The sequence below is a fragment of the Ruditapes philippinarum genome, unplaced genomic scaffold (genome assembly GCF_026571515.1).
Source record: "Ruditapes philippinarum isolate M1 unplaced genomic scaffold, ASM2657151v2 ctg1944_1_1_1_1, whole genome shotgun sequence".
NCBI lineage: Eukaryota > Metazoa > Mollusca > Bivalvia > Venerida > Veneridae > Ruditapes > Ruditapes philippinarum.
In genome coordinates, this window is record NW_026856005.1 from 29291 (window position 1) to 101379 (window position 72089).

Genomic DNA, 72089 nt, shown 5'->3' on the forward strand with positions numbered 1-72089 from the left:
TCCATCTTAAACATTGTAATTACACAATCTGAAAATAGCATTATTTTATTCATTATCTATCTCTCAGATCCCTTTTGGAAAGAAAAAAAAGAGAGTGTTTATTTTCACTATATTTGATCATAATTATTATAGGTGCTTATTGGCTAAATAATGCTTGATTTTATAGATTCTATTAAACATGGACCTGATATTTTCAAAGTCAAATAAAATAAAAACTACAAGGTATCTTTTAGTAATTCTATTTACTGTTTGACAAGATCAACCATATTTTAAATGACCAAATTTTGAAAACAGCCTCTCATTTAAGAAAATGTAGGGGTATTTTGAACTAGAGGTAGGAAAATGGTCAAACAAGACTTTACAGTAGATCTAGTCAACACAAAAATAGATCTATTTGAAATCGTAAAATTGATATTTTACATTTATAGATTATTCAGAGTGTCCACGTTTCTGAAAAAGAGACATTCTAATTTCCTAGTTCTAGTTCAGAAAATTGCCCATCTAACTCGTATTTACGGTTAGGTGTTTCTTTTTCTCTAGATCTAACATCAAACATTAAAAAATGACGATTTTAGAATCGAGACATCTATATTAAAATCGTAACAATTAATCAAATTTGAGTTCTACACACCTCTCAAATGGGTTTAAAACTGTCTCGGTGATAATAACTAGATAAACATACTTTCATGTGAAAAATAATGACGCTAATCTCATGTATATGGAACAGAATTAATGCATTTATTCCATCTTGCTTTATGATATCGGAACTTACATTATGCTTGCTTCTATACTTCTTTATGACAATGAAAACCTGCGTTTTGCTGAATTCAATCATGCCTTATGATTACTGAATGCACTTTCATGTAATTGCAACCTTGTGTGTTCCCTACTAAACCATCAAACTCACATATTTTAATATGCTATATGTTTAATTGCATCTTTTTTTAAGGGCAACGTATTATGTTTGGTGTTTAAGATAACATTCTTTATAACTATATGTAACATGGTAGTTGTATCTTTAATTTGCTAAAAATCTGCCACTTATATTGTCGACATTATGTCAAATTAAACTATTCATTTTGATCAAATAATTGGCTGATTTGATGTGTCTTAGCATTCACATGCTTCAATATATTCACTGATTACAAATACAATGCAATACATGATCACTGCGCATCAACAACGAAGATGACAACGATAACGATATTATAGTCGCATGTGACAGTACGCACTAAGCAGTTGGCAGTAAGCATAATGCGAGTTGCAATAATTTGTGTTCATATTATGACAGCAGGTGTCGCTTTGTCGGTACATCCCGTTATTTTCCGGATGATCCCGTATTTTGGCAAAGTTACGTCCACTTTATATAGGGGCGTATACAGAACAGTGTTAGTTGGAGACTGACATGTAAATTTACTGAAAAACAAGTGAACACGATGCGACAGACGAAAAGTGCGTGTTTTTGAAGATTCCGCCAGCATGTGGAAAAAAAGTTATATATGTCTCTAATAACTCATCCTAAAAGTGGCAACTCACCTCTTATACAATTGTTTACACTTCTTTTTGAGCGTGTGTGATAAGTGAAAATGAATTTTATCAAACTTAAGGTGGCACAAAGGTGACATGTGTGTGTTTTTATTTATCTCGTGCGCACGAGATACTGTGTCGTGGCCACGGGTTACTAAGTCGTGGCCACGAGATAGTTAAGTCGTGGGAACGAGATACTATGTTGTGGCCACGAGTTACTAAGTCGTGGCAACGAGGTAATTAAGTCGTTGGAGCGAGATAACTTAGTCGTGGCCACGAGTTACTAAGTCGTGGCCACGAGATAAATAAGTCGTTGGAACAAGTTACTATGTCGTGGCCACGAGAAAGTTTAGTCGTGGCCACGAGAAAGTTAAGTAGTGCGAACGAGATAAATAACCAATCAAATTACACTATTTATATGAATTTTCCTAACAAGGATGCCCCGTTAAAGTGCCATTTATACAAGTTATTGATTGGTCAAAGATTTAGCGTCACTATGACCCTGATTTCTGACCAAATTGCCTAAAAAATTATTAGGTGTCATCTACTGATCTTTTTAGGTTATATAAACTACGTCTTATTCTTTCTAAATCATTCATCAGACAAGGATTTTACATGAAGTGTCATGTTTATCTGACCTGTGACCTCAAACATCCTTATAAGGATATCTACTGTCCATGCGGCAATGTCCCTTCCAGGACTAAGTCCCTCTCAAGTTATGGTATACTAGTAAAAACAAAATTAACAGGCCTTTGTACGTACAAAATGACTAATTCTATCATGAATTGTCCCAACAAAGGGCTATAACTTAGTCAAAATTAATGTCTGATTATGGGCCATAAATGATTCTAAAGACATGTATTAAGTTCAAGTGAACACTTCAGTATTTTTTTCAAAGATTAATGATGCACGTAAATCTTTAAACAGAAATTTTTTTAAGTTTAAAAAAAAATCATGGTGTAATCTTATTTAATTATCTCGTCTGCAAGACTTAGATATCTCGTTCCCAAACGACTTAAACGACTTAGTAACTCGTGGCCGTGACATATTATCTCGTGGCTACGATTATAGTATCTCGTTCCCACGACTTAACTATCTCGTGGCCACGACTTAGTAACTCGTGGCCACGAAACAGTATCTCGTGCGCACGAGATAAATAAAAACACACACATGTCACCTTTGTGCCACCTTAAGTTTGATAAAATTCATTTAGTAACTCGTGGCCACGACTTAGTACAGTACAAACTTGATTTTTTTTTTTTTTTTTTTGTAAATTAAAATAAATATAATTGGCTTCACACAAACATTGTGCTTTAAAATACTTTACACTGTAAGTGGGCAGTATGAATATTCATGTATAGTGTTATTACAAAAATATAATATAGAAGTTATTTAAATAAAACATATTTAGTAAGAATTTTATAGATTTCAATAAATTTCAGTGATAAAAAATATATTACTGAAGCACAAATGTATGTGAATGTGGTGGTGTGTGCGGGATGTCTGATTATAATCAGACAAACATATGCCCAACATTTGTAATTGACTATGCACATGTCACAAAAAATAAACAACTTCCTTCTTTTTCCTTATTATAATGTATATTTTAATGTGTTACATACCTATTTGTCACTATTAGTGACTCTGAGACTTTATTAAGTTAAAAGGCCAATTAATAAGTTTTGCTTTTAATGTCCAAGTCATTAGATAAAGACCTTCGCATCGCAGTACCCTAGGCAGGTGCTTAACAACTGGATGACAGCATTATATGTTTTGATAAGGGAGTACACTATGACCACTATTGCATGAAACGTACACGTATATATTTCCATCCCAGCTCATCAACGTATCTTTAGGGGTAGGTGCAGCCCTTAAGCCAAAGCCTGAATCCGCCACTATATGTATAACTGCCCATTGAATAACTGTTTACGAGCATATTTTTTTTCTATTAGACTGTATACATATACATGTATAAAATTATATTACATAATCCTTACAACTTGTATTTATATTCTTTCCACTGCAATTTATGTATTAAGCGCTTGGTACGTATTAATAGCATTGTCGCCCTCTGTATTTTAATGTATAACCACGATGGCCCTAACGGTATTCCGTAATACATACATGTACGGAAAATTCCGATGATAGGCGAATCATGGAAAAAATCCGTTGATATCGATAACAGAGTTCTCGCCCCTTAACAGTTCACAAATCGCTAGACATTGTTTAAATTGTTTATCATAATGTAAGATGATCAAACATAATCCACAAAGCCTCAGACACCGAGCTTTATTAAGCATAAACACTGAATAATGGATATAAGCGAAAGCTAATAGTAATCAGGGAACAAAAAATAGTCAATTTTAAATGACTTCTACATAAAAGTAATACAAAAAAACTAAACCGTAAAAAGTTTGTATAGAGCATGAAGAAAGGTAGCTTATACATAAAGGTATAAGACGTTAACATTTTAGTATTCCAAATGGCTTGTTCCAGTTTAATAGTAATCACTCAATGAAAGAATTGGTCACTACGAAATGTTTGAATGAAATAATGAAAAATGGAATCCAGAATAATGCAACGTTTAAATATCATAAAGCAAGATAGAATCAATCATAATGTAAGTTCTAATGTCATGTAGCAAGATGGAATTAAGCATAATGCAAGTTCCAATGTCATCAAGCAAGATGGAATCAAGCATAATGCAAGTTCCAATGTCATCAAGCAAGATGGAATTAAGAATAATGCAAGTTTCAATGTCATCAAGCAAGATAGAATAGATGCATTAATTCTGTTCCATACATGTATGACACGATGACGTCACTATTAATGTGATGTCATGTTACGATAATATTGTAGCGTGTACAAAAGTAAATACTAGCAAGTATACTAAAGAGGGAGAGGTACATGTTTTAAATATTATTACTGTCTTTTTATGGATTAGTAATGCAATTTTATCAAGTATTATCGCATGGTTTGGAACATTTTCCTCATTTAGATCTATATCCTCATTATATCCTCGTAACTAACTCGTTTCATATATACAGTAGGTTCTACTAGATTCTATATAACGATTAACATACAGTATAGTAGAGCTATCTAAATCTAGGTTTAAATCAATCAATTCCTGTTTGTAGTTTTAAATCGTCTTCTTCGTTTTCTTACATAACTAGGTCCCGTTATCCGTAAAATGAAATATTTATTTTCATACCACTCGATGAAAATAAATTCTGTATAAATTTATAGAAAAACTTGAATATTTTTGTATTGTGGCATATTTCTACAAGTCACGTTAGTTATATGTGGTCTGGCTGAACGTTGACCACTATATTGTCCCCGACTCCCGTTAATAACTTGTGCTTTGTAAAACCGTAAAACGTTGATAATTTATTAGGACAGCGCAAAACTACAGTAGACAAAATCGAGTGAGACTAAATAAAGGATTGGAGCACCACACTAAATACCGTATTCCGGTATATACCGGACAAGGCGCTTGAATCGTAAAATGCCAAAATCTTGCTTTTTTACGCAACGGAATGAACTTTATTAGGTCTAATTCATCTTTTCACACTGATTTACGTCTGATAATGCATGAAAAATGTTAAAATCAGCGAAAAAAACGATATTTGTCTATTTTGTGATCATGATTTCTGCAAGCGTCTAGAGGTACTGCTCCAATCCTGTATTGAGCTAAATCCGACAAAATCAAACTGTTTCAAAATTATTTTGAACATTTTTAGGTCACTAGATCGACTAAAAATTCTGTGCAAATCTTAAACGTGGAAACTTGACGAGGTATGTCTGTACGAATTCAAACGAGGACTCGACAGATATTGAAAGGTAGAGTACAACTACCCGTACAGTTACTTATATTCCCTGTGTAAAATAATCAGTGAATTTATTCTTAATGATATTTTATTGTCTTTGAGAGTTGACTCAGGTGACTGACTTAGTATAAAAATATATACTTAGAAGTCATTAATGATTTACTTTCAATATCACTTTGATTCAATCCAAAGCTGTAGATGTGCAGTGATTTTTATCGTGCATGAGAAGCACGGCGATGCATTTTGAATACGTCCCGCAGGGCTATACTTGCATATAGTATTTAAGTCTGATTCGGTAATTACAGTAATGCAATTTTTTCTGTTTGTTTTTCTAAACGTGTTACGTGCGACTACGTGTCATTTAACAGTTCGATTATGAAACTACTTGAATCGTCATTTAAGAATTTGCAGTCAGTTATTCCAGTCACGCATATATAATAAACACGTGTCTGTTAAAGCCTGCGTCACATTACACTCCGATTAGGTTTACGATTGAGTACCGATGCCTGAACGGGCTGAAATTGCCAATTTTTTTAAAGGTCTTCGGCCGGTGACTCTCCGGTGTCAAGTGACCGGTGGGGCACCGTACGGGTATTCGGTAAATTTTAGTGCAGAGTTATTTTCTTCCGGCATCCGGTACATCGCCAGCGCAACGAAGCAGACACGGTAAAATACCCTCCGATACCCGGCCGGACACATTTTTTTATCGGTTACATACCGGTTAGTATTTGTACCTCCTGGGCGCCAAATATTCCTCCAGTTTCCTAGCGGTATCTGAGCGGTCACCGAAGGCGTCTCGGCAGGTTACTGACCGGGACCCGGATGGACGCAGTACGTCGCACGTATGGTCCTAAAATGTCCGTAAGGATAGCGTTTGGGTTATTAAACAGACCTTACGGCAGGTAAAGCCTTTGACCCGTGTTCAATTCTCGGACGACGGTGAAGGTCACTTTCGTTGTACAGATGTCATCAGTACCTTGCGAAAGTGAAATATTGTTACTGTTTTACTGCTTGACAGACTGTCCAGGAACGATGCGGTGGCTGAACTGTGCTCTGGTATGTATATTCAAGTTGGCTTACTGCCAAAGTCCTCAGGGTAAATCATAAATAACACCATCATTCTCTCATTAGCCAGCGTGAAGAGCTGAATCGGTTAAATGGCTAGACTTGTAATCAGTACATTGTGGGTTCGATTCCCGGGATAACCAACTGAAATTACTAGGAATCTTTAAGACGAGACTTTAAAGCGAGATCCCCTGTATGAGTGCTTAAACACTTGGATAGGTAAAAAAGGAGTAGATTGTTTGTGGTCCTGCTTGGCTTTTGAACGTTGGTCATCCTGTGTTGCTAGATAGTGTCGGGGTTGCGTTCATTGAACGCCGCCTTCCTTGTTGATCTTGTTTTTCATATTTTTCTGAAATTAGGGCATTTTGCTATCTGTATCTTGCGCTGTCCTCCAACATCTAGAACGACTAATACTCTTCTGGAGGACTTGCCTATATGGGCAACCGATGGCGAGTATTTAGAAACTCAATTACACACACATATTCTCTCAGTTTTCACACACGTTCAGGGAGGTTTATAAAAGTTTTCAAGTTTCATTTACAATATTTTATTGAAAACTTTGATTTCAGAGTGTAATATACCTTCCAAAACAGAAAGCAAAGAAGGGGTGGGGAAGAAATCAGAGGAGAAGAAGGCAAGGAAAAATGCCAACAAAAGAGGGGGTGTGAATAACAGCCGAAAAATGGGATAGCATGCCATACGAATACCGTCCGACAGCCGACCAGATATCGCACGTATACTTTACCGTCACCGTACGATTGTTGCAAACAGGCCAGTAACGGTGGGTAACTGGACATTTATCGTAGGGTAGTCTGCCGGGTACCTTTAGAATATCGACCGGTGTCCAAAAAGAAGACGCCAAGGGTTTTCACCGGCTGGCCGGGCAAGTACCCTTCGAAAACCGTCCGAGTACCCTTCGGAAACCGTCCGAATACCTAACTGACCACAGAGGGAAAATGACCACCCACTTCTTCCCGGACATGATTGAAATGTTTCTCTCCGATCTCGAATTATCAACGGTGTCCCATCGATCCCTCTATATCGGCCGGTCCCCGCTTGTAATTTGACGTAGGCATAATATAATGCATGTTTTCCTTTCCGTTACTATGTAACTCTAATAGTCTCAAATGGTATTCGGTGTATTAACAATAATCTAAAGTTCACCTGTAATTTTTGTCAATAAATATAAAGTTGAAATGGTATGTATAATGTGTATGAAATAGTTTGTAGACTAATATTATATTTTCAAGGTTTAAACGACTATCTACAAACAAACGATATTTGTATTGATACTGATAATTAAAGTAACAATCAAATTGTCGCGGTTGATACGATAAGTGGTGTTTTGTGTTTACTGGAATATCTGCCTTTGCAAAAAAAGTATATTTGGTAAATACATGTACACAAGTAAGAGTAGGAACACAAGATAACCATCCTGTATGCAACTGTTTGTATGAAGCCGCAAACGATATTGATATACATGTATATTTTGTTTACAATAAAGCGTATTATAGACGCTAACTGTATTAACAGTTGTTGTCAGTAGAAACCAACCAAGGTATGTATCAAAATCATCCAGGCTTGACGATAATGCAAGGTTCTGATGATAATAATACAATGAAAAATGTAAGTATGAAGTATTTTCATTGGTTTGAGATTTTCACATGACCAATGAGATACTCAATTTGCTACACAAAAAACTTTCATTACGATAAAGAAACTGACATATCGGAAAAAGGTCCGTTAAAGTTTGCTTTGATGATTTGATTCAACATTTAAAGCGCAATACAAAATGTTATTCATTCATTTCGAATAATCTGCCGTTCAGTTAAACCCAGCGCTCACATTTCTGTTGTTCCTCACTTACGGAGACTTCGAGATTACATGTCTACTTATTACTTGAAATCATTGAAATGACAACTTTATTTCCTTTAAAGGTAATCATTTCCCTTAACATTTGGTACCAAGATTTGTATTTGGTAAAAAAGATGTTTGAGTTATGGAGCTCACATTTGAATTAGCTCTGAAAAATGAGTGGCGAGTGGCATACCTTCTCTTGATCTTAATGTAAATATATATATTATTATTTTATTCTCTTTTTTTTTTAGAGGGGATGGGGTGTAGCGACCAATTACACCTTCGAAACCCTGATTTTTTTTTTAAATCATACGATGTAAGCCGATTGTGAACAGGCCTTTTTTTTCAATTTCAACTTATTGACAGCAACACAGTTACATTATTTTGACCTTAATCAAATTCAGGATTAAGGCAATAAAAGGGCAACTTATAAAAGATCCAATCCCGCTTCTAATAGAAAACCCCATGTTGCCTCTACTATAATCATACTACCATTTGTACCATTTATTTATTTTTGATATCAAAATTTTCGCTCATCTAGGTTTTCATTTGCCAATAGTTTAACGAAAACATTATATTTATTCCTTGACAAAAATGTTACCAGTACTGCGTAAAATTTATTTGTCAAACGAAAAAAATATACATAATCGTATTTGTTCATTTTCAGGATGAAATAATAACTCTTTTACGACATTTTAAATCTAACTATGTATATAGATAACCAATAAATACGTTTAAGGGTAAAATTTATTAATATTAAAGACATATGAATAAATAACATAAAACATGCATATGAAATAACTCTTATCTGCACTGTGGCCTTTGCAACTTGCAAAGATGCAAATAGTGGTATGTCATCATTGATGATATGTCACCATTTATTGATTGTATGACATCTCTGGTGATATGGTACCATTTATTAATCTATGATATTATTAATGGTATGGGACCATTTATTGATTTATGATATCATTGATGGTATGGGGCCATTTATTGATTTATGATATCATTGCTGGTATGGCACCATTTATTAATTTATGATATCATTGATGGTATGGCACCATTTATTGTTTATGATATCATTGATGGTATGGTAACATTCATTGATTTATGATATCATTGATGGTATGGGACCATTTATTGATAACTGATATCATTGATGGTATGGCACCATTTATTGATTTATGATATCATTCATGGTATGGGACCATTTATTGATTTATGATATCATTGATGGTATGGGACCATTTATTGATTTATGATATCATTGATGGTATGGGACCATTTATTGATTTATGATATCATTGATGGTATGGGACCATTTATTGATTTATGATATTATTGATGGTATTGGACCATTTATTGATTTATGATATCATTGATGGTATGGGACCATTTATTGATTGATGATATCATTGATGATATGGTAACATGTATTGATTTATGATATCATTGATGGTATTGGACCATTTATTGATTTATGATATCATTGATGGTAGGGGACCATTTATTGTTTTATGATATCATTGATTGTATTGGACCATTTATTGATTTATAATATCATTGATGGCATGGGACCATTTATTGATTTATGATATCATTGATGTATAGTACCATTTATTGATTTATGATAGCATTGTTGGTATGTGACCATTTATTGATTTATGATATCATTGTTGGTATGGTAACATTCATTGGTTTATGATATCATTGTTGATATGGGACCATTTATTGTTTTATGATATCATTGATGGTATGGGACTATTTATTGATTGATGATATCATTGATGGTATGGCACCATTTATTGTTTTATGATATCATTGATGGTATGGTAACATTCATTGATTTATGATATCATTGTTGGAATGGTAACATTCATTGGTTTATGATATCATTGTTGGTATGGCACCATTTATTGTTTTATGATATCATTGATGGTATGGTAACATTCTTGATTATGATATCATTGTTGTATGGGACATTTATTGTTTTATGATATCATTGATGGAATGGGACTATTTATTGATTGATGATATGCATTGATGGTATGGCACCATTTATTTTTTATGATATCATTGATGGTATGGTAACATTCATTGATTTATGATATCATTGTTGGAATGGTAACATTCATTGGTTTATGATATCATTGATGGTATGGCACCATTTATTGTTTTATGATATCATTGATGGTATGGTAACATTCAATGATTTATGCTAGCCTATCATTGAAATTATAACACCAGTCATTGATGGATGGCACAATTGATGATATGGAACCATTTATTGATGGTATGGTAAAATGAGCAAGAGGCAATGGATGAATTTACAATGGCGACAAAAATATTGGTAAAAGTGGTAAAATACTGTTGATAATACGATGTTAATGTTGAAATAATTAACGCTATGACGACATGAGTAAATGACAAAAGACTGTCATCAATAATAGTTATCACAGATAATTTTACCTAAACACAATCAACTAAATTAATATCTAAAAACATGTTATTAGAAAAAATATTTATAAGCAAGAACACAAATGTAAAACGCATTATAAAAGGAAATTATATCATGTAAAAAAATATCAAAAAAAATCGAAATTGAACATAGATTTACATTCTATATTTCTAATAAAATGAACTGTTCATAATCACTATTATTAATTATAAACGTTTTGCACAATCTAATACTATCGTTCTATGAATACAAAAAAATATTCACCGAACCTTTTTGTAACCAATAATCAATAGTATTTAAAATATATTTTTCTATTTAAAACCCCAACATTGTTTACGTTCGTAAACATCTACATTGTTTATGAATAAGCAAAAACCGGTTTACAATAATAATTACGCGACTACATTCATAAACCACCTGTCATTTGAATGAAAATTATATAGTTATTCTTATTTTTTATAAAGCAAATACCTTCAATCTTTTAAATCAAATATTCAACTTGAATCAATATTTTTGACTATAGAATTGAAAAAAATTTAAGATCTTTTGTAACAGATATTGTATAATTTCAAAACTAAAACTGTATTGTCACATTGTTTTACAAAAGATATTTTTATAAATTTTATTGCGAGGGGGTCTTTTTTTTCTTTTCTGTAAACTGTACGTGTATAAAAGGTGCATAATCGTCATAACATTTTAATAAAACGTTAAACCAGCATATTTTATCAATTGATTTTATATTTATGCATGTTTTTACAATTCTTTGATGAAACATTTTCAATTATGAATATTCTTGTTATAAAACTGTCGTATGAACCAAGTGTTTATATCAAATGAAAAAAATATGAATTCACTTCAGTTTTTTTTCTGTATTAGTACTATGTAGTTACTGTGACCGTCTTTAATGCATACAATAGAATATATATATTGTTATTAATATAAATTCATAGAAATGTGACATAAAAATATAAGAAGTTTATAACAATGAGAGTTAGGCTGCACATAACACATTTTACAGATTATATTTTGTTTCATTTAAAGTGAAAAATCTTAATTTTTGTACTAAAAAAGATCAAGCAATCATTTACAGGTAAAACATAGGAAGGAAAAATTTTGAACATATATGGCTAGCAATACCATAAAGTATCAGTGCAAAAAAGAAAAGAAAAAAAAGAAAGAAAAGAAATCCACAAAAAAAATAAAAAAAATTGGCAAACAAACCTAAGCACAAAAATGCACGAAAAGATGAAAAATATCTAAAGGATATAACATCATCTTTTTTCAAAATCTTATGAATAAGGCCAATTTTATTATTTGACAGCTTATACCGTTCAGAGATGCATACATTAAATTGATGTTTAATGAATTGGAAACATATCCAACAGCCATGTTTATGTTAATTCATGAACGGTCGCAGTTCGGTGTACACAAAATGGTTAGATCTTGAAACTTAATCAATGCACCACGACCATTGATTACATTTATTGTTGTTATACATGTAATTATTATTTTTTGCATTCAGCTTTCCAGATATTTCTAATCATATCTGGTGTCATTGAATGTGCAGTGAATAATTTATTTCCTTTATATAGACATGCGTCTAATTTTGGTCTTTCAATATGAAAACCAGGTTTGTGTAACACGCTTCCCCCTATCAAACGTAAACAAAGAGAAACGTATATATCCTCGATGGGTGAAAAAATGGTTACAGTACATGAAATATTATAAATTTTCTTTACAACGTTCATACTTGTTGCATACGCTGTACCGGAAAAAATCCTGGATATTGTTTTTCTTTGTAGGAGCGTTCTGATGCGTACCATTTTGATTTTGAATTTCTGATTGGTCTTGCACTTTTAGAGCAGGATCCCGTGATTTTGTTTTGTAAGTCTTGAGCACTTGAGTTAAGATAAGCCAAAAGATTTGGAATGTTGATGTACATGTCGTCATCTGCTTTGAGAACAAATCTGGCATGGGGCACATTGTTGCTGCATATTTGAACCCCATCACCGTCTTATATGTCAGATTCATATACACGTCAACGAAATCTTCTTGTATGATATCATGATACGAGTTTGCTTCCTTTGTTAAAGAACTTTGATCCTTTTTCGCTTTTTTTTGACCCCTAAAAAACTAACGGACGTTTGCCGGGTTGGGTTTTTGGGAATGTTTGCCCAAGATTTTTCGAAAGATCCGTGCTTTGGGCATTTTTTGGCTTTAGTTTTAAACCCTTTTTAAAAAATCAATAAATTTTATTTGAATTTTTTTTCCCTTTCGATCAATTTGTTGTTTGGGTCCCAAAATCTAAAAAATGAGGAAAACAGTTTTCGCACCCTTTCTTTTAAATCTTTTTTTTTTGTGTTATTTCGCTGATACGGGTTCCCTTTTGGATATTTTTGTTTTTTTGAAATTAACATTTTTTGTTTTTCGCAGCGCATTAAATTTTTGTTTGAAAAAACTTTTTATCGAGGTTTGAAAACCCTTTTTTAAATAGTTTAAATTGAATAAGGAATATACACAAAATAAAAACGTTTTATATTATAAAAAAGGGAAAAGGGCCATTTTTCCCGACCATAATGGAAAACTCCCCCAGATTTAACCAAAAAGGTTATCAAAAAAAGTTTTCCCTTTTTTAAAACCTTTTTATTCAAAAATTTCCCTTTTTTTTATGTTTAATATCGTTTAAATGATTTTTTTTCCCAATTTTCCCAAATAAAAAATGGTTTTGGGTGGTAAATTTGGTAAAAATTTCATTTTCACGACTTTTCTAAATCTTCCTCCGAAACATTGAAAAAATTACCCTTTAGTAAATTTAAAAAGAATTTCTCATTTGTACGTTTTTTAAACGTCCCGACAAAAATCCCCGGGTTAAATTGGTAAATTTTAAATTAAAATTTTTCAGCTAATTTTTTTGGTTGTATTTTTTTTTTCATATTTTTTTTAAGAATGATAAAAACCAGAAAAAGGTTAGAAAAATAGCATGAAAATTTTTTTTTTTAAATTTTAATGTTTCCCTTTTTATAATTGAGTTAAAATCAGCATAATGCTAAATACCCCCTTTAATAATTTGTACAAAATCTTTTGAAATTTGTATGAGTATAAATTAGTCTTGAAAAAAAAACTATATACGCAGTTGCTTTTACATTTTTCCCACCGTTGTGGGTTCCCCGAGCCGGGGGGCGTCCCCGGGGTTTTTTTATGTAAAAAAAACATCGGTAACTAAGGAAGTCGAACGTGGGTGTTCTACCGGAACCCCTTTTGTCCCTTAAATAACGCCCCCGGAGGGACACGGCTGTTTCCCCCCAGAAAAGCTTGGAAATCGTATCTCTTTGGTGTGACGTGCCCCAATCAAGAAAAAAATTAAAAACAATTACTTTTGTTATTGTATGGACATAATAATGAGCTATACTGACTATTTTGACATAAAGTATCTTTCCCTACGATCCATTTGATCTAATGGGACATTTTAAAAGAATAAAATGTTGTATATTTATGCCCAACAAACTCTTAAATACTAAAATCATGAAATGTTGTAGTTAAAGAATAAAATATAATTTCTATGTTTGGAGAGATATATATAGCTGCTTGTTTGTTTAAATACAATTCTATGTGCCGAAAAAGACCTTAAATATGTGTTTTTCCTCCAGTACAATTAATTTGTTTTGTAAGTCTTTTCTAAATACATGTATAAGGGTTTTTGTTAATTTTTTAATCGACAGCTTGTACTTCGTATTTTTCCGTTAGAGTATCGGATTGATCACAATGACGCTTTATATTTTACTTGTCACGGAAAGAGACGGATGTTGCCGAAAATTTACGAGTTTATGTGCTGAATAACTTTTTTTTTAAAAAAAAATGCGCATTATCGGGACAAATTGATTTTTATAAAATGCATTAGGGGCTGTCAAAATAAAACGTTTAAAAATTTTGGGATTTAAGAAATTAAATACTGTAAAATTACTCTTCTCACCAAAATGCTTATTTTTCTCCAACTATAAAAATGGGGATTAAAAGTACGGGGGATCGCCATTATATTAATTTCATAGATTGATGGGATCATAATACAGGGGAAATTTTAAAAACTTTAGGGAGCAGACATGAAAAAAAAAACCCTTAGGAAAGGAAAATTCCTGACTGTCTAACAATAGCACGCGTAGGGAAATTCAACTGCCTCGTCTGCATTTACTTTTCACATGCGTAAAATTGGTTGAATTATAACTTCGTCTTAAAAAATAATAAAAGCATGTTCAAATAAAAAGTTAAATTTTTTAATTTTTATTAAAAGAGTCATGGTATAATGTATATACATGTCGGGGGTAAAAGACACATGGTAGTACATGTATTTAGTTACACGTCGGTCTGTGGGGTAAGAGCAAAAATATCATCCAAAAGAAATATGTTATCAAAGACTACATTAAATACTTTAATTCAAATACATATGTTTTTTTATCTGATTACCCCGATCAGATGTTATAATGATCTTATATTTTTCAGCTACATGTAACTGTAACAAAATTGAATCAACAGTAGTTTCGTTTCTAATCTTTTATTCTTCGAGAAAATTTTGATATCTACCAGTCCAAAAAAACCCAACATCATACAATGAGCCGTGTTTCATTCAGAAATAAATAAAAAAAAACACTCCGATTTATACGGGTTATTTACAGTGAAATCTGATCATTTCTAGAATATTCTTCATCAGTTTTCTCTATTTTTTGACAATGTGAAAACTATGATATATCCTATATTTGACTTGTGTTTTAGATTTATCTACCACACATTTGGCGTTTTCTCAGAAGAAATTTGTTAAATAATCCTTTCAGTGCGAATTGCCATCGTCTGGTTGTTCGAATTTCACAGATTTTTCTCCTGCAATTACTTCCGCTGCTAACGGATGTTTAATTTTTTACTATTCAACCAACATGACCAAAAAAGGTTGAAGAAGCGAGGAACTTTAGATTACAAACAACTTAATCTTTCTGGTGCTAATAGTCACTCTGGTGATGTCCAACAACTTAGTGAACTTCGAAATATTTAGAGACTGAATTGAAAAAAACAAAACGATGGAGATCATTTTTGTTTTTTAGAAAAATGTACCACTTGATCAAATTTTTACTGTTCAAAAAGTCTTTTACCTATGTAACATAATACTTTATTTGGTTGTATCGTACACTTGCATTAATTCGACAGCAAGGGCCGATAGGAAATTGTAATTATGATTCCAACCAATACAATTACAAAAGTGGATAATAATAATAATATAACGTGTCAGTTTCAGATTGCTTAGTTTACAAATTATATGATCTCCCTTGGACACAAAAACTAAACATAAAGAAATATATGGTACATCTTAACAAACGAAAACAGTACGGCTTCATTGACAATAAAGACCACATTGGCAACATTTCGTAACACCAGGCTACATATTTTTGCCTGGTACAAATTCTTAAATTTACTGTTACCCTATCATCGTTACATGTTTACAATTTTATCTATCATTATTTTTGCATTATTTTTGTATTTCATAATATAAAAGTGGCTTAAGCCTCTATAACTCACACGGAGACCCTTGGTTCGAGCCCAAAACTACGGTTTTTGCTTCCACACCATCAGAATGTCTTGCGGGGCGGGAAATAAGGCATCTTCTGACAAAATAATGCAAATGGTTATACAACCAGGAAATCATATGCAGACCATGTAGGTTTCAGAAGAACCAGTGTCAAAAGTGAACCCAAATAATATCTCTGCTCATTCAAGATGGCCGCCATTTTAGTCAGCACAACTAATTCGACATTGATTTATATACGCTCATTGTATAATTGTCTACACAATATGGTTTAAAAATTTACCTGTTCATGTTACCCTTCATGTACATATAGAAGCTATACAAACAATAACTGCCTAGGTTTATAGATACTATCTCTTCAAACATGTAATAGGATAGCTCTTTACGCCATTTGATATGTTCACAGTGGCCTTAAAATGTAGTCCATTTTAGCAAATGAAATACATCTTCTAAATTAAATATGTGACTTGAAATTGTAAATTTTGTCTCTATAAATGCAACAATAGTAAAATGTATTGACTTAGTGTAACACCTTTAGGTGAATCAAGTTATTCTCTGTTTAATGACTGACCAGGTTCTGCCTATTATGTTTAACAAGTCAAATTTCAGTGGGTTCTATTCATGTTCGAAATAAAAAACGCTGAGACACTTGATACTTGACCTTTATGGGGGTTGATTTTAATGAAAAGAAACTATTTGTCTAACGATAGCGTGTTGCATTTAAATTTCACATAAAATACCTTCAGGTAATGTCATGTACATGTATATTTCTCCTTTGTCTAGCCATTTCTTTATTCTATTTATCGCATGGTTAGGAATTACTTTTTATATGTTCTTACTAACCCATTATATTCAGTACAATTAAAATGAGGATTTGAAAACTGTATTTATAGCGAGCTCGACGAGCTGGCCCGAAGGGCCTGCTCGCAAAGAGAGCTTTACGGTAACGCGAGTACCTTCTAAGTGATGGTTTTGAAAACTTTCGTCCGAGTTACCGAATTGGACACATCGCAACCTTTTGAATTTAAAGATAAAGATAAAAACTGCGGAATTCTGACTGAAAACGGATGTGTAGACTAGTCATCCGCGCACGTCTATGGGAACCATAATTAGACAGGGAACCAGAATAACGGAAGCTGTGTATAAAAAATAATATGAAATAAGGCAAAGCCTATGAACGGGGAAGTCGGTAAAAAAATCCTTTCATTTTTCTGTTTTAAAGGTGTCATTCGGTATTATATATACCCACTTCCGTTTTCACTCGGAACACTCGACGATTATTATTAATCCGAAAAGTTGAGAATTTGTTCCGTTATCGGAATAACACCGCCTTTTTATCATTGAGCTTACATTGTAAATGGCGCGGCGCCTAAAACTAGAACTGACACTGAAAAAAATTTCATTGATAGGTATAGAATTCTATATTTTTTTAGTTGTTTTTTATTTGAATTTTCTTTTAAATATACACGTGTAGTCTATAGCCGGGCAAGCCAAAACCCAGACCCGTTTCGCGGGCCCGGTCTTTGACTTCCCCGTAAAAATTGAAGGCGCCATTTTGTTTGAAAAATCTGATAAATAAAAACAATTTTTTGTCGAATTTTGTTGTGAAAATTATCTAGAATGAAAGAAAATGGACTAACTCAGAGAATGAATCCGGACACCAATATCTTTTATTCAGTCATTAACGCGGTACAGACGTTTAAAGTATTGTTTACGTGACGTCACAATGTAGCGCCAATCAGCACGTGCAAAACAATCAAGTACGCTATTTCAATGTCGCAAACGGTTTAAGTTTTACATTATTTTCAGTTTTAATAATCTTTATTTCGCATGAAAAATTATAGAGTGAACTAAAATAAAAAACAAAGTAACAAACAAAGTTTTATTCACGTTTTCAAAATTCGTTATTAATTTAACGACAGGGGCGGAGCCATATTTACCACAGTACGTATGACGTCACACGCACTAGTAGCTGCACTTGAAATTTTAAAAATGAGCGATTATTACATACTATTTCACGTTAAAAGTACATCGAGCTCGCTTTGAGGCTTTGCCTTTTTCATATTATATAACAGTGCTTTTTTTCCATTGATTCAGATAGGGAAAAACAAAACTGATATATTACAGTTGGATTATTTTACTACTGTTATATATATATCAAGTAGTTATGTTTACAGAGGTTGGAATGGGACGAGTGTTTCACATAGATTAATAGCGAGCTCGACGAGCTGGCCCGAAGGGTTTGCTCGCAAAGCGAGCTTTACGGTAACGCGAGTACCTGCTAAGTGATGGTTTTGAAAACTTTCGTCCAAAGTACCGAATTGGACACATCGCAACCTTTCGAATTTAAAGATAACGATAAAAACTGAGGAATTCTGACTGAAAACGGATGTGTAGACTGGTAACCCGCGCACGTCTATGGGAACCATAATTGGACAGGGAACCAGAATAACGGAAGCTGTGCATAAAAATGAAAATCGAAGGCGCCATTTTGTTTGAAATCTGATAAAATAAAAACAATTTTTTGTCGAATTTTATTGTTGTGAAAACTATCTAGAATGAAGAAAATGGTCTAACTAAGAAAATGAATCCGAACACCAATATTCTTTTATTCAGTCGTTAACGCTGTACAGACGTTTAAAGTATTGTTTACGTACGTCACAAAGTAGCGCCAACAGCACGTGCAAAACAAACAAATCAAGTACGCTATTTTAATGTCGCAAACGTTTTAAGTTTTACATTTATTTCACTTTAAATAATCTTTATTTCGCTTGAAAAAAATTATAGAGTGAAATAAAATAAACAAAGTTTTATCAACGTTTCAAAACTCGTTAGTCATTTTCACGACAGGGGCGGAGCCATATTTAACACAGTACGTGTGACGTCACACGCACTCGTTAACTGCATTTGAAATAAAAATGAGCGATTATTTTATACTATTTCACGTAAAAAGTACATCGAGCTCGCTTTGAGGCTTTGCCTTTTTCATATTAGCGAGCTCGACGAGCCGGCCCGAAGGGCCTGCTCGCAAAGCGAGCTTTACGGTAACGCGAGTACCTGCTAAGTGATGGTTTTGAAAAACTTTCGTCCAATAGAGTACGAAATTGGACACATCGCAACCTTTCGAATTTAAAGATAACGATAAAAACTGAGGAATTCTGACTGAAAACGGATGTGTAGACTGGTCACCCGCGCACGTCTATGGAACCATAATTGGACAGGGAACCAGAATAACGGAAGCTGTGTTAAAAAATGAAAATCGAAGGCGCCATTTTGTTTTGAAATCGGATAAATAAAAACAATTTTTTGTCGAATTTTGTTGTGAAAACTATCTAGAATGAAAGAAAATGGTCTAACTAAGAATGAATCCGAACATCAATTTCTTTTATTCAGTCGTTAACGCTGTACAGACGTTTAAAGTATTGTTTACGTGACGTCACAATGTAGCGCCAAACAGCACGTGCAAAACAAACAAATCAAGTACGCTATTTTAATGTCGCAAACGTTTTAAGTTTTACATTTATTTCACTTTAAATAATCTTTATTTCGCTTGAAAAATTATAGAGTGAAATAAAATAAACAAAGTTTTATCAACGTTTTCAAAACTCGTTATTCATTTCACGACAGGGGCGGAGCCATATTTAACAGAGTACGTGTGACGTCACACGCACTCGTTACTGCATTTGAAATAAAATTGAGCGATTATTTGAATTTATTTCATACTATTTCACGTAAAAAGTACATCGAGCTCGCTTTGAGGCTTTGCCTTTTTATATATTCAGCTGGCATGGGCTCATTTTTTAGAGTTTACATTTGAATCAAAAGGGAAAGGGCACAATATAGCAATTATAGACGCTGCGTGCACGTGGCGTCTAACAGAAATGCATCCGTCTATTTAGCAATGAGGAAAATTTTAGTCTTGATTTTGTGTATTATTATTATTTATTTTTTTAACAATTCAAATTTTTTAATAAAAATAGCTTTTCTGATGTACAACATGTCACCGAGCTTTAAGGAATTAAAATAAACGTTTAACTGAAGTGATGGTGCCATAATTTAATATCACATTCTTTTTATCATTATTTCATTTTATTTACATAATGAATAACGTGTTAATGAACCAGTCTATATTCTAATGACGGGAACCAAATTCATACAGGGAACAAGGGGTATGACTAAAATACGCAACGGAGATTTTTGGCGCAACGGGCGCAACTGAAATATTTTTTGCAAGTCAAAACAGTCAAAACGTGTGCTTATACGTAAAATAATTGATATTTAAGTAATAAAACAGGCTGAGTGTAAAAAATTAATTTGTATTAAAATGTATCACAAATATTTGCGATAGGTTATTTTGAAGCATTCTGTGACGACTGTTCTCTTTTGCCTAGATATTTTATTATATTTAGGCAAATATGAAATCTTGTGTTTAATCAAGTAGTTTAATCTTTTATAAAGAAGTAAACATTACGTAAATAAGAATTGATTGTGTTTAACAATTTATTCATAACTATTATTTGAAATTACAGATATAAATTTTGCTATTTGTAAAAAAACAGAACAGTTCGTCCTCAAAATCGTTCGATCATAATACAATTCGCATCAATATCTAAATGGACATATTTCCGGTCCAACGGAGATATTTTTTCTTTACACTGTCTTTGTCTTGAATTTATTTTAAGTAAACCAATCATTTCATTTGTACTTCTTATTAAATTTATTTTGCTTCGACCAGACCTTTCAATCTTTGTCGCGACAACGAGCACATAACAAGAACATGGAGACTAATTTGATTAGTGCTTCGGATATTCCACTGTAATAGAGAACAATTGTCAAGACTGACTTTGGGATCATCTGTGACTGTTCACTTCATTTAGCGGCGTCTTTGATGTGCAGCATCAATATTTAACTTGTTTTTTTTATTTGTTTTTTTTTTTATCTTTGTTTCAAAAATATGAAATTGCGATAATGAAACTTGTTAGTTACGGGGATATATCTCACTGGCTTGGGTGACATCTCTTTATGTGCTGCAAAAAAATCGCATCGGACTAACGGTGTGGACATTTTTTTAGCAGAAACATCCCTAAATGTCGCCCCAGCCAGTGTAAGATTCATGTAAGGAACTCATTTCATATACTTTGGAAATAATCTATTTCATAGTAAAAACCAAAACAAAGTATCTACTCTTTTCACATTTATTCGTTAATTTATATATAGACCAAAATCACATCAGTGTTTCTGTCGAAAAGTGAAAACATAAACATTGACTTTGACACTACCTATTATTCATAATCGCTTTTACATATTTGATACATGTATATATTTTTACAAGCGATTTGAACTTTAATGATTGAATATAAAAAGTCGGACCTAATCGTTCGATTTCTATTGCTTTTTGCGTTATCATCCGAAGCAATTATACTACGCATGAGGATTTTTAAAAGTCCACCTTAATCCTTTTTAATAATTTTTTATCCCCCTCATGCCGAGTGCTTGTATCACCATATGAATAAAGATATCCTTTAACCCTGCTTAGCATAAGCATGTGAGTGAATTTTTTTCAATTCATTCAAATTTATAAAAGTGACTGAGTATAATATCGGAGGCACTAAATGAGTTCATGATTGATTGAACGACTTGGTGGTCATCATTTTAATTTTGTTTAAATTGCGTGTAATGTAATGGTCAAGTAGCAAGTTTACTGGAGTGCTTAAACTATTTTGGCATTCATTGCCTACATCAGGCATAATTTTAGTGACAATTTCAGCCAAATTACAGGTTGTTTTTCATGGACTCGCGCGTCATATGCCATGAAATAGTCTTTTGAGCGTAGTGCAAGTGTTATGTATGCGGAATGCACGGATACTTGAGCTGCTATATTAAATTATGTCAGGTATGTATATATCTATAAAATTGATTTGTTTTCATTAATATTTTACATGCAGACGATATCTATTAGTAATGATGGATTAAAACCTAACGTAGATGAAATGGTACATGTACTTAAATAAGGTGTCAGCCTCTCAATCCAAGGATATTTGATTCGAGACAAACTCGGCCACGACCTAGCACATCAGGACCCGGTTGTTCAAAACATTGGTTAGTGTTAACCAGTGGTTAAATTCATTATCCACTGGTTAAATTTTGTCTGTTGGATAAATTCTGTTGCTCAAAACTTATCCAATGGATAAAATGTGTTATCCAGTGGTTAACTTTAACCAGTCCTATGACCACCGGATAATGCTTTGAGCATAATAGTTTTGAGCAGCAGAATTTATCCAACAGACAAAATTTAACCAGCGGATAATGAATTTAAACACTGGTTAACACTAACCAATGTTTTGAACAACCGGATTTAGATAATGCCCTTAACCAGTGGTTAGTCAAAAAATGAAACTCAACATGACTCCCCAGTTTCATCGTCAAGGTTGTTATTTTAACGTTCATTCGCAGTTTTCTCCACGAGAGTGCAAAACCAAAAAAATAACGACATATTTAACTTTTTCGCATCTTTGTGTTTGCACACTTTCGTGGCGAAAAAATGAAACTCAACATGACTCCCCAGTTTCATCGTCAAGGTTGTTATTTTAACGTTCATTCGCAGTTTTCTCCACGAGAGTGCAAAAACTAAAAGTCACGACATATTTAACTTTTTCGCATCTTTGTGTTTGCGCACTTTCGTGGCGAAAAAAAAATGAAACTCAACATGACTCCCCAGTTACATCGTCAAGGTTGTTATTTTAACGTTCATTCGCAGTTTTCTCCACGAGAGTGCAAAAACTTAAAGTCACAACATATTTAACTTTTTCGCATCTTTGTGTTTGCGCACTTTCGTGGCGAAAAAATGAAACTCAACATGACGTTAATCATCCACGTAGAAAAAATGGTGTAAGGCATTTCCAATTTTATTTAAGTTACAGAATGAAATATCATGCAAAGCTTTGGAGGCAATTTTTATCATTATGGAATCAAATAAACTAAGATTAACTTAAACTTAGAACTATTTAAATAGCCTAAACAAGGGGTATTATTATCTATGTAATACTATTTATTCATTCCAGATCTCGGTAACCATTCAAGACGCAAATGGTTCTCATGGAGGGTTTTGATTGGCTTATTTCTACTAGGCGTATGTTTACTTGCAATTAGATCATTTTTTAGAGTGAGTATGGGTTTTATAAATATTTCAAACTTTTTAATAAAACGCCTTTTTACTTCAATCCATACCATTTTGCTTCAGCTTAAACCTTTTTAAGTCAGTTTACATTTGTTTTACTTCCAACTTGAAACTCACATCTTTTACTTCAAACTGACACCATTTTACTTTAAACTCACATCTTTTACTTCAAACTTATACCATATCTATCGCCGTATATAGCTATAATCGAATACAGCTCACCGTAAGCAGTACTGTGTACTACAAGATGCCGTATAGTGCCGTATATGGTTCACACCAAACAATTTAAAAGATGCGGCATATCGCCGAATATTTAGTATAGCTAACACCGGGATAAAGATTATATTAACACCACTATCACTACCATCCCCACTATTACTACTACATGTTCTTCTTCTGCTAACGCTAATAACAATAAAAGATCAATATTAAACATATAAGCCTCTGTAATAGCAACCAACTATACTACATTTATACGTTTAGACAAAATACTTTTCTCGAAAGTGGATATTGATACATGTAGCAACGTAAACGGCTACGTTGTCAGCTACTGAAAACAGCTCATCATAAGCTGTATACGTTTTCAATTAGCGTAAAAAGATTACATACGGCGTAATCTGTAAACGACGTATTACTGCACAAACAATATGAACAGCATGTCAATGAATCAATAAATTTATTCATTCATTCATTCATTTATTCAAAAATCATTTACTTAATTAATTTCAGTTATACATTCACTCATTCATTCGTCCATCAACCAACACTTCCTTACTTTCTTCCTTCGTTCCTCTATTCTTTCCTTCCTTCTGTCCTTCCTTCCTAATTTCAGTTAATCATTCATGGATGCATGATTTATTAATTCATTTTTTCCTTTTAAATATATCTTCCATTATTGCATTGATATTTCATATACACTTTGATTTCTTTGCAGGATATTTCCGAAGATAATGATCATCTTTCTAGTCAACTTCCTACAATAAATGAAATAGAAAAAATACCGCATTTAGAAAGCGATGTATCTAGGCAGGCAATAGCATTGGCTAAACTCATTCGTAGTGCCAAAAAACATGCAAGAGGATCAAAAACTTTAGATTATTTAATGCAGGCGTCTGACACAATGGACGCTTTACTGACACACATGAATATGGACCCAAAAAGTGTGTACCAAAGATCGTTAAAAACACCAACAAGTGTTTGCCCCGAACAATTCAAAGACGGACATGCTGGTTGGCCTTTATACCATACTGGGTTTGATAAAGTAGACTGTAGTTATTGGCAACCTTTATCGAGTCTAATAACTATCATAAAGAGCATCAAAAGTGATGATAGAAAACTTAGTGAAAACTTTGAAGAAGCTAAAACATTTATTTCGTCTGTCTCTGAAACCTTTGAAAATGTTAATGTAATGATTGCCGTGAGTTCAACCGTATTATCAAATCAAATCAAGCAATCGTTTAAAAAGTTGAAAGTAATATCATATGAAGGTGAGTCTGAAGGTATTGGATTAAACAAGATTATATCATCAGTAAATACACCATATCTGCTCATTGCAAGAAATGTCGAGTTTATGACAAATGACTCCAGATTAGTGAGACTCATAGCGGCCAAAGAAAGCTTAGATGTTGCATATGTTGGGGCATCATTCCGATATAGAAATGGTCATTGGAGGAAAGGTTGTTATCAAAGTGTTTATAGAAACTTTACATTAAAATATAAGGAGGGGTATGACGAGTCCTTTCAGGGATGTATGTATTGTGACTATTCAAAAGGCCCATTTTTGACATCGACTAAATATATAAAAAGAAATTCATTTAAAGATTTGAATGAAGACGAAGGCTTGTTCGAGGATTGGTTCTTAAGAGTTTATCAAAAAGGTGAGGAAGGAATAGTTTGTCCTGATTCCATGTTTGACACAACTCCCCGTCCGGTGTCAAGTGAAAGTTGGAATTTGTTTCTTGATATTTGGAACTTATTTCAAATACGAATACCTGGTGGCATCACAGTCAGGAAAAGGTGTGGAAACAAGAAAAGCTCATCTTCCTCATCTAAAGCTATGTCACTTTGCAAGTATTTAGACACAACAGAAGCAGTTAAAGTTGCAATGAGATCATGCGAGGAAGTAGGTATGATTTGCGAGCTTCAGGAAGGAACTATGTTAGGTGCTGTAAAAATGGAGAAGACACTTCCTTGGGATGTTGACTTTGACATTAGATTTATAACAAATAATTGCTCATTATGTAAGAAACTTGCAGACAAGTTTAAAAACAATGGTATGTCTTATGGAGATTTTGTCACACCGTGTTGCACTAAGGTCCTTATACTAGGTGAAGCTAATTACGTAGGTGTTGGCTATAAAAGGGCCGGTGGTGACATAACTTGGCATCCTACTCTTGACTCTGAAATATACTCTAAAATGGGTTTAAAGCCAACGAAGATCTTTTTCGATGGTGAATGGTTAAACGTACCTAGGAACCCTGGATTTGTTTTGAGAAATAGATACGGACTAGAACTGTTTCAACATGCGGAACATTGGAGATTTACTGATGGTAACAAAGGAAATAGTAGATTAACGTATAAAGTGTTCAGGTTTTCATCTTGTAGTACTCCTGGAAGACATGAATGTTTAGATAGATATAATCCTGATGGAAATATTCAGTTTAAGGGTTTGTTACCCTAATGTATATTATGCCATAGTCAGTGCACGACCTCCGCATGACTTTTGCTTTATATTAGTACATTTATGCCAAACAAGAAATAACAACTTCGGAGTTCAATAAATACAAATAGTGGTCAAAAATGCCTTTGTGTATAATTCATTTCCTTTTTGCAGTTTTATTTGGTGTTTGAAAACGTTTTTTGTCTTTTTTATCATTTGACTGATCATTATTGTGTCACCTCTATAGAGAAGCGGCGACATATAGGGATCACTCCTCCGTTGTCTGTCTGTCGGTCCATCCGTCCGATCGTCACAAAACTTGTCCGGACCACTCCTCGGAAACTTCTGGTGCAAGTTCATCCAAACTGTACAGGAATTATCAGTGCTAAGTCTAGTTGTGCATATTTGAAAGTTCAAAGGTTTTTGATAGAGTTATGGCCCTTTAATGATTCGTATTTTCAATTTTGTCCAGACTACTCTTATACCACACTAATGCAATGTCAATGTATCTTTACAGGATTGATTGGTAGCGCAAGTACTTGCGCATAATGCACGAGTTCTCCGCTTGAATGTTTTTGGCTGAGTTATTAATCATTGAATACAAGTGTGTGTGTTTTTTTTCCCAGCTAAACAGAAGCTTGTTCACCTATTAATGCAATTTAATCAAAACTTTACAGGAATGATCAGTACTAAGTCTAGATTGTATATCATTGACATTTTCAGGTTCAATGTTTTTTGTCAGAGTTATGGCCCTTAAATGTTTTCTTAGTCCTCTCATACCAGATATACAATTTCAATGAAACTTTACAGAATTGAATGGTAGGTCAAGAACTTGCGCATAGTACACGAGTTTTTCGCTTGAATGATTTTTGGCTGAGTTATTGCCCTTGGATAATTTTTTTTTCGGACTATTTCTCTTACACTACTCAACTTGATAAAATTCGACTTGAAGATAGTATGTTTGTGTAATTTTGAACATTTTTAATTATAATTGTTAATTTGCAAGACATGGGCATTTTCCTGTTGATCGAAATGCTGATATTCCTTCTAAAATTGATTCTTATTTTGATCCTATTATTTTTGTATCTGCTTTGTTATTCGTTGTTTTTATCACGAAATAGAGTTATTCTTTGCAAATCAGCATTTTCTTACATTTTGTTTATGTACCATTCATAATTCAAGCAAAATATGATATCGTGCGCGCGAGTTAATTATCTCGTTCGCTTTACATAGTAACTTGTGCCCACGACATAGTATCTAGTGTGCACGACTCAGTTATGGAAGCCTTGGAGGGTCACTTCTGAGTTTCGACTAATAGATTTATTTTACTATTTTCTTATGACTTTTGATTTATGACTTTTGATTTATGACTTTTGATTTATGACTTTTGATTTTTGACTTATGGATTTTATTTCCCACGTGCTTGCCATTATAATCATAATTTCCAAGGAAAATATGGTAGAATATGACAACGATTCAGACGAGGTAAGTTCATTTACCTAAGTTTCCTGGAGACTTATTTAAAAGACAAAATATGTGGGCTCATATGCCAGAACAGAATGTTATTCTTATATAAGCCTTTTAAATTGATTAAGAAAAGAAAATACTTTGCTTGCATTGCATTGTATTGGGTATCCACTTTTTATTTTGATTTTCGGAACAGGGATATATAATCTCAAATTGACATACAGCGTATGAATCAAACGCTTTATTTTTATATGGGTTCCAGTTTTAAATCTAAACCAGTCTCGCATTGTTGTTTGCTGCAGTTACAATCGGTTTTTAGCCGTAGTTCATTCTTCGTCCATCTAATAAAGACCAAATTATAGGCCTTATTTTGACAAAGAAATTTGTGGTTAATATATAAGAAAGTTCATGAAACATGTTTTTTCAAAAACAATAAATCATACAGCTTTGAAACTTCACACACTTGTTTAGAACACGCTCTAAGTTAGAAATCTCTGAATTGCATTGTTATCAAATTATGCCCCTTTTTCGATTTTGAATTCATGTTTTAGAATTTTCATGAAAAATGGTTTCTCAAACACTATTTTAGCGATTCCTTTGAAATTAAGTGTTGACATCTAATATCAATTACCAAGTTTCGTATGAGTGGCGCACAATTTGACATACTTATGCCGATTTTTAAAGCTAAAATATTTTGTCAGATGGTTTATGAAATATGGTCCCATAAACCAGTTATGATATAGTATTAAAACTTTATTCACTTCTTCAGTATCAATAACTTAGGTCACATACAAAGTAAAAAGTACATGTTATTTGTATATAAACTTTTGTATACAGTTATGTATTAAGGGATTTTTTTTTGTATTTCATTTTGTACATATATGTATTTCATTTCAATAGAGATAACACATTCATTTACTGTTTTCAGTTTAAATTCTAGTAAAGCTACCTGTAGGAATTAAGGACGTGCTGTCGAGTGGTTTCAATTACAAAGCAGTTGCAAGAGCATCAGCAATACATATTTGTCAAGTTTTCGGAGCCAGTTTAGAAGACTAAGAGGTTTCATGACAAAACAGCGTTCGTTCCGAGTAGAAATCAGTACAGTTTAGCAAATGCAAAATGTCAAAACTCTAGTGATTTGGTTTTCTTCGTTATTGTCTATGGAAAGATTCAGACATTTTTGGAATACGAGCGTTACCTTTTCACACTTGTTTCAGACACTCGATAAGTTTCAAGTTTTAACCCCACCACTTATTGTACCAGTTATTGTGGACGCTGTATTGGAAACACGCAATGTCACGTCCCGCCACGTTTATTTTATACTGTCCATACCTCCAATATGGTACAAAACTTGTATCGATATACAGGTCATGGTGAGACAGAGAAAAGTGTGAAAAATCATGAATTCATAATTCTGGCTTTCATAATTTTCAGTATTTGCCCATTGTAAATTTTAAAACTTAAAAGAAAGGTATCGAAATCAAACTTTGAATGTTCATATAGCTTGGCGAGGCAGAAAGAAACATACTTCTTGCTATCATAGCTACATTTTAGAAAGTCCTCTTTGTTGTTGATATTTTTCTTCTTTTTTTTTTCATACTTAGATTTTGTTAAACTCATAATTATCTCAAAAACTGTTGGAGGCATCAACTTGAAAATTACTTACAGATATATCTCGGCGAGACAGAGTGCATTGTGTTGTTAACAAAACTTTTGATTATTATATTTAATCGTTCTTCTAAGTTAAACATTCCCTTTTTCGACATGCTGTGGATTGGGGGTATGCTCATTACGAAAGACTATGATATTTCCATCACATATAAAGTCGGTTATTCTTCGAAAAAAAAACGAACTTGTGGACGTTATTTAATATATGCATTATACAATGTATACAGTTTCTTAAAGTTAACTAGGAAATTTTTAGCTAGAGACTGTTATTGTTTTTTTTAAAATCTTGACTTCAATAATAGTACAGTCACTCTAGCGTTGCTAGTTTACCTAATTTATCTTATGTTTTCAAAAGCTTCGTTAGATCACTCATGATTTTCTTAGATTTTCATCAGTAACGTATCAACGATGTGTTGTTTTGTAGAAATATTGCATGTATATATGTCGTCTGTGATGTAAATACTTGATGTTTTTGTTGATGGCAGTGTTTATTTTTGGCTGTCCTTAGTGTTAGCTTTTAAGTAAGGCATGCGTGCTATTTTAGAAAAAAAAATGCTTACCTCTGTATTTCTTATCTCTGTTTTTAAATTAAATATAATGAAGCTCAAATTCAGTTTGTTTTGCCTATCTAATACATTTGTTTTCTTATAAGACAACAATTTTGTTAAACAAAATAAAGCACGGTTGTAGAATAAAAAAATGTTTGTTGTTATCTGTTTAAACGCATATATTCCAAACAATAATTGATAGCTTTGCCAACCTGTCACGGTCAAGACCGTGAGGTAAAAACCTTTGGTAGTGTGGTTTCTCGGTAGAGGTATATTTAGGTAGTCTGTTGAGGGAGTTGGCTGGTTCCACACAGTTAACATCTATAGTGATTGCTATTCTACTTCTCTACTTTGCTCATTTCAACCTCTTACTTATAATTTTAATAGAACACTATCTCTACATAGATAAATAAATTCTCTGTAACATTTAAATACTGTTTATTCCGGTGGGAAATTGCAAGTCTATTTTGGTTATAACAAAGTTACAATAACACAATAATAAATTGTCAACAAATGAGGAAAATGTCTTTTTATCATTCAGGACCAGATTTAATATGATAATGTAAATAAGTACAAGTTGAAGTAGAAATCATCAAGAGTTTTCAAGTTATATTTGTGTCAAACCCGTTTTCTAAATTTTATTATATACCTCTAAATTTTCTTCCAACGGATAGAAAATTCCATATTATGTTAGTGACAAATACGGAACCATATATGGAAATGCCGGATTATTTTTGACATTGGTTCCGATCTTAGCTGTGTCTTACGTAGCATTAGGAAACGGGAACCAAAATTATAAGAGGTGTCGCCGGTTTTGCATAAATTACGTATTCATCCGTCAGTCATAAATTTATTTTTTATTTTCTGAAATTTCTTATAGAAGTGCAGTTTAATGAAAATCATTTTTACTAAAAACGAAAAGATATATTATAAAAGTAAAATTATGTTGTAGTAGCTTTCTGAGGCTATGCATTTTTCTACTTGCAACATTGGAAAATTGATATCGGTCTCGCGAGATATCAATTTTCCACCGCTGCTTGTAGCAATATACAAAGCCTTAAAAAGCTACTACTACATAATATTCCGTACATATATCTCCTTTATTTTAATGTATTATAATGCCTAACGCTTGTACCCTCTTTAATAGTCAACGCGGAAAAAATAGCGTACCAGTCAACAGTGACTAACTTCAGCAAGGAATTAAATAATCTATTTCAAGGTGTAAAATGTTAATAAAAAATTGTAATAAAGCTACACATCTAGAAAATAGCTAAGAACTGTTTATACTGAATAAAAAATTCGTAATTTATCAAGAATAGTTTATTCACTTTAATACTTAATGCTGCAGACGGCACTTATAAATGAATGTCCCGAATTAAAACTTCTATACATATGATTTCACATTAACAATTGATGTTGATTCTTCACGTAAAAAACGATCAACTATGATAAAAACATATGAATGTAATAATTCTAATGCAAAAATGAGGCTGGTGGCTAAATGTACTTGTAAACATCATATGACTTCAACACCACTCTAGCTGATGTGCTCCCTTGCGTTTGGTGATTGTATCACAAATTTGCTTATTTTGCATTAATCTAAAATCAAGTAAAACTAATGTGTTATACCAAGGCAAAGAGTAACAGCAAATGGCAAAAGTTATAAGTCAAAAGATAAAAGTCATAAGTAAAAAAGCGATAAATTATAAGTGAAAAGTCATAAGGCAAAAATCTAAAGAAAAAACACGAGAAAATAAGTCAGCATTTATTACAAAGATCAATTACTATTTTTGAAATAACAATCATATATATTCCTTTTAAATACCATAATACATCCTATAAAGTATGGTTCCTATTTGTTGCAATGAATAAGACGTTTGAATATAATTACACATACTTGAAATTACACGTATAACTTATGTCACGGTACGAATCTATTCAGTAGATGATGTGCAATCTCGGTCGGGACAGAGCTAGCCCTGTAAGGGGTTCCGGGTTCGAATCCCCGGCATGACTGCAAATCTTTCTCCCCCTGTGACATTTGGCATAGTGGAAAGTGTCCCTGCCAGACACGCGGGAGACCGAGGTTCTATTTCTAGTCGGGCAGCCGTTTTGTAACCAGGGCTTGATAGAACAATGAAACAATTAATACAACCAGAAGTCGATTCATATAGTGCAGTTAATCTCGTTATACGTATGCTAAAAATGAAAAAGAAATACTGCAAGTATTTTACGTAAAAAGTTATAAAATTGCACATACATATATTGTGATGTAAAAACTTTACAAATTAATATTTACAGGCTGTTGAGTTGGAAATCTTTTAAAAGGACTTAACTTGTACAATAAATGTGTTTAGATTTTGATTTTTTAAATAACTTAAGGAAGATTCCCACTACACGTACGCTTTTCGTAAAAAAAAACTGTTTAAGAAATGACCCGTTAAGGTATGACCATCCTAATGCATTACTCCATTTCAAGAGTATTTACATTAGTTGCATGAAATCAGAGGGTTGTGGGTTCGAAACCCATAGGAGCCATCTTTTTTTTTCTTCATTTTTCTTTTGACAGTATTTTTGTAATTTTCTAGCTATATTAAGATGGAAAATATGCTCGTTTTCTATATTTATAATTTTTTACAGATATTCATTGCCTAATTAATGCTAAAAATCTAAGAGCATTTCAATTATAACATTTTCAATGCTTTATATATTACAAACTAGCCGGTAAAAGCCGTCCATATTTTACAGAATAAATCAATATACTTCTAGAAAGATTTTAGCAAACTTTGATACGAAGCCCTTTGACTAAATGTTATTTTAGTGATTTTTTTAAATTTAGAATGATATGATAAAAAAATGTTCAAGATTGGTGGGGTAGAGAAACATTTCCATGCATATTTCTATCGTGTCGAGAATAGTCGTGCATTTAACATACATAGTTTATTACTAGAATATATAACTATTTGCAACTATTTAACAAACAACACTTGCAAAACGTGTTTAAATGAGATTTCACGGATATTTTTTTTAGACTTTCAATACATGTATTTCTTTTAAAAAGCCTTTTTAATATATATGTTCTGAGTCATAATAATGCCTACAACTCCAAAATTTTGCTTTAATTTTGCATACAGGAGTCCTTAAGTATACCACTAAACAATGTTGTCAATTTTACAATGCCTTATAGTGCAAATTAACGTGGTCTTATAATTAAATGATAATTTACAAATATATTGTAATTTGCTCAATATTTACAAACCAAAATCTTAAAACAACCATATTATGAAGTGAAATCATAGACTATCGTCTTTATGATTTTAAAACATTATGTTTGAAACTTAACCTATAGTAACTGCTAGTATATATCAATAACACGGAAAAAAAATCAGTATTAGTCGTTTCAAAGCTATTTATATTAAATCTATTCTCAAAATTAAATCTTTTAACTCGGTACACAGTTGTATTGCTGAATCACGTCCAATGGCATCTGTAGATCTGGCCTTACAGAAGGGGTGCTAATTCTATGAATTCTCACATTGATCTTCTAGGGCGTGAAAACAGTGTTCTTTGCAAATATATACGTCTCTCAAGTTAACAGCATTGCCGAAGTCGTGAGTTTCACACAGACCTGGTACAAAAAACAGTGTGTCAGGTTTACCACAAATAACAGAAGAACTTTTTTGTTGCCTTATTTCATGTGCAATCCGGTCTAACTCGGTTTGTATGAGGTCCATGAAGCAAAATTTTAAGTTCTCACATTGTATCGATCCATATCATTAAATACACAAGTACCGCGTAAGTCTTGAAAAAAAATCCACCAATGGAATACCACTTTTTCTTGTAATGTACATCCACCACTTCTCAATGCGTTGGTTAGATGTGCTTTTTCCAGCTACAAGGCTTCGAGTACCAAACTATCTGATCATTAGAGTCGGTGTCTGAAGTATTGCTACTATAGTAAAAGCAATGCAGTTTTCCGTACGCAACATCACAACCTAGTAAATGGGTGAGGGGCTTGATAATGTTCATTAAAGGTGTCTAAAAGGATCTTGCAATAAGGTGTGGGGCGTTACTTGAGTCCAAAACCTCTAACCATGTTATTTTTCTACTATACTCATTCACAGCACCATGGATATAAAATCCTTATGAAACCGTTCATATGTCATGGCGTAGATTTCCGCATCCGGATCAAGCACTCTCTTTATTTCCATGACGTCGTCTCCCTTGACGTACATGTGGTAATCCAGCATTAACCTACGCCATATTGTACGGTATTCTATGAGTTGTCCATTTGTTTGTATTTCTCTGTTTATAACATCAGACACAGTCTCAAAAAGAGTACATATTCCATTACGCCGTTTTAAATTTAAGCGTTTAAAAAGTCTATTCACTGTACTAAATGACGTCGTAATGCCATGCTGTATCAGAAAGTACTCTATTATCAGCAGAGTTTTGTTTGTTATAGATGTTGAGGGTAGCAAGGTAGCTTTGGTAATGCTGAACAGTATAATATGATGAAGACATAGATCAACATCAAGGTTTTCATCCTCGTTACCTTTTGTCCAGTAGTTGTGTCTGAAAGAAGAGTTTATCTTTTATCTAAATGTTTATACATTCATATTATATAAAATGGGTAAATCTCTTAGCTCCGTTTTTTAAAGATTGATAGGTGCGAAAAAAAAAATATTTTAAATGCTAGTAGGATATTTTGTTCTAACTGGTTCTATATCAACGTTTATTCTGTTAAAAATATACAACAAAATTAGACATTTATGCTAAATGCAAATGGTGCTCGATTACAATTTTAAGTTAACTTTGTACTTGTGTGTATGAACATAGCACTTGCCGTTATTTACTGATTCCGTGTTAGCTCAAATAAAATGCTGAATTGCGATACATGTTTAATACTCGTGCACCATGCCATTTTAAGACGTAAAACTTGTATTCCCTGTCTACTTGTAAAACAGTTATTTGTTTGTTACTCATGGACAGATTTTGTGATGAGGACAAACACGTATAAGCACTAATATAATGAACATATTTAGAACATAGAAGATTGTACAAAATACACAGTCACACTTGTGGAAAAGTCTGTGATATGTTACCACTATGGGATTATATGAAATAATATTAAATTTTCACTCCTAAACACATCCTCTCCTCCATGACAAATCTGAATGAAATTACATGTTGTATTTAAAACGTTTAAAAACATACCTGAAATCAAAGTTGCTGCTCTCAGCTTCTAGAGCACGTGTAAAATGGGATAGCCAAAAGTCATAAGACGTAAGTCACAAATCAAAAGTCAAAAGTCGAAAGTCAAAAATAAAATATCCGTAAGTCGAAACTAAAAAGTGACCCTCCAAGGCTTCCATACTCAGTAGCTCCTGGCCATTACTTAGAAACTCGTGGCCACGACATAGATTCTCATACACGCGAGATTAGAATCCCTCCAAATATGTAGGAGATATGCTCTGGACAAAATTTCTATATTTTTTCATAGAGATCTATACAGTACGGATAGAGCATTAGTGCCAGGTGTATGTTTTTTTTATTAACTCGAAATTTCGAGTTACTAAACTCGAAATTTTCGAGTTTTAGTCAACTCGTAATTTCGAGTAACTTATCACGAAATTTCGAGTTAGTAACTTCGAAATTTTGACTTACTAACTCGAAATTTCGACTTTTTTAACATTTCAAGAATGGCCAAAGTTATTAGTTAGATGTATAAGATATAGTAGGGGACTGCTGTTGAACGATGGAGATGGACAAACGGGTGCCTGGACTTAAACTATTGAAATTTAACTTAAACTTAGTAATGGCATGTGAACACCCGACTTAAAAAATACAAGGCTTCCTTCAATTTGTACGTTCAGGCGTTTTCTTCAGACCTTGTATTGTATCAACCACCTGTTTGGAACATATCTTTCACTAATCAACTTCTTCCCCCCCACCCCCCTAAAAAAAAAACCCATCCTAACCCCCTTTACCCCCGGGGGAATCTGAGGAAAGTTCGCGCCTGGCCCAAAATAATTTAAAAGGGGTGTGCTGAGGGCCCCCCTTCCCCCCCTTTTCAACACCTCGCTCCGACCTGAAATTATTTTTTGTAAAAATCGGATTTTCCCTTTTATTTTATTCCCCCCCATATATATAAAACAAGTATTTACTTTTTTTCAACTTTTTTTTCAACAATAGAATCAAAGTATTATAAATAATGAATAATGTTAAAAAAACCCTTATTATATCAAAAAACCCCTGGGCCCCCGACCCAAATGGCCCTATTACACCCCATTTAAAACTATTAAACACCCTACTCATAATGCCAACAGTTAACAATAGCCCGTGGGGTTTTGGATCTTGTTGTTTCTCCACATGATTGGTTGTAATGTGTGCTTAAGAAAAGAAACACCCCGGTTTACACGGAAATGTGGAAAGTTGTTGAATTTTAGCAAACTCCCCTCGCCCTCCCCCGTCACAAAAAAAAAAGCGAAGGATATGTTCAGTATGTGCTGGACAATTTTAACCCTGTTTAAAATTATTCCTGTTAAAATAAATTTAAAGGTGCTCTGTCAAATGTGCAACAGCTACACACGAAAGAAAGTATCTTGAATTCAATCCTTGCTATCACGTCAACCAATGAAAGTCGTTCAATGTAGGTCGAAATTTCGAGTTACTAAGTCGAAATTTCGAGTTTACTTAGTCGAAAATTTCGAGATAAGTAACTTGAAATTTCGAGTTAGTAATGTCGAAATTTCGAGTTTTACTAAGTCGAAATTTCTGGTTAGAAAGTCGAAAATTTCGAGTTTCTAACTCGAAAATTTTGACTTACTAACTCGAAATTTCGACTTACTAACTCGAAATTTCGAGATAAGTAACTCGAAATTTCGAGTTAGTAAGTCGAAATTACGAGTTAGTTACTCGAAATTTCGAGTTAATAAAAAACATACACCTGGCACTAATGTTCTTCGTAATACAGTCATTAAGGCCCCCCCCATGTGAGAATGTCGGATAATTAACGAAAAACCTCCGAAAATTAACGAGTTTTAATGTTAATGAATTACCAAACAATAAACGCTAAATTACTGAATCAGTAGATTCGGTGAATGTTTATATTTAAGAGTACTGTAGCAAGCGGCAATGAACCTATTTTCGTGCCTGATTAACATCTGTAGAAGATCTCGAACTTTATTGAATCTCTTGCAAGCCTTTAAAATAGGTCCTCGTATTACTGCCCCAGATGTTAAATGCCTGAAAGGCTGCATTAAGTTCCAAGGCCTCGCACAGTCTTTTAAAAACTCTTTGAATTTGAGGCATCTTTTTGAAAAAAATTCCGTTTATTTCCAGGGCATCTCCTTGAAAACTCCTTAAAATTTGTGGTATCTTTTTGAAAACTCCTTGAATTTGAGACATCTCCTTGAAAACTCCTTAAATTTAAGTATCTCCTCCTTTGAAAAATTCCTTTGATTTGAGGCATCTCCCCTTAAAAACTCCTTGGAATTTGAGGCATCTTGAAAATTGGATGCACTACTATAAATCACATCTACCGACATTGTGATGTAATTGACATTATTGTAATTATCATTCGACCACTGTAGCTAAAGGGCCCAAACTCTCACAGTGATTACCTCCCTTGGCAGAATTGTTAATCACTGCCCTTCAAAGACGTCACATGATGATGAAAGTCACATGACCCGTAACGTCGAAATTCCAAATGTTAAATATCGACATTTACATAGAAAAAATCTAAACGTAATTTTTCTCTTTCTGTTTTATTTTTAACTTTTAGTGCCTACGGATCGATATAGTTTATCAAAAAAATTATCGAAAGTATACAAAATAACGAAAAAAAAAAAAAAGTTCAAAAGCTAAAAAAATAAAAAAATATCGTCCCTCGGTAGAAAATAATCTTATAATTTTTAAAATTATTTCTAAATATTCATATTATTTATTTATTTATTCATAAAACATTGTTAAATAAATGAAGAAAACTTATCTGATAGATAAAAGCAGTAGATAAAACAATTTTTGAAAAAATATAGTATATCAGAAATTCCTGATATATCGGGACCCTTGGTGGCAGAGCATCTATCGCCGAAAAATTAAGGGGAATCACTGCTGTGGACGATTGCTAAAGGCCCTGTCACACTCAGACTGTGCTCTTACTGTCGTTTGCAACTGCGTTATTTAATCTAACAAAGCGCCGCGAGATCTGCAAGAAAAAATCTGACAATTTTTATGACATGGAGACTTCACAGCGTTTTTAAGGCGTCCTTACGGCGATCATGGCGTTGCTAAGGAGCTTTAGTGCGTTCTTGTGGCGTTTTAATTTGCGATTCTCTTGTTCGGACTGTGCTTCTACTGCGTTCTTTGCGCTTCCACTGCGGTTTCAAGGGGTCGCGTCGCTCACCACTGTGCTGAAATCGGGTGCTTCATATTCCAACGATTCATGTCTTGAAAAGTCGTTGCACTTGCATTGCAAACAAACAGAACAGTCCAGCTTGCTGCCGGGTTCATCATTAATAGTTTAAAGAGCATTTACTTACGTTTTATATATACAGTTAAACCCTTCTATTAAAAACCAACCAAAGTGACTGGACTTGCGTGTGGTCTTATTTGTGGGATTAAAATTATTCAAGGTATAATATATTTCATGACGACCCTTTTTGATTTATTATGTATAAACATGTTTATAAAACTATTAACCTTTCAAATATTACAATAAACTGGTGTGATAATATCTAATCCTAATTAGTACATAAGTCTGAAGATATTTAATATAACAGATTACATTTTTCATACGTTTCAGTTTCATGTACGTAAATTCACTTTTTTATTAAAAAAACCATTGTTTTGCCAAAACTAAATTGCGCTAAGAGGTCCGGGAAGTTTATTCTCTTCAATTTTAGACAATTTTCCAAATCATAAAATAGTTTTAGAAAGTGCCATGGGTTTAAGAGAATTTCAAACCCGATGAAATAACTCTCTGAATAGGTACTTGACCTTGAAATATGGTAAGATTAAAATGGGACTGAAACTGATAATTTTAAAAGTACCGAAGCTGGGGTTCTCCTGATTGTGGATATGTAAGCATTAAATAAAGAGCAGCAAAACCCCGTTCCCCTTTTAAAAATCGTAATCTTTTATAGGCCGGGGGTGTCCTTAATTCCGGGGTGGTCTTAAGTAAGAACTTCAACTGTAAATGCTATTCTGCAATTTCAGATTAACAGGCAGTAGAATCGCATTGAGGACACATTTGTCCGCTTTGACAGCTCGTTACAAAGTGCCGTATTACACCAGTATAAGCGTGGATAGAGACGCCATACACCACAATCCCGTACAAGTGCAGTGGCTAACCCCGCCCCTTCTGCGCTTTCACGGCCGCTCCTGTTTGCGCGTTGTAGAAGAGCTACTGAGTTGCTATGGCCGTCCTTACTACGAGTGACGGCGGTTTTTGTCTTTCCTCGAGCATGTTCAAAATGCGCGCCCTCGGTTGCCCCTTCTAATGCGATGCCTCGCTGATGCCTCCGGTGCCGACCTGTTTAAAGAACTCTACTCGCGCTCCACCTCGGCGGGTTCCTAAATTTTCCTTTGGACGCCGTGAAGAACGCCATCCTAATTGTGCCCAATGTGTTTTAGATATACAAATAAACAACTTTTTTTCTCCCAAACCTCCATTTAATCATGAAAATTAATTTTAATCAAGTATTTAACTTTAAAATACAGATTTTGCCCTCTCCACCTTGCCAATATTTTACCTCCCTTCTTCCCACAAATACATTTTCACGGCTGTAAAGCAAACACTAGCCAGATATTGAAACAACCTCAAATCATTATGTAAAAACTATGCGTGGGTATAGGCGTATTTTACAAGCTTTTGAAAAGTATATGATATTTTTGTGTGAAAGGAAATTCATACCCCTCGTCTTCTTCATCGTTCGTTACCTTTTTTTCTACTTTTTTTCTATTTCATTTTCATGAAATCAATTACTCTGAAGTATTTATGTTATATAGTTATGATACTCCCTTATGCATGCAATGGAGAAATCAGAGTAAACCAGACTGTCCGAAACTTTTGGACCGGGCGGGGAATGGATAACGGGTTGAATTTACACCGCTAAAGCCCCCCCTTTTGGGTTAAAATGTCCCAAACCCCTTCTCTTCCCAATTCGCCCTGCCCCTTTTTTATTAGACCCAAAAAATTAAAGACCCCAAAAACTTTTCCCCCCGGAATATGTTTAAAAATTTAATTTGAAATAAATTTTCCCAGCATAAACCCTATGATCATAGACAGTCATAAACTTGGGACCCCCGGGGAAAAAGGTTGTAAAGGTACAATGTAACCCTACAACAAATAAAGGGGTTCCCAAAATGTTTTAAAAAAACTAAATAAAACTCTACCCCTAACCCCTTATTTAAGGGGTAGTATAATCACTGTTAAGCCCCCTTTTACAACCCCCTTAAAGCTGCATGCTTTTCTTTGGGGAAAATCAATTGGGTTTAAAAAAAATCAAAAATTTGGGAAAAAAATGTTATAAAAATTTTAAAAATATACTCAAGAAATAATTGCATTTTACGTGCCAATAATGGCTTGATTTTCAATATTAATCCAACCATACCACATGTATTTCTACACACCGGCGTGGAACTACGCTGTAAGGGCGGTTTGTTTTTTGCAATAATTAAGCGTCCCTTTTTGGTAAATTTTAACGTGGATTGTTAGTGCCGCCTGCAATACCTAAATTTCTTTCTTTGTTCACTATATAGTATTTTACATTTACATACATTTTCAATTTTTTTCCAGAATCTGGAGGTGTGCTTCTTTTAACGGCCATTTCGTGTTCACTGACTGTATACACTGGGTAAATGTTACGCATTACATCAACTAAAAGTAAACACTAAATTATTGTAAAAACCTCGGGCATTATATTCCCGCAGAATAGACAATACCACATTCTTTGTAACACGAGTATAACAGCGGTCATGACATAAGCATAAAATGGCGGCAAAATAAGTGCCAAATATAACTTCCCTTACCTGATTTAACCCTTTCTTGCATATTATAACAAAAGAAATAACACAAATTATCTTTATTTGTATAATTGGTTACTGTTTTTTTGTCAAGTTAGAATTCGATTGTAAGAAAAAGTAACTTTGTTGAAATAAAATATTCATGACGGGCGGATTTTGAAATGCCGAGTTTTATTGATCTTTTAGATCACACAATCCACTGTCCTGTGGCTAGTTATTATGGATCTCGCAGAGAACCTGAGAGTTAACAATTTATGTGTATGTTTGTATGGTAGCTAAAAACGCATGCAGGAAACATTCTAAGTGCGACCTTTTTTTTTATTAATATTCTTATATATTCATTCGCTAATGGAACTTTTATAATGTCAGGTAAATCGTCAAGTTGTTTACCTTCAAAGCTTTAACATTTTTTATAAACCAAGAATGCTGAATTTGTGAAATAATTACCAAAATACAAAAAAAAGATAATTAATCTACCAATAGTATATGGCCTGTATATATATACTTGTAGCAAAGGTTGATTAATTCCGGTTTCAGCTGGTTAAGAGTTAATATTCTTTATACTTCTATGGGGAAGTTTGTTTTAATTACAACCTCATTTTTCATGAATCTTTGCAAAAAGGAGAAATTCTTTGTTACTGTTGATGTTATTGTCTGTCACTTGTATTAGGTCTGGTTTTGTTTAAATATGCTTACTTGCCTGAAACACTCGGATCAAGTCACGTGAGGAAACATCTTTTACACAGCTGTGTTTGTTCCTGATCGGAGGCGGGTCAACCAGACAACAGTAAGTGAGTGGGTCAACCAGACAATAAGAAGTGAGGGAGATCAACCCGTCAATAGGAAATGAGAGGGATCAACCAGTCAACAGTAAGTGAGCGGGTCAACCAGTCAACAGGTAGTGAGGGGAATCAATCGGTCAACAGTAAGTGAGAAGAATCAACCACTCAAAAGGAAGTGAGGTTGATCAACCAGTCAACAGGAAGTGAGGGGGGTCAACCAGCCAACAGAAAGTGAGGTGGATCATCCAGTCAACAGAAAGTGAGGGGATCAACCAGTCAACAGAAAGTGAGGGGGATCAACCCAGTCAACAGAAAGTGAGGGGGATCAACCAGTCAACAGAAAGTGAGGTGGGTCAACCAGTTAACAGAAAGTGAGGGGGGTCAACCAGTCAACAGAAAGTGAGGGGGGTCAACCAGGTTCAACAGAAAGTGAGGGGGGATCAACCAGTCAACAGAAAGTGAGGGGGTCAACCAGTCAACAGAAGGTGAGGTGGATCAACCAGTCAACATAAAGTGAAGGGGGTCAACCAGTCAACAGGACGTGAGGGGGATCAACCAGTCAACAGGAGGTGATGGGGATCTCTCAGTCAACAGGAAGTGTATCTCTTACAGGTGCAGTTGCAACAGGAAATGTTTTGGCTGCATTCATTCCACAAAGGCTTTCTCTCCCTTGTTGTCTTTAGTAGATTTTTACTGTTTCAGCGACTGAAAATTTTATCCTGTTTCGAATCTTATGAGGACATGATTTAAGTCTGAGTCTGACAGGTTATTTTTGATGTTTTTAATGAAAACTCTAGAAATGATTTCAGGGTATTTGCAGAATTAGATGACAGAACTCTTACTACGGAGTTGGTATTCATTGTTTTATTTCTCCTACTAGATGCCAAAATGGGTTCCGCCTGATCCAGTTTTTCTTCCCTGTTATCGGCAATCTCCATCTTTAGCATCTGCAGATACTTTTGGCAGATTAAAGGAACTACTGCAGCGGTATGTTGGTATGAAATATATACTGGCGGCAAACTTTGTGTGTTCTTAAATGACTATGATGCAATACATGGTGCATTGATTATGAAATGATCAGGGCTATCCCAGGATTTGACCAAGAAGGGGGTCGTGACTTCACATGACATATATTATAGTGAGAGAGGTTTTCTCGAAAATTTAGTAGATTTCGAAGAGAATCCTGAAAGAAATGATCCTCGTATTTAATGAGCCATTTGATATAGGAGCCCTTTGATATAGACAACTACGTGAATTCAAGTGTCAAAAATGTAATTTTTCAAGTTGTCTATGGACACAGATTTAATCTAGGTGACGAAGGTTTGCATTTGTTCCAAAGGACAATGTGTACGTCGCTGACTGCAATTTACATTTCCCTACAAATTGACCTGTACAATTATTTGTAATTTATCTTAAAATCAAGTTGATTTTAAAAAGCATTTTTTATGCTGTAAAATTTTTAAATGTGCCATTACAAAATTTAAATTAAAAAAAAAAAGTTTTTAATTAAATGTAAAATTATTTTGTCCAAATTTTTTTAAAAATCTCCTTTAAAAATGAAAATAAATTTAAAATTGAAAAACCCAAAAAGAATCCACAAAAAAAAGTTTCCAAAAGGATACTCGTTGGGGATTCCCCCCCTCCTCCATCATTAAACGTGTGGGGGTCAGGAAAAAAGTAAAATTGGAAATTTAAAAGGGGGAATGGCCCAATTCCCAAAAAATTTGCAAAAAAGGTAAAAATTTTATGTAACTAAAATCCTTAAAGGGACCCCAAAATAAATGGCACAAAACGAACACCATAGTTAAAAAGGGAAATCAAACGGATGTTTAAACAAGGGATATAATCCTGTTAAAATTTTACACCATTTTTACATTATTTGTCAATTAAGTACTAAAAATAACAAGACGGACAGCGAGATGTTTTACTTTGTGTGCTAACAAAGCGACTTAATTGTCAAATTGCCTATTGTAATATGTTTTAAATGTTGATTTTGCGTTGTTAGTCACTAATTATTTTTGTATAATACCATTTAGTCAAGGTTACGCGTTAAGGTTATAATTCATGTACATGTAGTACAAAACCTTAAATATTTTGTGTCCAATTACTGTGACCGATACATACATTCGACACATGACCTGCATTAAAATATTGTTTGCTTCCCCTCCTGCTACCTTCCCACTGAAATCATTGCTACCCAAAATAATTTATTGTTAAACGATTTTTTTAAAGCTAAACATGGAAGTAAAGTATGTCAATGAAAGTCACATGTTTGTTTTATTGAAGTAATTAATTGTATTTTTTATTGTAAATTGTCAAAATGAATCCAAATTGTCATGTGTCCCGGGAGGAGAAACAAATATATTTTAAGCCTAGCCAAGTTTGTGTACAGTTTGTGTTTACGGATAATTTGTTACAATGCCTGGAGGGCACGTGTTTTTAAAGAATATAATGCCATTTCTTTTATATTTATTCAAATAGGGACTTTTTATAATGCAGGGTTTGTACTTTCTATGTAAAACAGTAACACTATGTACAAAAACCTTTCTAGAATACATTTACCTTGCTGGTCGAACTTATATCGAACTTATAAATACATTGCTATAAGAAATATTTTTTTTTCCATTCTCCAAGCATGTGTCTTAAATAATACAGGTTAATCAATAGTGATATAAAGAAAATTTCAATTAATTAACTATTTATTAATTTTTAAATTAATTTTTAAATAATAAATCAAATAAATTTTTTTGGATCTTTTTTAGGAAATTTGATAAATTCAAAAAATTTGTTAAAAAATACATTAAAATTTTTTTGGGTTTTAAAATTTTTTGTACAAGCGTATGCATAATGCATTCTATACATTTGCACACTTTGTTATTTTTCTATGTTGAATTAGCTGACATATGCTCCATATCATTGTGACATTGTTAATTTCATAATATTTTATATGTACTTGAAACAACGAGGTACTCTATTTGTACAAGTTGGAAATAAACCTTCTTCTTTTTCTTCTTCTTCTTTTTCTTCTCTTCTTCTATGTAAAACAGTCTCTTTAATAATATTGCGTTACAAACATGTGATATGTACGGAAAAGTGTGAGTTAAAACTGTTATAAGTATCAGAACTTTTTGTGGTTGTTATACATGCATTATTAATGTGGATATAGTACTTAAAGGCACATATTATACTCAAGGAAATGTATTTATTTTTATTTCTCACAAAATGTGTGTGTACTTTTTTAGTTTTCTTAAAAGTTACTTATTGTCAAATTACGTGATCAATCTTTTTTCTTCTGTTGTTATTTTGCAATTAGTATAGTTATAGTGATCTAGTATTTTTGATGGAAGCCAAAATACTAATTTGTTTACATTTTGCGACTTTTATGACAAATTATTTCACATTTCGCGCTACTTTCTTCAGGCAATAAGCATCTTACATGAACTAAATCCATTATTTAAACGTTATTTAATCCATGTTTGCCCTTTCTATTGAAGTCAAATTGTATTTGTTTCTGTGCACAATTTGTCTTAAAGTACCAGTACCTACAGTAAAGTACAAGTACTATAGTTACTAACTTGTTTAAGTACTCCAGTACCAGTACTCTTGTATACATACCATATTTTGCATTTCGGCAAATACAAGAAATATTAAATTTACTGCAGTTTTATACTATATTTTATCAACATGATAATTAAGTAATTCTTTAAAATGTTTGTATATTGAACTGATAGAATTTAATGCAATTAAATTCATAATCAGTCAAAAATGTTATTTACCATGTTAACTGGATTACGTTCATTTTAGTAAAAATTAATAACAAGTCGTCCGTAAAATTGTATTTTTACAGTTGTCCCAGCAGGCACATCAACGTTGTTTCAACGTTGAATTATGGTCAGATTTCAACGTTGAAATATGGTTGGATTTATATTCGGATTTGAAAGTTGAAACAACGTTGAAATTTCAACGTTGATACAACGTTGCAGCTTCAACGTTGGCACAACGTTGAAGTTTCAATGTCATTTCAACGTTGAAAACCCACCATACATTAATTTTTGGATATAGAGCAAAGTATCCAAGTTAAACAAAATATCAAGACAATATTAAATACTTCAGATATTTTATTTTAAAAATACAGTTCAAGTGCAGCTTAAATTCACATTAATAGTTTAACAATTAAACTACAATCTGTTCCAATCTTTTCTTCTGTATGTCAAGTGTTTGAGTACTTCTATGGCTGTCTCTTACTGCTTCTGCAAATAAAAATAAGAAGTTTATAGTTAAAATGACTTGGTCAATCTCAAATTATACATATAATTACTCAACATAGTGATTTGTTTTTATCTTAAAATGCTTTTCTCTAAGATTTACACCATAAAACAGCATAGAAATTGAAACATAGCCAAGTTTCATATTGACAGCAAATACTGTATATAAGACAACAAAATCTTTTTAAAAATAAGCTATTTAAAAGTCTCACCTATGATTGGTAAGAAAAACTGCTCCCCGTCAGTTCCTTGCAGCATATTCCCAAGAAATTAACATTCTAGGATCTAGCTAAGACCATTTTATGCCGCAACCTGAAATCAACAAACATGTAAATTTTATATAAATAATGTTACACGAATATTCCGAAAATAATATATTTTAAGACAAGATAAATATCCAGTAGTTGAAAAATTTATACTTTGTATTGTAAAGAAATTCAAATATATAAATTAATAAGAATAAATTTCAATTTAACAAACCCGACAGTCCTTTTCATGTTGAATGTATGGTATACAGGCTACAGCTGCAATACTCTAAATTTCAACCAGGACCAGGATCTTGAATATAAAATGATATATAATAAAATAGAAATAGATTTATTATTCCCCATAAATTTACGACTATTAAACTTTAACGTTTTACACTCAAATTTGTTATTTAACTTAAAAATAATGTATTTTTTTCAAACTAATTAACACTGTATTATACTATCACTAAAATACAAACATAGTTATATATACTGACGAATCGTCTTGGGACGTAAATTATGTGGGCCGAACTACTTTATAGGTTTCAATTTTATAATTGATTAAATTCTAATTAGGATATAGTACAGACAATTGTTTAATAATAATGAAAAATAAATTAAAGAAAGACAAGATTTGTAAAATCAAAAATTGCCACGGACATCAATAACTTCATGATTACAAGGCCTACCGATCCCAAATCTTTCAATTAGGTCGCGAAAACGTGTCAAATCAACTCAATCATGTGTTTTCATCTCTCATTTATTTCATTAAGTAAATTAAAGTAGAATTTTAAGAATAAATAATAATATTTTAAAAATAATCAGTAAACTAAAGTAAAACATTACGGTAATACCTTCGAAATCAAAATAATTCGCCAATCGTGTTGTTTTCAAATTTTCTAAACAGCGCCACCATTTGCTCGAACGATAATAATAGACAAACAAACAAAATCATAGACCGCAACAATTACTTCCCCTGGCCAGCGTTATTTTATAAACAGGGTTTTGACTAATATCAATTTATTAATTAATATTATTCATAAAGAACTTAAAAATAAAGCAACAAACAACAAAACATATTAACTTATATTTAAATAGAAAGTGAAAAATTATTTCCAACTTTATTTGTTTCAGCGCTAATTTTGAATATACGGAAAAAGATTGTAACGCAAATTTTCCTGACAAAATCACTTACATACTAATTCAATAAAGGAATAATAACACAAAATTAATGGTATAAAAGTTTATATAATGATTAAACTAAATGTAAAACTTCGACCATAAACAACGTTGAATCAACGTTGTATATACATTGGCTATATATCCGGTTTGTCGTCCATAGTTGAATATTGGTTGAACAACGTCACGACCATTTTTCAACGTTGTTTCAACGTTGAAACAACGTCGAGTGCCTGCTGGGGTATGGCTATTTTATATGCAATTGTAAGACTGCTTTTGTTGAATATCTAGTCAACTGTGATTTAATGAATACAATTACACAATTACCATTCATTAAACTTAACATTAATGGGAAACAGCCTTTTGTTACCTTTCACACTTTCATTACAATAAAAGATTCCCCCCGGGGTCTATCATGCTTCCCTTCAGCACAAGTGTAAAGACATTTGTCTAAATGCTTTAACTGGGAGATATGATGGTACTCTGAGAGAAAATAGATTATGCAAATGCTGTTCAATGGGAGTTTTAGAATCTGAATATCACTTTCTTCTTGTATGTCCGTTATACAGAGATCTAAGAATGAAATACTTTTATTGTCTAAATGCTTTAACAGATACAAACAATTAATTCAATTTTAATATTATTGTAAATTATGTTATCTCTAAAGCTACATTTTTATGTAGCACAATATCAAATTTAAAATTTTACTTTTTCATTAAAAAAAACAAACAAATAATAATGATGGAAATGACATTTTATCTCTTTTATAAAAATGTTTGCGTTTTTTTCCCTGAAAAAAAAAGCAACAACAAAAAACGCAAGACACAAAATACTGCCTCTGTACATGAATGCATTTCCAGTACAAGTAATAACAATATTTTACATGACTTATGCAGTATCAGAACCAGGTCTTGCAAAATAACTGCAGTTATACCGACACAGTAATGTATTATTACCACTTTACCAGTACCAGTACCAGTTCCAGTACCATACCAGTATCAGTACCAGTAATAGCAAACTTTTACATAAGTCATGCAATATCAGTACAGTACTTGCAAAATAACCGCAGTACCATTTCAATTTCTGAGACAGAAATGCAGTATCAGTACCAGTAATAGCAAACAAAAATTCAGTTTATTAAAGAATTATTACAATAAATGAAGAGTTTTAAAGAACTTTTATCGTAATAGATTTCATTAGGCTTACAAAAAACACTTGATAGCTCAACTTATAATAAACTTTACTAGAGGTATTTATTTATTATTGAAAGCGAGATCCTTAAGGGTTGTCAATCACAGCGCAATTGCATTTTATGCTGCAGCCTCGGTTTTAATGAACAAGAAATCTCAATAGCCATAAATTCACGATGACTTTGTCTGGTATTTGAAGGACCATTATTCCTCATAATCACGGAGGGGGGGGGGGGTCACGTGACTTTGTATAGTAATACAAACGAGTAATGGCGACTTCTGAACCTCTTAAGTTCCTTCTTTTAATACATTTTGTTGTGAAACGTTTCCCATATCAAAACTAGACATGGCCTCTCATATACACGGTTACTTTCTTCAAATATCAATACCAAGTGCATTGTCCTACGTTTTATGGTTTCAAAGAACATTGTTTGAATTGTGTGAAAATTGCAAATGCAGCTTAAATGCAGTAACCCACACGAGGCCGTATAATTTTGTACCAAAATGAATGGAAATAAGGTTCTTCCTTCACTAAGACACACATAAAACTTACTCGTTTGTATATCTATACAAAAGCACGGATTGCCCCCCATTCCCCCCACCCCCTCCCCTGTGATAATGTGTCCTTAATTCATGTTAAATTTATAAAATTATAAAAGCTACAAACTAATTTTACCTCACACATAACGTTTTCATCCGATGCTTTATGCATATTATCATACTCTACTCACACAGTCTTATATCATAAATTTGTGATATTGTTCTTTCTGTATTTAACTTATAATTATATGTGTTTACCTGTTTCAGGACTAAGTTATCATTTGAAATGTCCATGGAGCCCGAAGAGAATTTTGATTGGTGTATTGATACTAGGCATATGTTTACTTCTGATAAAAACATTTTGGTCGGTGAGTATGAATTCTTCATCTGTGAACATTTTATTTCTTATTAATGTTGTTGTTTTTTTTTTTAAATTATATTTTCACCAGCTTTCCTTTTCCCAATTATATATATACTATGTACTTCATTTTTCTAGGCATATAATAAACATACTCTTGGCAGAAAATAGAAACCATTTAATTAAGCTATATGGCATTTTATTCATTGGTTGATAAATTCTACAACACAACCCCATCGATTTTCTCCCTGATCGATTGTTTCTTATTATATTCATATCGATGTTTTTAAATCTATTCTGAAAGCGTATTGTTTGTGATATAGAAATTACGGTGGCTGATTCACGCCATGTCGTATTTTCGCCTTTTTCGCCACGGCGTTTATCAGCCACACAAAAATTGTGAAAAAAATATCACTAAAGATCTTTTTTTTGCAAGATTGTGTCCATTTATGTCTTTTAAAAGTGATATTCATACTTCATGTTGTTCATTTAATATTAGCTATTACGTATATGAGGTGTTAACAATCAAAAAGAAAAGCGTATATATAAATGCTGTATTTGTTATGACTGCGCGGGTGCGCAGGCTGGTCAGGATCCATGCTGGTCGCAAACGCACTATGTTGGTTTTGTCGTAACGCGGCTCATTTCTCTTATATGTTTTTGATTCCTTTGCAGGGAAAATCTGAAGATAAGACTGCTCATCTTTCTAGTCACCTTCCCACAATAGTAGAAATAGAGAAAATACCGCAGGCCGGAACTTATATATCTACACAGACAATAGCATTGGCTAAACTCATTCGTAGTGCCAAAAAACATGCACGAGGATCAAAAACTTTAGATTATCTAATGCAGGCGTCTGACACAATGGACGCTTTACTGACACATATGGATATTAATCCAGAAAGTGTGTACCAAAGATCGTTAAAAACACCAACAAGTGTTTGCCCCGAACAATTCAAAGATGGACATGCTGGGTGGCCTTTATACCATACTGGGTTTGATAAAGTAGACTGTAATTATGGGCAACCTTTATCGAGTCTAATAACTATCATAAAGAGTATCAGAAGTGATAATAGAAAACTTAGTGAAAACTTTGAAGAAGCTAAAACATTTATTTCGTCTGTCTCTAAAACTTTTGAAAATGTTAATGTAATGATTGCCGTGAGTTCAACCGTATTATCAAATCAAATCAAGCAATTGTTTCCAAAGTTGAAAGTGATATCATATGAAGGTGAGTCTGAAGGTATTGGATTAAACAAGATTATATCATCAGTAAATACACCATATCTGCTCATTGCAAGAAATGTCGAGTTTATGACAAATGACTCCAGATTAGAGAGATTAATATCGGTTAAAGAAAGCTTAGATGTTGCATATGTTGGGGCATCATTCCGATATAGAAATGGTCATTGGAGGAAAGGTTGTTACCAAAGCGTTTATAGAAACTTTACATTAAAATATAAAGAGGGGTATGACGAGTCCTTTCAGGGATGTATGTATTGTGACTATTCAAAAGGCCCATTTTTGACATCTACTAAATACATTAAAAGAAATTCATTTCAAGATTTAAATGAAGACAGAGGCTTGTACGAGGATTGGTTCTTAAGAGTTTATCAAAAAGGTGAGGAGGGAATAGTTTGTCCTGATTCTATGTTTGACACAAATCCCCGTCCTGTGTCAAGTGTAAGCTGGAATTCATTTTTTGATATTTGGAACTTATTTCAAATACGAATACCTGGTGGAATAACAATTAGTAAAAAGTGTGGCAAAAAAGAAAGCTCATCTTCCCCATCCAAAGCTATGTCACTTTGCAAGTATTTAGACACAACAGAAGCAGTTAAAGTTGTAATGAGATCATGCGCGGAAGTAGGTATGATTTGCGAGCTTCAGGAAGGAACGACATTAGGTGCTGTAAAAATGGAGAAGACAATTCCTTGGGATATTGACTATGACCTTAGATTTATAACAAATAATTGTTCATTATGTAAGAAACTTGCAGACAAGTTTAAAAACAATGGTATGTCTTATGGAGATTTTGTGACGCCTTGTTGCACTAAGGTTCTTAAACTAGGTGAAATTAATTACGTAGGTGTTGGATACAAAAGGGCCGGCGGCGACATATCTGGACACCCTACTCTTGACACTGAAATATACTCTAAAATGGGTTTCAAGCCAACGAAGGTCTTTTTTGATGGTGAATGGTTAAATGTGCCTAGGAACCCTGGATTTATTTTGAGAAATAGATACGGACTAGAACTGTTTCAACATGCGGAACATTGGAGATTTACTGATGGTAACGAGGCGGATCCTAGATTAACCTATAAGGCATTTAGTTTTTCACCTTGTAGTACTCCTGGTCGACATGAATGTTTAGATAGATATAACCCTGATGGAAATATTCAGTTTAAGGGTTTGTTACCCTAATGCAGTTATGTTATAGACAGTGCGCGATCTCCTCATGACTTTGGCCTTAATGTAATAATTATTATGAAATAAAAATTATTAAAGAATAGTTTCATGTAGTAATTTAGAAATTATATCAAATTTCAGAATATGTTTGGAAACCTTTTTGGCGAATGAAAATAAAATTATTGAAGAATAGGTGCAGGTTATAATTTAAAAATTATGTTCAATTTCAGAATACTTTTAAAAACCTTTTATGCGAATGAAATAAAATTATTAAAGAATAGGTCCATATACAAATTACCATTTAGTAGTTTAATAATTACGTTATTTTTCAGAATATTCTTTGAAAACCATGTAAGTGGAATGAAATAGAAAATATTGAAGAATTCCTGCATTAAGTAATTTAAAAATCATGTTAATATTAAAATATTTTTGGACACCATTTTAGTGGAATGCAGTAAAAATTATTGAAGAATATGTGCATTTAGTAAATTTAATAATTACATTAAATTTACAGAATATGTCTGGAACCCTTTTGAGCGGAATGAAATAAAACTATTAAATAATAGATTCGTTTAGTAATGTTATACCTTTTTGTAATGTCTGTTTGTTAGTTTTTTTATAATAATATCTTCGAATTTTATAACGGTTAAATATGTGCGACAATCTAGAGATTTTTTACAATATGTACCTGAAATTATACAGTAATTTAAAAAAAAATGAACCTTCTTAGTTAGACTCACATGACCTATTGTTTTTAATATGCAAATGAGAGCGAAATAAATCATTTTCATATCATTTTATTAGAATACTGAATCTTAGGAAAATCAGAAGTTAATCTACTACTTTTCATTTGTAAAATGGTTTTCTAAAAATTGTCAACATACCTGGATGTGTTTAACATAAAATGTGTTCTAAAATCATGTAATTTTGATGAAGAAAATGTTATTTTTATAGACATTTTGTGAGTGTGTTCAAGTTAAGTCATAAGAGTATTTTATTTGCAACTTGCATTAAGTATGTTTGTAAAGTCAAAACATGTATAATTATGTTATAGATTTGTATGTTTTATTGACATGTTGTTGATCAAAGAAGTATTTTAAAATTACATGAACATAAAAAAGAGTTGTCTGATGTTTTGTTGTTCCTTTTTTTATTTTAAAATTTAATCGCTTCTTGGCCTTTTGGTTAAGATCAAAGTGTAGTATCTGTTTTTATCAGCTTTAATTTTATTAGGAATGTTAATGCTTTTTTTGTTTGGGTATATATAACATCATTATACTATTCGGTTACTACGGCTAGCAAGTAGCAAAAAATAAGAAAGACAAAATATCCTATCACAAGATACCGTACTATAGGTATGATACTTTAAAGGAACTTCACTGAGATCCAAAAATCTAAAAATATAAATTTTAATTTCTTGCATAGATCAGCTCGGACACTTAAAACAGAAAGATATGCAAATGATGATTAAGAAATATACTGTTTTTGTGCTATTCTTAAACTAACTTGAGTGAAAAGCGGGGCAAATTTTGGGTCATTTTTCACAATTAGAATACTTATTTAGGAAAAATAAACGCATCTGAAATTTTGCACTCGACTTCTTGGTTTAGGCCTACATCAAATGGATCATTAAGCTCGAAAATATATTTCCATTCCTGTCATGTCAAAAGACTTCAGTGGAGTCCCTTTAATTTAAAATACTTGAAACATAAGCCCCGGATATATGAGAAATATCAACGTTTTTTGTATTGTGTCTCTATTCTGAAATCTCCCAGCAGTCGAACAAAAAGTTTTATATTTCATTGTGAGGGGCACATGTGGTGTTACTTTACCAGTATACATGTATCTGGAAAGTCGTCATGTGACTTTTACAGTGCAGTTGCCACTTAAAACCCAACCAAAATATATAAGTATGTGTACCAAATTTTGAGGGGGAAAAACTGTAAAATTTAAAGTACGTTTAAATGATGGAGAAAATTGTCTCTTTATTTAATTTACTTACATTAAATTCGTCTAACAATCGACGATATGAATTAAAATTAGAACTACTGTTAGGGAATGTATAATGTGTGATTTTGCAACTTCTTAATCATTTAAACACATTTATTGACATAGTCTTCTTTACAAATCACAATTGTACTGAAAAATGAACGATGATATTGGACGAAAATGAAGTACATGTACTTTCATTACACTTGGCCCTGCGATATATTTTCTCATTTATAATTTTTAAAGCAATTTTTTAATATGTCAATATAATTTCTTCTATTACCAATATAACTTTTTCTCAGGGAATAAAAGAAGTCATAAAGGTTAAAATCAGAGTATTGAGATCATGTGGCGACATTTGTGGCCGACCTGGTTCATTATTCAGGATATAAACACTCAATCTCAAATTTCTTAAGCTTTCAAAGGCTGGTATTCAGAAAAGAAACATTTAATTCAAAACCACCGAGCCGTTTTTTAATTTTCGCATTTTTTTATATTTTTATTAAGATATTAAAATGTATAATTGATTCATATGACACTTATATTCTTCACACAAATATATTAAAAATATTACATAAGTTTACAGGTTTTTTTTAAATGATGATTTATGTTAAATTTCTATCATCAGTTATAAAGAACAACGACAAAAATATGTTTTCATCAGTTTAAGTTAAGTTTTATATATTTCGTCATAATCTAACTAAGTGGTAAGAAACAACCAATGCATTGTTTTGAAATAATGACAAACTGAAGAAAAGTATATCTGAAAAAAATGAGGTTAATTGAAACAGGTATTTTTCGGATTTGATTTAACAGAAAGGGGTAGGGTTCAGAAAACCGGGCACTTTTTTCACCTTTCAATGGGGCAACACGATATCTTCATATAATAATTTTTTAGATATAAATTTGAACATTTGTGCCAAAAATTAAGGAGGTTAACCATCTAAATTTGGAAATATTATTGTTTTAAGTTGTAAAACTATTATATTTTCACTCATTAAACACTAAAATGTACATGTAAATTTGCTTATGTTTCTTAATTCAAGATTCAAAAATGATGATTAAAAAACCCATAATTTTACCAGATATAAAGAATAAAAACTAAAAGCTGCCAACTTCACGAACCTAAACTTTACAGACAAAATGGAGAAAAATGGCGCTAGTACCGCTTGAAACCACGTCCGATGTAAACTAAGAATCTTCATAAGTTTTTGCAGTTCAACTGGCAGACATGGTTTGCCACTTTTCAGAAAGGAGGTTCTGCAACAGGTATCTCATACCTTAATCTTTCATGATATCGTCTCGAGGAAATACAACCTTATTCTATGGAAACAATAAAAGGATAAAAAGACAGTTAAATTTATTTAAAGCTGCACGCCTCCAGATGAGCAAAAATCAAACCTGGGAAAAATGTACTAAGATTTTAGGAAAGGTATATAGATTCAAAATTCTAGTAAAAGCTTACATGTTATGTGCGATTAATGACTGAATTTTTCAGTATGTGTAACAATATTTCTGCTAACGCAGCAAGGGCTACCTCTGCACATTTTGACCTCTTTATAGTTAGAGAATATTCTAGCCTACAGTCATTTGAATTGGTGGAGCGCTTGGGCATTATCCCTTCTGATTTTGAAATCATTTAATTAAAGGTAAAGATACCGAGGCCATTGGCATGCGAATAATAACTTGAGAATCAGTTGACATTAATTTTTACAGTGTTTATTTAGTGTCACTCATTATTTTCATTTAACAATTAAACAAAGGCAGATTCACATCCCAACGTTTATTCATCGTGGTAGTAAAGAATGATTTTTATTTGGTTTCTTTTATATTTGTATTTCATTTGTAAAATTGTTTGCCAATGAGCTGAAATTTGAAGATATTTTCATGTGTGTTAAGTACGTGTATATTCGAAATTCATGAAACAAACCTAACCATTTATTACAATTTTATTTTATTTAATAGCAATTATTCCGCGTGACAGTGATATAAATGACATCCTTTCGATTTTCTCCGCGTTGGGCGCTGTAATTACATATGTTTAAGTACTGCTTTATTGGTTGTTGTTAATTGAAATAATCGATCGATTTATTACTCCAGAATTTATCAATTACAGCTAAACTATAGTACATTTTGTATGATTGAGCACGTGTCTAGATCGAAGGACCCCTCATTGTATGACGAAAAGGATCATTATTGATTTGATATAACATGTAGTTTTTTACTATGAATTTACAGCTGAGAGAGTCAATAACATTTTAGTATCTTCTAAAAGCTAACTTACGTGTACAGATCATAGGTCAAATACTTTTAAGTAAAAATCAACCATTGAAACAGTCCAGCACGCAGATAAACATTCAAATATCATATGACAGAATGTTTTCAAATGACACTAGCTTGAGATTGTTGATGATTAACACTGATCAACATTCAATGATGTCACAGAGCATAGATTGCAGATAACAATTAGCAAAATTGCATATTTATGATATAACTTTTTTCCGTTTCCACCGGTAGTCGTGAAGAACGCATTAACACTGCCTCCCTCGCTTTGTTTATATTTTCAATCTATTTAACATGATGTAATATTATGTATATTTTTACTTTATTTGCTCTCTCCAGTCAGACATTGTTTTTCTGTTGATCCTTTCTGTCTTTCGTGTCATCTCTATCTTATATACCGTGCTATTAAGATAATAGCATGTGTGGCGCCGTTATAATTATGTCGCAGCGCCGCTAATTGTTGCACTTACCGCTAAATGTCGCACCATTACCGCTAAATATCGCAACCGCCGCTAAATATTGCAAAATCGTCTGCCGTTAAATGTCGCAATGGTAACGTTTAATGTCGCACGATTTTCCCTTACCGTTATATGTCGCAACACTACCGTTAAATGTCGCAAAATTTTAATTCATGTTTAACAAGTAGCTGGTGGTATTATGTTAATATTACCATTATGTGTGTAATCTGGCGACACATTATCTGTCATGTAGGAAATGATTTGCTGTAGTGTTTAAATAAATTGGTTGAAATGAAGTCATCTTAGTCGGTATTATAAATTGACGACCATAATTTATCCAAAAAGCCCCTTGGTGATTAAAAACATTTTTATAATTTTTTGGTCTCCCGCCGAGGGATACATTAATAGGCTACGTCCGTCTGTACGCTCTTTAACTCAGCTGTTCATCAAGGGATTTTGAAATAACATGGAGATCAGAGGTCAACATTGTCTGATGGAGGGTACAATTCGTGTCGGGTTCATAAATTTTCTCTCCATCAAGGTATTTGGAATAATTTGGCATAAATGTTCACTATCTAAAATAACGTGCTTGCGGGACAATAGTGACAGTCAACAATATTTTATGGGGAGTATATTTCCTGTCCAATCCTTTCATCTATAAAAGGATTTTGAAATGATATACCGGTATCACACATGTTTATCATAATAGGACCAAAGTCATACACAATACTCTTCAAAGGTCAAGGTCACACTAAAAGGTCAAAACTTAAAGTGGTCTGTTGTAATGCCTTTTTGTGTCAGAATCACAACTTTTTCACTCATCAAAGTATTTTGAAATAAAGTTGCACAATATTCACCAATGAATCATGCGTCAAGGTCACACTAAGAGATCAAAGCTAGATATGTTCTGTATTTTCCTTGTCCAGAGAAAATCTCCGAAAGTATTAGAGATTCCAGTGAAACTTAAAATATGCACTTTAACGCCATCTTGAATATATTCAAATGTATTTCTATTGACACATACACAGGAGTAATTTCATTATATTTGTGATGACATTACTTTATTGCAAGTTTTACACAACCAGTTTTGCAATAAATTATTATTGTATCATAGTTTGGAGACCTTTCTGTTGAAGATGTGTTAGAGTTAAATCATATACATATACATGCACAGTGCGTTAAGTTGAGTGCAGATATAGGTTACCCGCACTCCAGAGCATGCACATTGGTTGGCTCATTTTTGCTGGGGTTTACTTATTGTGACGGCAGAGAAATTCGTAACTTTCCCCAAGATATTGGTAAATAGATAAAATTGAACATTTTGTACAGTTAAAATATTCCGGTTTATTTCATATTGTTACCTAAAACACATTGTTTTAAAATCACAATCTTGAGTTCCCACAGTGAGGCAAAGGAATTTGACATGTTTTATAAACAATTTTTGGCCGAATTCGCTAATAAGTGAGAAGTCCAAATATAATTTTGTGTACACGCATTTGACTTAAAAGTAATGTTCACGAACTGTAAATATGTAATAGTAAATAAAAAGGTAGTCAACTAAAACTCGTAAACAATATCCCTTTCATGTACCAACGTTTCGGCTAAACAGCCTGTTTCAAAGTACATAACATAACATACATTATTAAAAAAAAGCAAGAACATTATGTCAGCGTCACATATGACGTAAATAGCGAAGACGTCAAAACATAAAAAGAGTTTGTCATGATAATCATAGTTAGGGATATACTTTTGACAAAAAAGAAGTTCAAGTGCAAAAATTAAGTAAAAACACCCGTAAACTAATTAATATTGTACAAAATAACCCAATGGAAATTAAATATAAACATATCCTGTATATTGCATAAGTTAAAGTATTTTTAATAAATAGGAACTAGACCAAAAAGTGTTGATAAGAGTCATTAAAGACATTTAAAATTGAACAATCTCATACGTATCAATGAGACTGACATAAATGAGCCGTGTCATGACAAAACCAACAATGATATATGACATCCGCGCAGTATGATCAGGATCCATGCTGTTCACTATCAGTTTCTCTACTTGTAATAGAGTTGGTAAGCGAACAGCATGGATCCTGATCAGACTGCGGCGGTTGCGACATTTAGCAGCAATGGTGCGACATTTAGCGGCAGGTGCGACATTAAGTGGCGTTGCGACATATAACGGCGCCACAACATGCTTATTATTGTGCTTGGTTATTATACCTGAAGTCCATTTTACAACTACAAATAACTTATGACATTAAAACAACTTGTTGCATAGGAATACAAGCGTAAGTACAATTTTCAATACTCAGACAAGCACAATTCATGTACAATATATGTATCTGTACTAATAGCATTACATGAAACATGACCAGTTATTTTGCAAGTTTGTATAGTCTATTATTTCGCTAAATTACAAGTTATTAATTTTGATCGTGCATTTATATGGTTAACAAAAAATCTGTTCAGTTGGCCACGATAAAAATATCTCTTTATATATCTTGATCTGCAATTTTATAACATTATTAAATACTAAAAATTGCATTATATTGATTAGGCAAATATTCAAGTCTATGGGCCTGATTTTTGTGATATTCATCCTTTAATCTTCAACATTACTTAGAGTCGAGGTTTATGCCAATTTGTATCGAATAGCATGACAAGTCGCAACACGGAAAATGTTAGTCATACAATTGTTTCATTTTAAAAAATCTTTTTAGTTAACAATATTATTCTATACTTTTACCATCAAGTTTCATCAAGTTTGGAGATTTTTATGGACATTTAAAATAAGGAATAAATGAGCTCTTAAGGATAAGAAGTAATTGACAGCGTAATGAGTTCTGTTGCAAAAAAAAATCAGCCATAAAGGCCTACGCTTTTGCGTGGCTACTTGAAAGTTGAAAAACTGCGCTTTCAGATACGAATGCCTTGTAATATAGCCGCTTCTACTTTCTTGACATAGACATGTTAGTTCTTTCTGTCGCTTATCCATTTGCTATAATCCTATAAACTGACATGTTTGTTTACCGATCCGTGAAATCATTTTCTTTTGCCTTTTCTTTAGATTCTCATTTCATTCAGAAGAGGTCGATTTTCCGCTTTCTCTTTCTTTATTATTTCGAAATACCATTCTTTTTCATTCTTTTTATATAATTATCACAGTTTAATGACAATGGCATTGCTATTTTTGTTGCCTTGAAATTATCTACAACATTATGTCATGTTCTTTCTTGTTAAGGCTTATTTGTAACATAATATATTCTTATTGCACCTTTTTTTCCAAAATTACATTCGCTCGTTTTAGTCGTTTTGAAAAAGGATGGTATTCTTATGAATAAATATCAAATTATATAAAGTTTTTTTCTAGTTATCAAAAGTGGAATTGAGAGTCTATTTCTGTGCATTTGGTCAGTGTTTGAAATCCTGATAATGTGCTTGATGTTTTTTTTTAAATTTATCTATATATTATTTTTATTTGACTATTTTGTGGTTATCTGCGTTACCCAACAAATTAAAATATTTATGACTATTGAGATCTTATCAAGATGGGTTTTTTTACCTTTATTTATAAGTCCGTTTATTTATTCTTATCATTTGCATAGCTTAAACACGAGAAAAAATGATAAATCAACGCAATGAAAGTACTTGAGACGACAAGTCCCGGCATTTTTATGCAAACATTTTAAGGAAACAAGCGCACTTAGTTGCTTAGAAAAGTAAGTGTTTTTTACGGAAGTAAACATAAAAAATCATAAATGCGTGAAGTTTATGGGTTCCGTAATAAAGTATAATTTTAAAGCAAGCTTGCATTCCCTTTATTACTCAATAATAGAATGAGTTTTAAAATATGACATTTGTCATCTCCCATAAATTTACATAGCATTTTAGCAACTTTATAGACATAGTTAAATATTGCAAGGTTTTTTTTTTCATTTCATACCTATTTTGATCCTGAGATTGGGGATTTATACAATTATTCATATCACGTTCCAATCACTAATAGATCTTACCCCGTTTATGACATTCGCTTAGTTTTCCTTTATAGTTATATAATAATACATCATTCTAAATACTCAGTCTGCCCTAAGTCAGATGGGAGATTTGAGATGGAATATATGCTGATTTAAAATCAAACTTTAAAACTCATATTGATTTATAAAAGGAATTTAAGATTGCTTAAAAGGTCTGCTCGTTAACAGTACCCACACAATTCAAATTTGTTTATTTTTTTCATGTTAACATTCAGCATTACACAAGGTTTTTTCTTACAATGCACATGTCGATAAAATTATTCTGAATTAAGGTCGAACAACGTGACAGTTTGGCATCATCTATATTGCCACTTACTTAAATATTTGCAAAAAACTTCCGGTGCCTTTCCAAAGCCAGCAGGTTCAGTTTTTATAAACGTCGAACATCTCTGTCCAGGCTGTACTGAAATTCAGACTGGCCTTTCACAATGCAGGTGGTAAAGGTTAAGCGCTTCCGGTTTCAGGGATTATATCTTGTAAAATGCCTAGTCGACGGACGAATATTATATTTTATATGATTTTACCCAAAACATGAAAATGGTACAATTACTATATCAGCCAAATATATATCACATTTGATTAAAAACAAATATGAAGAATAAATATCAAGAAGGCGGAGTCAAAACACATATTTATGTTTGTGACTTTTTTCTCAGATGTTTTTCTGCATTTAGTAGTTTCAGCTTTTCATTTTATTATAAGAATATATCTGGTTATGTTATTTACAAGTCTTATTGTATAATTAAGTCTTGAATAAACTGTTTGTTCTATTATGTATAACTGTATGCACTGCATAGCAAATAGGTATATTCGTACACATTTTTTATTTCTTGAAAGTAAAATTTAATAAAAATATTATTACTTCGTTTTCCGTGAAAGATGAAATATTATTTAACTTAACACGAAGAGGTTCTACAAATGTATATATTTTGCCTGTTCGTCAATAAATATATGGAATTTTATCATGCTTTCTTTTTTGAAAGTATATAGATCTAACATAATGCACTCAACTGAAAAAATATCCTCTGTATATAGTGATGAAACATGATGAAATATATATATTTTTATATCATTATCTATTCATTTTAACATATCTCCCCCCCCCCCTCTTTTTGTAATTATCTAACTTTCAAAAAGAATTTCATTAGTCAGTTTGTATGCGATTTGCTCTTTATTTGAAACTTTCTTGGCTGAATATATTGCCTTTTATATACTTAATTGTTTATTTTCAGAATACTTATTTATTTTCAAACATTTTTGTATTTTTCATTATAAATTATCTTACCAATACATTTTTAAATAATTAGTAAATTAATTAGCGTTCATGACTGAAATCGCTTAAAAGGAACATATATACAATGTGTGCAAGGCTGGGCAAGATATTCAAATGTGTTATTATTAATATACATGTATGTGAATCTTATACCCAGGTCATTTATGTGACCATTCGATAATTTCTGTAATTCAAAAATAAAAATAAGTATATTTGTTATGAATTTTAATTCATTCTTTAAACAACATGCACAAGTAAAAGAAAAATTATTTAGATTACAGATTTTCCTGTAACATTCACACATTTCCTACTGACTTTCTTTTTTTATATTGTATAAGTTCTAATGATAGGAACTTCAGGCCATAACAATATCCATAAAATTTATTATCGTGAAATATGTCCAATGTGTTTGACACATTATTAAGATTCTTTATTTTCAAGTCACCTCTTCCTTCTTCTACTGAATCAAAACGAAATGGATATGCCTGAATAGTTATTCCATGTTTATATCCAGGAACGTTTTTATCAAAATCTTCATCGCGGTGTAGAACACTAACGTTTTCTTTCTTTCCTAGACCAAAGAACGTGAAGAACAGTTTTTGGATGTATAAGAATATCATCTCTACCTATATAAATTTGCGGAAGGGGGTTCATTGTTGTTACTGACGACCGTAATGCCAGCTCTTTTGCTATTTCTTTACAGTCTGCTGCGTTCAATGCATAGTTCATAAACACGTGTGAATTCTTGTTCAAGATCATTTGGGCTAATATGAGATTTTCTTCGTCTGTATCAGGAATATGAAATTTTGTTTGGAAAGATTTATCATTATATAATGCCGAAATGGTTTCTCTACACTCTGCAAAATCAACTATACTTCTTGAATAGAAGAATAAAAATAAAACTTCAAAAGAGGATGAAGGGTTATATTTGGCAAATAATTCGTTTGCCTTTAACTCAAGCTCGTCCATGTAACCATACATATGAAACAGAAGCTGACCAGCTCCTCGTCTTGTAACATTCACCTTTCTTTCAAATAAAGTCCTCTGATCCATTGCACAATTCTTCTGAATCAATTCACGCATAACATTCCGTTCTTTATCATCATCCGAAAACACTGACATAATGCGAACTTTTACACTGAGATTAGATAACCTTCTTTGTATTCGCATCCACTCAAGTATAACAGTATCAGATGTACTGCTTGACAGTCCTGCGTCCTCAAAGTATTTAAATCCCCACTCTAAATGTAGTGGAAAATTTAACCGCTGAATAGCAACGTCCTTGTTCAATATGACAGCTGCTGAAAGCCGGTGAGCACCATTCTGAAGAAAATTATTCTTGTCTACCGGAATCTGAGATAGGTTTGAATCAAAACCATGCGTCCTAATACCATCTATTGTTTTTTGGTACGAGGTGATAAAATCATCTAGTGAATTTTTTTCAACACATGGTTTTTTAGAGTCAAACATGGATTTCTTTATAATGTGACAATACTCATGGAATGAATTCCAAACAGCCAGATGTTCAGCATAGGCATTTCTAATGGATTGCGGAACTTGTTTTTCATTTACATAAAAGTAGGCATACACCATTTTGAAGACAAGATCGAATCTAGCAGAGTGCAGGTAATTTCCAGGATTTTCATCCGGCAGTAAGGTAGATTCCTCGATATCAGATTTAGATTCCACTTTGATTAAAACTAACGCGATGTATAAATTTATTGTCACAAACACTGCGATTGAAATATAGCATTTTAATCGGCTGTTCCTGTAAGAAGCCATATTACTTATACTTTAACACATGTCCAGTAGATATATCAAATATTTCTTCTGTTTTGATAACAAAAATAGCATGTAATCAATAAGAAATACGATCTTTTTATCCTAGTTATTGTTATGTTTGTTTTCAAACAGTGTCAAATATAATCCGGCGAAATATCTGTTACTATATCCCCTCTAGTATTACAACAACTTTTATGAGACGTTTAATTGAAGTTACATTTAACGAAACGAAACATGTTGACCTTAGCGTTAAACTAATACATTTGATTTTTTTTAAATTCTCACAGTTTCGGATTAGTTAAAGGTCGATACACTTCCATTGACTGTTGTGTGGATAGTCATGTTTGAAAAGATTCCTACGCGATCAATTCAATGTGTTGGAAAAACAAATTCGCATGCCGGTTTTCACTCTTTGCTTCTCTAAAACATTAATTCTGGTATACGTGTATATCTGATTGTTTCAAAAGTCTTGCTTTAAGTGAATGCTTAAAACAGAAGATCTTATATTTAAAATGAATAATTCCCTAAAAGCACGCTCCTTGCATGAAAGAATTTTTTAAGTAAATACATGTAATATTATACACATTCTACATGGCCCAATATCCTTAATATCCTTAAATAAATATTGAACAGCATTTTAAATTAGTATTGTACTTTTGCTTAAGGACACTATTTTTTTATTAATTTGTTCTGCAGAATAGATTTATTTCGCTGACAAATTTAAAGATATAAGTATGTGTAAAAGAATGCAAATTAATGCAAAAAACATCAAATTAATAAACAAAAACTACACAATCAGTTCTATTTCTGAACTTTGTATCAAACAGATTGCTATGGTTTTTGTTGTTGTTGTTTTTTAGTTTTTTTTTTTTTTTTTTTTTTTTTTTTTTTTGTTATTTGTTTTTTTATTTACAGATTCTTATATCTTGGTTCGAAAAAAAATAAGTACTGTTATTTTGCCAAAATTATGTTGAGTGTATTATTGTTAAGCACGAATATGACCTATTATTGTAGCCCCTGGATTTGAACATGATATTGTTTACAATTAGAATATTTTTGTCCATTTTACCACTGATAAAATGTGTAAATTTGATATGTCCAGACACATGTATTCCTACGCTGGTCAAATAAACAAAATCACTGAAACACAACGGCGACTTCTAAAGGTTTCCTCAGTAACATTTAAATTATCCACTATAATAATAGTAATTGCACTTTACGGAGTCCTATACGGGTCATCTGGGTAAATAAATCGATATAAAAACAACCCGAAATAAGTGGCGACAAAGCAATCATCCACAAGTATAAACAACCATAATTAACACAAGAAATTAAAATTTTAAAATAAAAAAGTATTTCAGTTTTCATGTTGCAAATATCTTCACGAGCGAACACCCACGTAGAGCCTCAGACCTTCTGTAACCTCTGAAATAGGAAGCCGCAGGAATGAGTAGTAAATATATTATTCTCGTGGAGAAATAATTTCAATAGGAAACAAGGTTGATGATAGGAATGATTTAGTTTAAACAATATTTGATTCATAAGTATTACATTTACATGATAATTGAGAAATAATAAATAGTGCGGATTGAGTAATAAGCTTGAAAGCTTTTTTAGAAACTCTTTCCGAAATAATAGGAATGATTTGTAAACAAATAACAATTTGGTAGACTATTCCGTGAACAATTACTCCGCGAACAACTTTGTAGACTGCTCCGTGAACGTTTTGGTAGACTGGTACGTGAACATTTTGGTAGACTACATCGTGAAGAACTCGGTAGACTGGCTCCGTGAACAATTTGGCAGACTGCTACGTGAACAATTTGGTATACTACTTCGTGAACAATTTGGCAGATAATCATGTGAACAACTTGGTAAATTGCTTTTGTAAATAATTTGTTAGACTACTCCGTAACAATTAAGTGGGATGATCTCTTTGTTTAGGTTGAGATTTTCGTAGACAATTAAGTGGACCGTTCCATTAACAATTTGGTAGGCTATTCCGTAAATAATTAAGTAGACTATTTCGTTAACAATTTTATAGGCTGTTCTGTAAACAATTTAGTGGACCGTTCCGTTAACAATTTGGTAGGCTGTTCTGTTAACATTAAAGTATACTGTTTCGTTAACAATTTGGTAGGCTATTCTGTAAACAATTTAGTTGACTTTTTTTTACAATTTGGTAGGCTGTTCTGTAGACTCTTACGGAAACAATTTGGTAGACCGTTCAGTAAACACTTAAGATGACTATTTCGTTAACAATTTAGTAGACTGTTCTGTATATAATTTACTTGAAAGCTCCCTTAACAATTTGATTTGGTAAGCTGTTCTGTAAACACATATAGATGACTGTTTCGATAACAATTTTGAAGGCTGTTCTGTAAACAATTCAGTTGACTTTTTCGTTAACAATTTGGTAGGTTGTACTGTAAACAATTTAGTTAATGTTTCGTTAACAATTTAATAGGCTGCTCTAGTTAACAATTTTGTAGACTGTCCTGTAACTTATTTAGTTGACTGTTTTGTTACCAATTCAATAGACTGTCCTGTAAACAATTAAATTGACTGTTATGCAAACCATATATTTAGTTGATGGTTTTGTTTACAATTTGGTAGACCGTTCTGTAAACAATTTAGTTGACTATTACGTTAATATTTTCGTACGCAGTTCTGTAAACAATATTGTTGACTGTTCTGTTGACTATTTTGTAGACTGTGTCCTTAACGATTAGGTAGATTGGTCAGTAAGCAATATGGTAAGCTATTCCGTAAACAATTCAATTGACTATTCTGTCAACCATTTGGTAGGCTGTTCTGCTAACAATTAACTTGACGGTTTCGTTAACAATTTGATTTGATAAGCTGTTCTGTAAACAACTCAGTGGACCGTTTCGTTAACAATTTGATAATCTGTTCTGTAAACAATCTAGTTGACTGTTTTGTTAACATTTTTTAGGCTGTTCAGTAAACAATTGAGTTGACTGTTCCGTAAACAATTTGGTAGGCTATTCTACAAAGTATTTACTTGACTATTTCGTTTAAAATGTGATACTTAGGCTGTTCTGTAAACAATTTTGATGATGTTTCGTTTTGTTAACAATTTTGGTAGATTGTCATGTAAACTGGTTAGTTGACTGTTTCGTTAACAATTACGTAGGCTATTCTGTATACAATATAGTTGAATGTTTCGTTAACAATTTGGTAGGTTGTTATGTTAACAATTAAGTTGACTGTTCTGTTAACAATTTGGTAGGATTTCCTGTAAACAATTAAGTTGACTGTTCTGTTAACAATTTGTTAGGCTGTTCTGTAAACAATTTAGCTGTGCTTCGTTAACAATTTGGTAGGCTGTTCCGTGACCTTTCTGTCACGACTATACATATATAATGAGAAGTTTATTGTTGATGTTGTACATCAAATGATGTGAACAGTCACAGGTAATGTACAAATCAGCCTTGACAATTGTTCTCTAATACAGTTGAATATCCGATGCACTAATCAATATTTCTCCATGTTCTAGGTATGTGCTGTTGTTTAATAAATAAAATGCATATTTTTGTGAAAAGGTAGAACCTAATGCATAAATTCACAAAGTATTGTCATGTCTGAAATTCTGAAATGTTTGTTTGTTGCGACATAGATTGAAAGGTCTGGTCGAAGCGAAAAAAACTGGATGACAAGTAAAAATGAAATGGTTCGTATACTTAAAATAAATTGAAGACAAAGGCGGAGAAAAGAAAAATTTCTTCGTTGCGCCGAGAATATGTCCAATTAAACATTGGTGTGAATTGCATCATGTTCGAATCATTTTTGGGAAGAACCGTTCTGTTATTTCACAGTTAGCAAAAATATGTCTTTAATATCTAATAATAGTTATGAATAAACTATTAAATATAATCAATTCTTAGTTACGTATTGTTTGATTATTCATTTAAGATTAAATTACTTGATTAAACACAAGATTGCATATTTGCCTCAAGTTCAAGTGTAGAACCACTTAAATGTAAAATTAAAATATATGCAAAAGATGACAATTGTCACAGAATCCTTCAAAATAATCTATTGCAAATATTTGTGATATATTTTGAAATAAACGTACTTTTCTCACTTAGTTTATCTGTTTTATAACCTAAAAAATCCGTTGAGAGGGCCAAAAAGTCTCTGTTGCGTATTTTAGTCATACACCTTTATTCGTGTCCGAATTTGGTTCCCGTCAGAAAAACTATAGCCTGGCTCATTGATCATAGGTGTTTGGCGCGTTGATTGGTCACTACTTCCGCCCCCTCCCCAACCGCAACCCACTTTACAACCCTTCTACCTATCAAAGTCATGTAAACTGCAGTATTTTTCATTTGGAACATGTTTTAATATTTGGTATATGCTTATAATTCGATTAATTTCATTTCCCACAAAAAATAAAAGAATGATATATATAAATATAATTAAATATTAAATATTCAGTAAAGCTATGCAACTCGCAACTCATTTTTGAGCACTCATCTTAATATAAAGTCCTTAAGTCCAACATTTTTTCACCAATATCTTGGCACCAAATGGTAGAGAATTAATTACTCTTAATGCCTTATTCAGGATTGTTACTGTCGTCCTTAATATGACCATTCCCGATTAAATGAGTCAAAAGTCTCATCAAAATCCTGTGATTCGTGACTGAAAATTCAAACTTTTGATCACGACAACAATCAGAAATTGTTCAGGAAGCGTCCCGATCCAGCCGTTTCCAGCGGAATCCGTCCCGATTATCCAATTCTCAATCCGATTCTGATCCGATTTGTATCTTAGTCATGGTAAAAAAACGACCGAATTTGTCCCGACAGCGTCCCGATTCTACCGAATGCGGTCCGACAGAGATCCGACAGTGACGAGACAATGAACCGACTCTGACGGAAGACATCCGTTAGAAAACAGTTTCACGTGATAGTCCTGTGGTGGTCCCGTCTTATAAGAATTTATACTTCTTGCATTTTAAATATAAAATTATTTTTTAAACTGCTTGCTGACATGCTGTTTTTATATTACAGCAAACTTGTATAATTCAAAAGTAATCTCTATAATCTGTATAATTATTGCAGAACACTTGTAAGATTTGAAGTAATCTGTATTAAGATTACAGAAAAAATGTTACTTCTTATTATCGAATAAGATAACATATTGATCAGACATGAACATTGTTCATGATTAAAAATATATTGTGTTTTCTTTTTTATTATTTATGAAATTTTAACTTTTAAACTTTATCAAACCTATTCAAATTTAACTTTTACTTTTTGCAAAGCAAGTGGCCTTTGATTATAAAGTAGTCCAAACAAGGAGTTAACCCATTCATAAATAAAATAAATTTCAATAAACATTAAACATTATTTTATTTTGCTACAAAATAAGTAATGACACAAGTTAAACTGCGCTGTTATATTTTAAAGCCAATGATACATACGAGATGTGACGCATAATATGATAGTGTTCTGTCATTTTATTTTATCGTCTTCATTGACCATCCTCATCTGCCAAGGTACAGATCAGGCGGAAGAGTTAAGATAATGTTTAACATATTGTCTCTGCTTCTTGCCCTGTATTGTTGCACGGTTAGCACCCTAAACATAAACAACGTCAAGCATGTTTCGGCCCAATCTCCATTCTGCGGGTACGATCCTTGCGTCCTCGACATCTTCACGATCAACCTAGTTGATGTTCCTGTTTGTGAAGCGTATTAAGTTGTGGAGACAGACACAAGCCTGTACAATGATTCTCACATTGTCGGGAGTTGACAACATGGTTGACAACAGTATCTGTAATCTCTCAGCCAAGATGCCAGGATCAGGAAAGCCAATGGTCCTGTTCTGCAAGACTTCTTTCAGCTAACACTCGTTATATATTTGTGCGTCTGAAACTGCTTCATCTGGCCTTACATCAAGCCAAATAAATTAATAGTCCGCATCTACGAGGGCCATTAGGACTATGGAGAAGAAGCCCTCGTAGTTATAGTATGTAGATCCGGTATTTGGTTGGCACTTGCACGCAACGTGCTTTACGTCCAACGCACCGCACACATGTAGGAAGGTCCATCTGCGCAGAAATTTATTAGCGATTTCTTTCCACTCAGCTGGGGTAGTGGGGCATGCGATTACCTCTGCAGCGTACTCATCAATGATGGCTTTGCAGACTTCAGGGACAAAAATTGACATAATGTTACAGGGAACCAAAGTCCCAGTTTATGCTGCTGTAACTGTCGCCGGATGTCAGATGCAACATGGAACAGGCAAACCTTAGTCTTGGATCAAGGGCTTGCCTCCACCAGGTATCTTGTTTGGTGATGCGGGGTGTGATCCGAGCCAGGACTTCATCGTATAGTTCCATGGGCAGCCTTATGTATTTGATGAAAACTTCTGGATTGTCTTCTCTCAGCTCCCTCATCAATGTGTCATACTGGCCGAGATGCTCCCTTCTGTATATCCAGGGCTTGGCCTAGTATCTTCTCTTTCTACCGGGTCGCAGTTCAAATATTAATTGGCAAACAGAAGGTCTTCTTCCTCTTCTTCCATTTCCATGAGAGCTACCTGCTGCAGAAGTCTGCGTCTACGAGCAGCATTCATGGTGGACCGGTCAAAGTACAAATGTACTGTCAATGAATGACACATACATACAAACCCACGTTATATATATACTCCATACGTAAGCAGCTCGGCCGAATCTGGAAATCCACGCATCAGGAATCCTACAACTGTCGCCATATTCGGGATGATCGGAGCACTGCCGAAACGCAATCCTATTACAGTCTGCTGTACCGCATTGCTTAATTGGCACAGTAGAGTTGTTGCCCTTTAAGTATTTTCATTGGTCCGAGGTTTTCATGTGACCAATGAAAATACTCCATTTGAAAACAATCTATTGCGCCATTTTATTTTCATTTCGGATTGAGAATTTGACATAAAGGAAAAAAGGTATGTTATAGTTTCATATGACGCTTTGATTGAACAATAATAACAAAAAATAATCTAATTTTATCATATTAAATACGCAATACAAAGAAATATTCATTCACTGTGAATTTAGAATGTTTTACTCGTGTTGACAGTTTTGGCTTAAATATTACTTGCTACGTATAATCAGGGAAGGTGTCAGTGTACAATTTGACACCAGGATTGTTAAGATCGGTGAAAAATTGATGAATATATGCGCTGATAATTGAGATGCTAGTTATATTTCTATGCAAAACGAAAGAAGAGTAAAATACCTTTATAATTTTTTAGTCATATAAAAATAAATTCATAAAATTTATTTTTGTCAATACATATGATGTTTGGATGATGTTTAAGGGTTTTGGGTTGTAGGGGGGGGGGGACGGTATAGTGTAATTCATGGCCACGCGACGTTATCATCTTTCTTTGTCACATAACTGTTCACTTCGAGACTGCAATGATGTCCCTTTCGATCCACCGTAAAAATATGTGCCCGTGTTGTAAAGATTTATCGCAAAGGTGTCCAATTACCTTGAAACTTGACAATTGGGCTATTCAAGTTGTCCAGCCAATTTTCGATCAGGTTACAAAATACAACGAAGTTACACGGGAACGAAACACTTTATTACACAAAAAAATGTATACAATCACATGTTTCTTAAATAATACACTGTTAAGATCATTTAACGCTAAGCTTGTCGGTAGTTGTACTCTACGCATAAAATCAATTTTAAGGACGTTGTTTTTTTCTATTATCAAAAGCTCCAATATCAATTATATAAAATAATTATATAATAACTGTTGATATTATTATACAGTTATAAATGAAATATTGAGAAATATCGATGAAATTAAATGCTTATTATCAGTTTTTTTCCGTATTATCGCTGTAAAAATTTACTTTTCACTACAGTGAAACATATTCTCTGTATTTTCACTGGTGTCTTGCAGGACTACTTTCTTCTAAAGTAAGCGAAATCACAAAATCTTTAAATTTTAAAAAAGTCTTTCAAATTATAATGTCAGAAAAGAGCAAAAGATATATTGTATATAATGAACTGAAATTAAAGTTTTTCTATAAATACTGGATTTGTTTTCTTCTTGTGGTATGAAAATTATCATATCTACTCGTGGCACTCATGAAATATTTTATTTTCACACCACTCGATGAAAATAAATCCTTTACTTATAGAAAAAAAAACTTGATGATGATGTTGATTATTGTTATTGTTGTTGTGACAGCTGTTGTTGTTGTTGTTGGTGTTGTTGTTGTAAATATCTGTGCTTTTGTTGGACAAAAGTAATAAAACTGCCATTTAATTTCTACAATTAATAACATCATACAGATATTACTTTTCATTTATGCTGAAATGCTACTTTTGTATAAGAAATGGAGGTGGACACATACGAAATTTAAATGAGGAACAGTGACTTGGTGGTTTGTTTTAGAATCTGCCTAACAAGCACGTGATC

General features: G+C 32.7%; 3 protein-coding genes, 1 long non-coding RNA gene and 1 pseudogene across 5 annotated transcripts; 3 read left to right on the plus strand and 2 right to left on the minus strand.

Annotated features, from left to right (window-relative positions):
• The first annotated feature begins 5265 nt into the window (after positions 1–5265).
• On the plus strand, positions 5266–51889 carry LOC132745095 (uncharacterized). Of its 2 annotated transcripts, none has more exons than XM_060733920.1 (3): positions 5266–5367; positions 49319–49419; positions 50085–51889. In XM_060733920.1, the coding sequence occupies exons 1-3, from the start codon at positions 5325–5327 to the stop codon at positions 51831–51833; spliced, it is 1893 nt and encodes a 630-aa protein (XP_060589903.1). In that variant the 5' UTR covers positions 5266–5324; the 3' UTR covers positions 51834–51889. The 2 variants fall into 2 exon arrangements, with proteins under 2 accessions (XP_060589903.1, XP_060589904.1); XM_060733921.1 differs by lacking the exon at positions 5266–5367 and adding an exon at positions 41165–41216.
• On the minus strand, positions 11190–16591 carry LOC132745098 (N-acetyllactosaminide beta-1,3-N-acetylglucosaminyltransferase 4-like). The gene is given in 3 exon segments (XM_060733925.1): positions 11190–12506; positions 12509–12722; positions 16584–16591. Coding segments are annotated over 3 exon segments (489 nt in total). The 3' UTR covers positions 11190–12239.
• Positions 23090–26273, plus strand: LOC132745094 (uncharacterized). The gene is made up of 2 exons (XM_060733919.1): positions 23090–23462; positions 24412–26273. The coding sequence occupies exon 2, from the start codon at positions 24580–24582 to the stop codon at positions 26155–26157; it is 1578 nt and encodes a 525-aa protein (XP_060589902.1). The 5' UTR covers positions 23090–23462; positions 24412–24579; the 3' UTR covers positions 26158–26273.
• Positions 45746–47054, minus strand: LOC132745096 (uncharacterized). The gene is made up of 4 exons (XR_009627793.1): positions 46997–47054; positions 46375–46452; positions 46107–46206; positions 45746–45879 (listed from the first exon to the last, which is right to left on the minus strand). It is a non-coding gene; the product is annotated as an uncharacterized LOC132745096 (long non-coding RNA).
• A 1094-nt stretch (positions 51890–52983) lies between the features above and the next one.
• Positions 52984–53091, plus strand: LOC132745099 (U2 spliceosomal RNA; annotated as a pseudogene).
• Positions 53092–72089: the final 18998 nt, after the last annotated feature.

Excerpts from the sequence above, each read along its gene's own strand:
- LOC132745095 (XM_060733920.1), top strand. The coding sequence starts at position 5,325 with ATGTCTGTACGAATTCAAACGAGGACTCGACAGATATTGAAAG. Across the intron at positions 5,368-49,318 it reads GACTCGACAGATATTGAAAG|GACTAAGTTATCATTTGAAA; the intron begins GTAGAGTACAAC and ends TACCTGTTTCAG. Across the intron at positions 49,420-50,084 it reads TGATAAAAACATTTTGGTCG|GGAAAATCTGAAGATAAGAC; the intron begins GTGAGTATGAAT and ends ATTCCTTTGCAG.
- LOC132745094 (XM_060733919.1), top strand. The coding sequence starts at position 24,580 with ATGCAGGCGTCTGACACAATGGACGCTTTACTGACACACATGAATATG.